The sequence below is a fragment of the Nicotiana tomentosiformis genome, chromosome 10, assembly GCF_000390325.3.
Source record: "Nicotiana tomentosiformis chromosome 10, ASM39032v3, whole genome shotgun sequence".
NCBI classification, from domain to species: domain Eukaryota; kingdom Viridiplantae; phylum Streptophyta; class Magnoliopsida; order Solanales; family Solanaceae; genus Nicotiana; species Nicotiana tomentosiformis.
In genome coordinates this window covers 70,804,342-70,876,430 of record NC_090821.1, presented here as the reverse complement: position 1 = coordinate 70,876,430, position 72,089 = coordinate 70,804,342, and the positions used below count along the sequence as shown (strand labels likewise).

At 36.0% G+C, this 72,089-nt stretch overlaps 4 protein-coding genes and 1 long non-coding RNA gene across 6 annotated transcripts; 2 read left to right on the top strand and 3 right to left on the bottom strand.

The window, feature by feature from the left end:
* Positions 1 to 17,300: 17,300 nt before the first annotated feature.
* Positions 17,301 to 21,658, top strand: LOC104106589 (uncharacterized protein At1g26090, chloroplastic). Its single transcript, XM_009615162.4, has 7 exons — positions 17,301 to 17,684; positions 19,003 to 19,146; positions 19,249 to 19,323; positions 19,412 to 19,605; positions 19,685 to 19,856; positions 19,933 to 20,343; positions 21,199 to 21,658. Exons 1-7 carry the CDS (start codon positions 17,436 to 17,438, stop codon positions 21,328 to 21,330), a joined length of 1,377 nt encoding a protein of 458 aa, XP_009613457.1. The 5' UTR covers positions 17,301 to 17,435; the 3' UTR covers positions 21,331 to 21,658.
* On the bottom strand, positions 21,557 to 27,330 carry LOC104106590 (protein CHUP1, chloroplastic). The gene is made up of 9 exons (XM_009615163.4): positions 26,637 to 27,330; positions 26,332 to 26,426; positions 25,464 to 26,216; positions 23,640 to 24,998; positions 23,422 to 23,553; positions 23,046 to 23,227; positions 22,690 to 22,801; positions 22,050 to 22,193; positions 21,557 to 21,917 (listed from the first exon to the last, which is right to left on the bottom strand). The coding sequence occupies exons 1-9, from the start codon at positions 26,722 to 26,724 to the stop codon at positions 21,819 to 21,821; spliced, it is 2,964 nt and encodes a 987-aa protein (XP_009613458.1). The 5' UTR covers positions 26,725 to 27,330; the 3' UTR covers positions 21,557 to 21,818.
* Positions 27,331 to 30,238: 2,908 nt separating this feature from the next.
* On the bottom strand, positions 30,239 to 36,947 carry LOC104106588 (uncharacterized). The gene is made up of 11 exons (XM_009615161.4): positions 36,501 to 36,947; positions 35,644 to 35,730; positions 35,342 to 35,521; positions 33,651 to 33,766; positions 32,451 to 32,539; positions 32,245 to 32,348; positions 32,051 to 32,153; positions 31,856 to 31,931; positions 31,646 to 31,760; positions 30,916 to 31,447; positions 30,239 to 30,668 (listed from the first exon to the last, which is right to left on the bottom strand). Exons 1-11 carry the CDS (start codon positions 36,754 to 36,756, stop codon positions 30,578 to 30,580), a joined length of 1,749 nt encoding a protein of 582 aa, XP_009613456.1. The 5' UTR covers positions 36,757 to 36,947; the 3' UTR covers positions 30,239 to 30,577.
* A 12,044-nt stretch (positions 36,948 to 48,991) lies between these two features.
* Positions 48,992 to 51,460, top strand: LOC138900633 (uncharacterized). Its single transcript, XR_011411751.1, has 3 exons — positions 48,992 to 49,309; positions 49,531 to 49,601; positions 50,687 to 51,460. It is a non-coding gene; the product is annotated as an uncharacterized lncRNA (long non-coding RNA).
* Positions 51,461 to 53,135: 1,675 nt separating this feature from the next.
* Positions 53,136 to 55,797, bottom strand: LOC104093371 (probable transmembrane ascorbate ferrireductase 4). Of its 2 annotated transcripts, none has more exons than XM_009599100.4 (4): positions 55,529 to 55,797; positions 55,380 to 55,431; positions 54,777 to 54,904; positions 53,136 to 53,642 (listed from the first exon to the last, which is right to left on the bottom strand). In XM_009599100.4, exons 1-4 carry the CDS (start codon positions 55,688 to 55,690, stop codon positions 53,322 to 53,324), a joined length of 663 nt encoding a protein of 220 aa, XP_009597395.1. In that variant the 5' UTR covers positions 55,691 to 55,797; the 3' UTR covers positions 53,136 to 53,321. The 2 variants fall into 2 exon arrangements, with proteins under 2 accessions (XP_009597395.1, XP_009597394.1); XM_009599099.4 differs by having other exon boundaries at positions 54,777 to 54,973; positions 55,529 to 55,796.
* Positions 55,798 to 72,089: the final 16,292 nt, after the last annotated feature.

Genomic DNA, 72,089 nt, shown 5'->3' with positions numbered 1-72,089 from the left:
TGCTAAATGTCAAATAACAATTAAGACACATAATTCAAATAGCATATAACAATTAATGCAGGAATTCAAGAATTAATATTTGACAAAGAATAGGAGAGAAACAATTATTATAACAATTAATTAATGATTTAAAATAATTTATGGTTTTTCAATTAAGTAGTCAAACAATTAATTTGACGACGTATAGACACTCGTCACCTCGCCTATACGTCATTCACATGCATTTCACATAACAAATAATTTAAGGGTTCTATTCCCTCAAGTCAAGGTTAATCACGACACTTACCTAGCTTTGCAAATTCCAATCAATTACTCGACCAAAGCTTTTCCTTTTAAATTTGCCTCCAAAAGCTTCAAATCTATTCACAAACAATTCGATATACTCAATATGAATCATAGGAATTAATTCTATATGAATTTACTAATCTTCCGGATAAAAATCCAAAATTTATTTAAATATTCGATAGTGGGACCCACATTTCAAATCCCGAAAAACTCACGAAATCCGAACACCCATTCCGCTACGAGTTCAACCATACAAAAATTATCTAATTCCGATATCAAATGGACCTTCAAATCTTAAATTTTTGTTTTTGGAAGATTTTATAAAAATCTATTTTTTCTTCCCTAAATTCACCGATTCATGATATAAATGAGTATGGAATCATGAAATATAATCAATATAGGATAAGGAACACTTACCCCAAGAATCATACTCTTTATCACCCATCATTATCCAAACTCGAAATTGAAGATTAGGGGTTAGAACCTTACCTCTTTGATGAAGAACTTGAGGGATTTCTTATTGGATTTCAAGGCTTGAACAAGAATTTGATGAACAAAACACTTCATCTACTTCCTCTCTCAAGAACACTCTCACTTCTCTCTAAAAAACCTCAGATAATTGCTCCAAAATAAACCCCAAAGCCTATTTATCAAAATGGGGTCGGGTTATGAAAATAGAAAAATTAACCCTCCGAACTCAGTTATGCGATCGCACAATGGACCGCACAATTGGTGTGCGGGTCGCACAATGATCGCAAAAATCGGTGCCCAGAACTTGGCTGTTCTGGACCATTTTGCGACCAGTTTGCGATCGCATAATTGTCGCATAGTGGTCGCATAATTGGTCGCAGAATCGCATTCTGATAGCCTTTGATAATTTGTTCATAACTTCTTGTAGGAAAGTCTAAATGATGAAAGGTTTGAAGGGTTGGAAACTAGACACATAGACCTTTCTTTTGTTAGGTAATACACCATATAACTCTTCATATCAAGAGAGATATTCTCATTTGAAGTAGGTCTTATGCGAACTCACTTGAAACCTTAGTCTATTATGAAATTTCTAACTTCTACATTCGATGCCGAAACCTATCGAATCAAGTCCGATTGACCTCAAATTTTGCACACAAGTCATAAATGACATAACGGAGCTATGAAAATTTTCGGAACTGGATTCTGACTCTGATATCAAAAAGTCAACTCCGTGGTCAAATTTAAAAATCTTTAGCCTTTAAATTGCCAGTTTCCGTTAAATGGTCATAACTTGAGCTAGGGACCTTCAAATTAAATTTTGGGCATACGCCCAAGTCCCAAATTATGATACGGACCTACCGGAACTGTCAAAATACTGATCCGGGTCCGTTTGCTCAAAATATTGATCAAAGTCAACTCAGTTGAGTTTTAATGCTATAGTTCACATTTTAATCCATTTTTCACATAAAAATATTTCGAAAAATTTTACGGACTTTGCACGTAAGTCGAGGAGTGACAAATATTACTTTTCAAGGTCTTATAACACAGAATTAATTATTAGATTTAAAGATAACATTTTGAGTCATCACATTCTCCACCTCTAAAATAAACGTTCGTCCTCGAATGAAGTTAGAAAAAGTACCTGAGCTGGTGAATAAGTGTGGATATTTACTCTACATGTCCGACTTGGACTCCCAGGTAGATGCCTCTACCTGCTGACCTTCTCCAGTACACTCGAACTGAAGGATAACTCTTTGACCTCAACTGTCGGACCTGCCATGCTAGAATAGCCACCGGCTCCTCTTCGTAAGTCAAATCTTTGTCCAATTGGACTGAGCTGAAATCTAACACATAGGACGGATCACCATGATATTTCCAGAGCATAGACATATGGAACACCGGATGAACCACTGATAAACTAGGTGGTAATGCAAGCCTGTAGGCTACTTCGCCCACCCTTTCAAGAATTTCAAAGGGTCCAATATACCTAGGGCTCAACTTGCCCTTCTTTCCGAACCTCATTACACCTTTCATAGGTGAAACCTGGAGTAATATTCTTTCTCCAACCATGAATGCAATATCACAAACTTTATGGTCGGTATAACTCTTTTGCCTAGACTGAGCTGTACGAAGTCGATCTTGAATAACCTTGACCTTATCCAACGCATCCTGTACCAAATCGGTATCCAACAACCGAGCCTCTCCCGGTTCAAACCATCCAACTGGCGAATGGAATCGCCTTCCGTATAATACCTCATATGGAGCCATCTGAATGCTCGACTGGTAGCTATTATTATAAGCAAACTCAGCAAGTAGAAAGAATTGATCCCAATAACCTCCAAAGTTCATAACACAAAGTGAAGCATATCTTCCAATATCTGAATGGTGCGCTCTGACTGTCCGTCTATTTGTGGATGAAATATTGTACTCAACTCAACCCGCGTGCCTAACTCACGTTGTACAGCTCTCCAGAAGTGTGAGGTAAACTGCGTACCTTGATCTGAAATAATCGACAAGGGCACACCGTGAAGGCGGACAATCTCACGAATGTAAATTTCAGCTAACCTTTCTAAAGAATAGGTAATTGCCACTAGAATGAAATGTGCTGACTTGGTCAACCTGTCCACAATGACCCAAATTGCATCAAATTTTCTCTGAGTCCATGGGAGTCCAACAACAAAATCCATAGTGATACACTCTCATTTCCATTCAGGAATTTCTAACTTCTGAAGCAAACCACCAGGTCTCTAATGCTCGTACTTAACTTGTTGACAATTCAGACACCGAGCTACATATGCAACTATATCCTTTTTCGTTCTCCTCTACCAATAATATTGCCGCAAATCTTGATACATTTTGGCGGTACCTGGATGAATAGAATACCTGGAACTGTGTGTCTCTTCAAGAATTAATTCACGAAGCCCATCCACATTAGGCACACAAATACGACCCTGCATTCGCAGAACTCCATCTTCACCCACAGTAACCTGTTTGGCATCACCGTGTCGCACTGTGTCCTTAAGGACAAGTAAACGAGGATCATCACACTACCTCTCTCTGATGCACTCATATAAAGAAGACCGAGTGACTGTGCAAGCTAGAACCTGACTAGGTCATGAACAGGATAATTCTTCTCGTGAACTTTCAACTGCCGCGACGCATATGCAATCACCCTGCCATCTTGCATTAATACTGCACCAAGCCCAATGTGAGAGGTATCACAATATACTGTATACAATCCTGAACCTGTGGGTAATACTAACACTGGCGCTGTAGTCAAAGTAATCTTGAGCTTCTGAAAGCTCAACTCACACTCATCTGACCATCTAGACGGGGCATCCTTCTGGGTCAATCTAGTCTTAATAGTTGTTCATAATCAATTACAGAATCGTCAATTAACTCCATGTTAACAAAAATGCGAGGATCTCATCCTCAGTTTTGAATCACAAGTAATACGCACATCGTGCCAATCAAAAAATTCCATTTTCTCCTTTTTAATAATTCCGGTTACACAAAATCATAACGCATAATGAAACCCACACCGGTAGAGCATACAATTCACAATTTGTAATTAATTATCCGTAAATTACATCAAAACTTATCGATATGAGTAATAGAAAGCCACATTTAGCCTCACAGCTCTTATTAGTGACCAACATGGAATGATAGGCGTAGTTATCTCCATAGAATCTCCCAACATGAGTAAACATATAAGTAGATTTATGAAGCTCACTCATAAGTGGAGCACAATAGGAGGACTCTCGATACTCAGAACCGAATCAAGTTAGGGAAATTATTCCTTTATATTAAATCGAGGTCGTACCTGTAACAACACCATCTGATGTAGCGACCTCCGCCATATCATAAAATAAATATATCAACGGCTGGGCCTTCCACCTCTAGGACGCCTTTTATCCGTCTGTCCTCCACCCCTAACTGGTCATGTGGGTGGTGTAGTAACTGCAATGGGGCACGTAGCCTGAGTGCTTTGATGAAATATGTCTCTCCTAAGTCTGGGACAATTTTCTCATGATGTGCCTAGTATCACCACATTCATAACAACCCATTTACGGGTTTGGCTGCCCATACTGAGTCTGTGCCAGATAACTGAAATAACCATTATAGGACACTTATGTCAGTGGTGCATTAAAAGAACTTACTGGAGCACCTCGATTAATCCGATGTGTGAACTGGGCTGGCCGACTGCCCGAGCCCCCGCCATAATGATTTATACTCGCAGAGTAGAATTCACTGAATCCCCTAGAACCTCGAGACGTCTTGGTCTCCTTAGTTTCCTTTTTCCTCACCCCGAACACGTTCTAATATCTTGGCAATTTCTACCACTAGTGGAAATGAAGTATCAGCATGTAGCTCCCAAGTCATACAAAATTTTACGATCATAATTGAGTCTTTTAATGAGTCTGTGGACTCGCTCTATGGCTGTAGGAGGCAAAGTAGGAATATGACGGGCTAACTTATTGAACCTGATGGCATATTATAACACCGTCATGGTGACTTAACGTAACCATTCAAACCCTATGCACCACGCATTACGAAAAGTCCAGGAAACAAACTCTTTCAAAAGTGTTCTGAGAACTGAGCCAAGTGGGCGGTGTTGCATTGGCTGGTCTGCCCTCTTCATAGGCTTTCCACAAACACCTGTGGAGAATTATCTGTCCCCAAGGCCAATTTCTTCTTTTGTTATGCTGACTCAACACTGTTGAGCTGGCCCATTTCTTAACATACTCTTCGAATCTTCTTTAGGGTAACCCTTACCTCTATTTATACACAACGATCACAAAAGTAGAGCTCCATATAGGAAAATCTTGGCACGAACCACATAGTCCAAAATCTCGTCAACCACTGTACTTCCTCCGAAGCACCCCAAAATCCACAACCATGGCGTCCATGTTGAGTAGACATTCTGTAAATTTAAAGTTGTTTCTCTAACTCCTTTGGTACTGAAGTATAGGATTATTAAGTAGGCGGACATACCGCAAGTCCTAACCTTATCCTCTACAAAATCTCAGGCCTTAAACATGTATAAATTTTTAGGGAACCTTTCAGTACCACATATATACATTTCAGGCCAAAACTGATATAACACATAACCCCGCAATCCATCCATTAATAGTGGACTCCCCCCACTCGGCGCGAAGTCATAGTTCACCACGTCTGATGATCCACAATAATAACCTTCACAGCTCGAATAAATCAATCAGATGCCAAAGTCTGTTGCACCTCAAACATGATTCACTGGGTGATCTCTCAATACGTTCGCATCTTCAATCGGAACCACATGTTAAGGTAATGTTTGAGCATCTCTGGCTCCCTCGTAGTCCATCTACGGCATCACGAACCGTCGACGCACAACTGATACCGAGTGCGCAATGACATACACGAATGGATACAAAGGAATATGAGATATATTTTTCAAGCTAAATCAATATCGCACGATAAGGAATGAAACAAGTGGAATTATTCCTAAACTCTGTTGCCTCTGGAAGATAAGTACAAACATCTCCGTACCGATCCTTCAGACTCTACTAAGCTTGCTCGTGACTCGTGAGACCTATGTAACCTAGTGCTCTGATACCAACTATCACGACCCGAAATTCTCACCTTCGGACCATGATGGCGCCTAACATTTCACTTGCGAGGCAAGCCAACATTAGAATAATATTAGCCATTTTAAATTTATTAATAACAAAGAAATAAATGCGAAAGTAAGGTCTAAAATATAGTGAATAATCCATAAAAATAATGGTGTCTAAATACCATCGCAGAATTGGTATCACAAGTGCACGAGCTTCTAGAATAATACAAATAAGGGCCTGAATAAAATAAAGCTGTCTGGAAATAAACACACAGCTAAAGTAAAGTAGATGAGGACTTCAGAACTGCGGATGTCGTGCAGTTATACCTCAAGTCTCCTCTGAGTAGCTGAAATCCAAGAAAGTCTATGGTACGCCACTGGGACCAACTCCGAAATCAGCATAAGAAGTGCAGAGTGTAGTATCAGTACAACCGACCCAATGTACTGGTAAGTGCTGAGCCTAACCTCGACGAAGTAGTGACGAGGCTAAGGCGGGTCACTTACATTAACATGTACGCAATATCAGTAACAACAACAAATAATAAAAATAAATCAGGTAACTCATTTATAATAATTGAAGCCAACTCAGCAGTTATAATCCATTATTATTTCAACCAATTTCCGTTATAGCGTGCAAACCGCTTCCACAATATAATCATTTTCAATCCTCTCATATAATTATTTTTAATCAAGTATATATTGACTTTTAAATAAGTCTATTGCGGTGTGCAATCCGATCGCCCAAATATTGACTTTTAATAAGTCTGTTGCGGCATGCAACCCGATCCTCCAATATGGACTTTTTAATAAGTCTGTTGCGGTGTGCAACCCGATCCTCCAATATGAACTTTTTAATAAGTTTGTCCCCCAATATATTCATTTCGATCAATTCTGTTGCGGTGTGCAACCCGCTCCTTCAATATATACATTTACCAATTCAATGTTATTGCGGCGTGCAACCCGCTCCTCCAATATATTCATTTACCAATTCTTATAGAAGAAATTTCCCCCATATATGCAATGGTTAATATAAAATTATAAGACAACAAGCATACAATAATTATGATTTAATTATGAAACAAACAATGACAACTAGCAAGTTATTATGAAAATCAGGGAGAAAATAGGCAGTTTAATATTTAATATATTAAATGTCAAATAACAATTAAGACACATAATTCAAATAGCATATAAAAATTAATGCAGGAATTCAAGAATTAATATTTGACAAAGAATAGTAGAGAAATAATTATTATAACAATTAATTCATGATTTAAAATAATTTATGGCTTTTTAATTAAGTAGGCAAACAATTAATTTGACGACATATAGACACTCGTCACCTCGCCTATACGTCGTTCACATGCATTTCACATAACAAATAATTTAAAGATTATATTCCCTCAAGTCAAGGCTAACCACGACACTTACCTCGCTTTGCAAATTCCAATCAATTACTCGACCACAGCTTTTCCTTTTAAATTTGTCTCCAAAAGCTTCAAAACTATTCACAAACAATTCGATATACTCAATACGAATCATAGGAATTAATTCCATATGAATTTACTAATCTTCCGGATACAAATCCGAAATTTATTTAAATATTCGACAGTGGGACCCACGTTTCAAATCTCGAAAAAACTCACGAAATCCGAACACCCGTTCCGCTACGAATTCAACCATATAAAAATTATCCAATTCCGATATCAAATGGACCTTCAAATCTTAAATTTTCATTTTTGGAAGATTTTATAAAAATCTGATTTTTCTTCCCTAAATTCACGGATTCATGATGTAAATGAGTATGGAATCATGAAATATAATCAATATAGGATAAGGAACACTTATCCCAAGAATCATACTCTTAATCACCCATCATTACCCAAACTCGAAATTGAAGATTAGGGGTTAGAACCTTACCTCTTTGATGAAGAACTTGAGGGATTTCTTATTGGATTTCAAGGCTTGAATAAGAATTTGATGAATAAAACACTTCATCTACTTCCTCTCTCTAGAACACTCTCACTTCTCTCTTAAAAACCTCAGATAATTGCTCCAAAAATAAACCCTAAAGCCTATTTATCAAAATGGGATCGGGTTATTAAAATAGGAAAATTAACCTTCCGAACTCAATTATGCAGTCGCACAATGGACCGCACAATTAGTGTGCGGATCGCACAATGATCGCATAAATCGTGCCCAGAACTGGGCTGTTCTGGACCATTTTGCGACCAGTTTGCGGTCGCATAACCATTTTGCGATCGCATAATGGTCGCATAGTAGTCGCATAATTGGTCGCAAAATTGTATTCTGATGGCCTTTGGTAATTTGGTCATAACTTCTTGTAGGAATCTCCAAATGATAAACGATTTGAAGAGTTGAAAACTAGACACATAGACCTTTAGTTTGATAGGTAATACACCATAAAACCCTTCATATTAAGAGAGATATGCTCGTTTGAAGTTAGGTCTTGTACGAACTCACTTGAAACCTTAATCTATTATGAAATTTCCAACTTCTACATTCGATGTCGAAACCTATCGAATCAAGTCCGATTGACCTCAAATTTTGCACACATGTCATAAATGACATAACGGAGCTATAAAAATTTTCGGAATTGGATTCCGACTCCGATATCAAAAAAGTCAACCCCGTAGTCAAACTTAAAAATCTTTAGCCTTTAAATTACTAGTTTCCGTTAAATGGTCATAACTTGAGCTAGGGACCTTCAAATTAAATTGCGGGCATACGCCCAAGTCCCAAATCATGATACGGACCCATCGGAACTGTCAAAATACTAATCTGGGACCGTTTACTCAAAATATTGACCAAAGTCAACTAGTTCACATTTTAATCCATTTTCACATAAAAATATTCCGGAAAATTTTACGGACTTCGCACGCAAGTCGAGGAGTAAAAAATAGTACTTTTGAGGTCTTAGAATATAAAATTAATTATTATATTTAAAGATGATATTTTAGGTCATCACACATTATTGATTTTATCTACATATAATTTAAATGGGAAATTTAGTTAATAAGATGAATAAATCTATTATTTTATGATGTTGTGATTTAAAAGAGGTGTTGTCCTTGATGAATTACTTTTCAGTTCATGTTGTTGAAAACTTGGTATTGAATTATAAAGGTCGTGAATCATATTGAGGCAAAGTGTCAAATTGTGAAATATTATTCGGTTGAGTTGTTCACTCCCGAATATTTTGTTAAGATGTTGTGCACATTATAATTTAATAAATAAGATTAAATTGAGGCATTTATATATTTATCTAAAATTTGGATTAAAGAAGGCGTTGTCCAATGATGAGTTATTTTCCCATCCTTGTGGTTGTTTTTGAGATTTTATATATATTGTGTTGAGCCGTGGACTATCTGTTGTGAAATTAGTTGATTTTGTTATATCTTTGGAATTAGTTGTGGCCATTGGGCAAATTGTGATATGAATGGATTTTGTTATGTTACCGTGATAATATTCCATGTAAATTGTTGTGTTATTTGAGTTATTATTTTGAGGATATAAAGATGGCATTTCACTGTTGATATTATGTGGGTATAAGGGTGACATTTCACCGTTGTTATGTGTGTTGGGATATTGTCTGAAAGGAGCGATAAGGGTGGCTATAGGAGAGATAAGGGTGGCTATAGGAGCGATAAGTGTGGCTATTGATATTGTCAGGGCAGAGGGATAAGGAAGGCTATTATAGGAGTGATAAGGGTGGCTATAGGAGAGATAAGAGTGGCTATTGTCAGGGATGATATGTGATGATGTGGGGTTATTGCGTTGGTAATTTTCATGTGATGTTATGATTTTCCTTGTGTTTATTTTTATACCTTGTGCAATTTGTCTTATCGTTGGTAAATTGATATTAGTCTGATCTATATTAAAATTGGGAGCCTGTGGTTATTGCCAGGCGGATTATGAAATGAAATGTAGGCACAAGGTGCCGTGACTAAATAATAATGATATTGGCACGTGAACTGTCCGTGCAGTTGTAATATGAAATGTGGGCACGAAGTGTCGTGAGTAAAAAAATGATGATATTGGAACGTGAATTGTCCGTGTAGTTGTGATATGAAATGTGGGCACGAGGTGCCATGGTTAAATGATGATGATATTTGGCACGTGAGTTGTCCGTGCGGTTGTGATAGAGAAATTGACACGAGGTGCCGTGGATATATGAAAGTGGGCTGAGACCCGTATTTTATGATTTTGAAATGTTGTGTCATAGGGTGACTTTTATTCGAAAGAGATTTATTTGAAAGATATTTATTTGAAGGAAAGAGATTTGAAAGAGATTTATTTGAAAGTATTATATCCTGAAGATTTCTATTTGAAAAATATATAGGCGAAAGATTTATATTGGAAGGACTTGATTAATTGGTTGTACTTGTATTCATTATTTGTTGCGCAATATTTATGATATTTTTGTCGCCCTGTTGTGTATATCACTGGTTGATTATTGTTCCCATCATTGTTATTTGTTTCCTATTATTTTTGTATACTATATTGCACATGTTATTAGACTAGTGAGTGTCTCGACTGTACCTCGTCACTACTCCACTGAGGTTAGTCTTGATACTTACTGGTTACCGACCGTGGTGTACTCATACTATACTTCTACATATTTTTGTGCCGAGCCAGGTATTGAAGCTATCGGACTCGGACATAGTTAAAGTGTGATCGCAAGGATTCAAGGTAGAGCTGCTTGGTTGTCGCAGTCCCTTGAAGTCTTTTCATTTTATTGTACTGTTAATTATTAATCAAATATTATTGAATATTCGATCCTTCAGATCATTTTATGTATTCAGTTAGAGTTCGTGACTCAGTATTACCAGTTTTGGGAGGTTGTTATATTTGTAATTATTTCTGTTGTTGGTTTATATATATATATATATATATATATATATATATATATATATATATATATATATATATATATATATATATATATATATACGGGTTTCGAAATGTAATTATAATCGGCTTACCTAGTCGTAGAGACTAAGTGCTTATGGTGGGATTTTGGGTCGTGACAATGCTTTTCAAATAATAATCTTCAGGATATAATACTTTCCAATAAATATATTTCAAATATACTCCCTTCAAATATAATTCTTTCAAATAAATCTCTTTCAAATATAATTCCTTCAAATAAATATCTTTCAAATATAATTCTTTCAAATAAAAGTCACCATGTGACACCTCATTTCAAAATCATAAAATACGGGTCTCAACCTACTTTCATATTTCTACGGCACCTCGTGCCAATTTCTCTATCACAACCGCACGGATAACTCACGTGCCAATATCATCATCATTTACTCACGGCACCTCATACCCACATTTCATATCACAAATGCACGGACAATTTACGTGTCAATATCATCATTATTTACTCACGGCACCTCGTGACCACGGACAATTCACGTGCCAACATCATCATTATTTACTCACGGTACCTCGTGCCCACATTTCATATCACCACTGCACGGATAATTCACGTGCCAATATCATCATTATTTACTCACGGCACCTCGTGCACACATTTTATTTCATAATCCGTTTGGCAATAGCCACAAGCTCCCAATTTCAACATAGATCGGACTATTATCAATTTTACCAAAACAACAAGACAAATTGCACTAGATATAAAAATAAATACAAGAAAAATCACAACATCACATGAAAATTACCAACGCAATAACCCCACATCATTACATATCATCCCTGACAATAGCCATCATTATCTCTCATATAGCCACCCTTATCACTCCTATAATAGCCTCCCTTATCCCTCCGCCCTGACAATATCAATAGCCATACTTATCGCTCTTATAGCTACCCTTATCTCTCCTATAGCCACCCTTATCACTCCGCCAGACAATATCCCAACATACATAACAACGGTGAAATGCTACCCTTATACCCACATAATATCAACAGTAAAATGACACCCTTATATCCTCAAAATAATAACTCAAATCACACAACAATTTACACGTAATATTATCATGACAACACAACACAATCAATTCCTATCACAATTTGCCCAACAACCAAAATCAATTCCAATGATATAGTAAAATCAATAAATTTCTCAAAAATAGCCCAAGGCTCCACACAACATATATAAAACCTCAAAACAATCAACAAAGATAGAAAATTAATCCAAATTCCTGATAATTATATTAACACCTCAGTTTAAACTTATTTCATTAATTATTTGCAGATGGAAAATCCATAATATAATTATTTTCAGGAAATATCAAATCAACAAATTTACGGAATTCACATAAATATTCAATTAATAATCACATCAAATTATCATATAAAAATAAATTCAACAAACGAGAATTGAGGCATGGCAAATAGATAATTTAATAAATGCCAACAATTATCCAATTTACTTCACAATAATGCCTAAGACTTTAACCCAATAAATTTTGCACATATAAGCCCGAGTACGTACTCGTCACCTCGCGTACACGACTTTTTACATTTTTCAAATGGCACATAAGACTCGATGCCTAAGGGGTATTTTCCCCACTCAAGGTTAGGCAAGATACTTACTTTTTTGAAGTGATGCCGATATTCCAAAATCGCTTTCTTTCTTGAACTGACCTCTGGACAGATCAAATCTATCCAAATTAATTGTATAACTTCATTAAAATTCATCGAAAATAATTTCGAATAATAAAATATCGACTTAAAATTTTATTCTAAAAAGTCAACCAAAGTCAACGCGGGACCCACCTCTCGGAACTCGACATAATTTTTATGAAATACGAACACTCATTCCGATACGTGTTCAACCATACCAATTTTATCAAATTCCGATAACAACTCGACCTCCAAATCTTAAATTTTCGTTCTTGAAAAGTTTTCCAAAAAACTCATTTTTCTTCTATTTAAATCCGAACTAAACAATAAATATAACCATAGATTTATGAAATATAATTACTTTCGGATATAGGACACTTACCCAAGTCAAAGTCGTGAAGAACTCCTCCAAAATCACCCAAAAATCGAGCTCCAAAATCTCAATCGAAAATGACAAAGTAACTAATTTTTGGTCCTTATGTTTCTGCCCAGTTTCGCACCTGCGGCAGATTTGTCGCATCTGTGAGCTCGCTTCTGCGAGCACTGTTCACGCACTTGCGGTGTCACAGGTGCGAAAGAATTTTCGCTTCTGCGAGAAAACCAGCAAGCTGCCAACTTCGCTTCTGCGTTCTTACTTGCGCTTCTGCGATCTCGCAGGTGCGCAGAAATGTCCGCTTCTGCGAGTTCAAGCCAGCCTCTACCCAGCTTCCTTTCCAGTCACTTCAGCGACGATTTCCTCGCTTCTGCGAGGTCGCTTCTGCGATGAAACTTCCGCAGAAGCGAAAGCATCAACTGCTGCCCAGAAATTCCAGCAGCTTTTCTTCAAGTCCGAATTGATCCGTTAACCTTCCTAAATCCACCTGAGACCCTCGGGACCTTAATCAAATATACCAACATGTCCCAAAATATAATACGAACTTAGTCGAGGCTTCAAACCACGCCAAATAATGCCAAAATTACGAATCGTGCATCTAATCGAATTATGAGTTTTCAAATCTTCCAACTTCTATATTTTACGCCGAAACGTATCAAATTAACCCGGAATGACTTTAAATTTTGCACACGAGTCATAAATAACGTAATGGATCTGTTCCAATTTCCGGAATCGAAATTCGACCTTGTTATCAAAAATTCAACCTTCGGTCGAACTTTCCAAAAACCTTCTATTTTCTAACTTTCGCCAAAATGCGTCGAATTGTCCTACGGACTTCCAAATCCAAATCAGGACATACGCCGAAATCCGAAATTACCATACGAAGCTATTGACATCATCCAAATTCTATTCCGGGGTCGTTTGCTCAAAAGTCAACTCTCCGGTCAACTCTTTCCATTTAAGCTTTAAAAATGAGAATTGTTCTTTAAATTAAATTCCGAATCTTGCGAAAATCAAACTCGACAACACATGCGGGCCATAATACATATTACGAAATTACTCGAGACCTTAAGTCACTGAACGGAACGTAAATTGTTAAAACGACAAGTCAGTTCGTTACACAAGGTAGCTGAGAAGATATGTACGTTTGTTTTCTTCGAAATAACATTGGCATGTTTCGTTCAAGGTAAATGCATGATCATGGGCAGAGATACAAGTGCTTATAGCCTTATTATGATAGTACATGCAAGCAGTTTATTGTGAGATTTTCAATGTGACAAAACTAGCGAGTAATTGAACTAAAATATAAAGCTATAAAAGAATTATAAATGCACGCAAGCTTATCCTGTATCGGGTGGCAAACGAGCGAGTAGGATCGGATATATACGGATTAAAAATGAGTAATACAAAAACGGATAAAATATGCGATCCGGCCCATATTTAATACGAATAAAAAATGGGTTAAATATGATCATTTTTTGGAGAATTTCGAGTCTCTCAAACTTGAGAAACTCTTAATTTGATTCTTTGTAAATGTAAAAGTTACGCTCATTAGTTATCTATTTTAAAGTGAATAATATGGTTCTTATCCATATTTAACCTATTTTTAAAAAGTTCATTACCCAACTAATTTTGTGGTGATAATATAGATGGATAGTGTTTTTTTTAATCCTGTACAAGAAAAATAAAGGTGAAGTAAGATTAACATATAATTCCTTCATGTAACTAGTGATGATTGGAAATATTTATAGAGAATTAGTAGACCTAACACAAAACATCAAAAGACAAATAATCTTTAGTTTACTTTAAAAGACAAATTATCCATTAAATAAAGTGAAATAAGTTCAGCTAAGGCATTCTTATGCCTCACATAGTTAACTCCAACTTATATGAGACTGAGGCAAGTCGATTGATTGATTAATTATAACTAATCAAATTCATACACTATACTTTTCCGATATACGTATTTACCATGTTAATGGATAACTAAAATGTGGTGTCTTTTGAACAAGATAAAAGTAATACAGGGTGTGTTTGGTACGAAGGAAAATATTTTTATGGAAAATGAGTGGTTTATCACTTATTTTTTCTTGTTTGAATGGTGAGTGAAAACCTTATTCCGAAATAAAATTTTTAGTGTTTTATTAGAAAGTAGAAAATATTTTTTAGGAAAATATTTTTTTATGCTACTCCTCCTCCCACCCAAGTCCCTATGTTTTATGTGCTCTCCCCTCCCCCACCCGAAATACCCAACATTTTCATGATTTTATTTTTCTCAAGAATTTAATTATTCTTCTAAAAATTCATACAGACCCAAATGAACTAATGTGTTGCTTTACTTTTTTCGAAAAAATATTGAAATTTGTACTCCATCATTAAAAAGAATACTCTCTTTTTTTTGTTAAAAAAGAAAGTATTAGTTCTACAACATGAAAATAAAGTACTCGTTTTGTTGAAATGGAAGAATATACTTTTTCTACATCATGAAAAGAAAATATTCATTTTGTAGAAATGAAAGAAAATACTTTGCTATATGATGAAAAGAAAATACTCTTTTTGTTGAAATGAAAGAAAATACTTTTTACTACATCATTTTGTTGAAATGAACGGAAAAAAAAATTCTACATTATGAAAAAAAAGTACTTTTTTGTTTAAAAAAAAAAAAAATTATATCGCGAAAAGAAAATACTCATTTGTTGAAATAAAAAAAATACTCTATCTATAACATAAAAAGAAAGTATTGTTAATAATATTTTTATTTAGGGTGGGGGTCGGGTCGGGGTTGAGGTGGGTGAGGGTGGAGGTGGGGGTTGGTGGGGATGGGGAATGATGAAGGTTGGAAAAGAGTTTTGGAAAATATTTTCACTTCTCTTGGTAGGGAAAACATTTAAGCCAACCAAACATGAGAAAATTAAAAAATATTTTTCGAAAAAATATATTCTTTCGTACCAAGCACACCCGTAGTGTTAAAAATTAATCTATATATAATAAAAGGAGAGGCAAAAGTACAATATTAAGACAAGTGGCATAACCACAAAAAGCCAAGTGGCATTAGGACAAAACAAACTACCTTTCTAACTAAAAAAATTTTTGAATTTTAAATTTTAAATTAATTGGTTGGTTACTCTAATTATTTGAATTAATAAATAAGATACCTTATAATTAGTTATAATAAAAATCGAATATATATATATATATCACATTCAAATTGGGGAGTAGTTTCAAGTTAAAATTTTAAAATTATTTTAAAATAAAAAAATAAAAATATATATAATAAAAGGAGAGTCAAAAGCACAATATTAAGACAAGTGGCATAACCACAAAAAACCAAGTGGCATTAGGATAAAACAAGCTACCTTTCTATTTGAATTAATAAATAAGATATCTTATAAAGCTATATTAAAAAAACACAAACAAATATATATATATATATATATATATATATATATATATATATATATATATATATATATATATAAAAATCCCATTCAAATTGGGGCATAGTTTCAAGTTGAAGTTTTAAAAATATTTTAAATCTATATATAATAAAAAGAGAGGCGAGAGCACAATATTAAGACAAGTGGCATAACCACAAAAAGTCAAGTGGCATTAGGACAAAACAAATTGCCTTTCTAACTAAAAAACCTTTTGAATTTTAAATTTTGAATTAATTGGTTGGTTACTCTATTTATTTGAATTAATAAATAAGATATCTTATAATTAGCTATAATAAAAAATGAATATATATATATATATATCCCATTCAAATTGGGGAGTAGTTTCAAGTTGAAGTTTTAAAATTATTTTAAAATAAAAAAACAAAAATAAGAAAAAATAAAATTAGCTATAATAAAAAATTACCAATTATGAGAACAATTGAATAAACTTCAAAATATAAAAATATTTCAAGAGTAATAAAATATACGATAAATAAATTAATATGCAAATAAAAAATTCTATTAACAATGTAATAATACTAAAAATTGGATAATATAATAAAGAAAAATACATAACAAAAAAGTTATTCGGTGACTATATAAGTTCCTCTTTAATTTGATAGTGATTTTATTATTAGGTATATCGTATTGACAAATAAAATGAAAATTGAAATTTATTAAAACGTTATGATCTAATGTTCAAACAAGCCCGATCTCAATTTAATTTAATTAATATTGACCGCGCATCGTACGGGTACGACTACTAGTATTTCAAGAAGCAATAATTTAAATTAGCAAGTTGATTTGTGATATTAGACTGCCATTAGAAACACGTCGACAAGAATTTTCTCATTATTTCTCTTACTCCAATACGAACAACATAATTTGGCCGAAATGATTCTTTCTCTTTGTCCAAAAAATGATGTTTAATGTTGGCTCAATATTAAGCAGAAATAATTTTTTGTTAAAAAAAGGTGCTGAATTTTTTTTATATTTACAATAAGGACCAACCTGGTAAAATTTTGGAAAGCACAAAAATAGCTTAATCAACTGCACCTTCCAGCTCTCAAGTCTCAACAGTACTCTCAGGCCAAACTTGTCTCAATTGCTAATACTAAATCTTGCTAGTCTAATTCACATCTTAAACCATAGAAAAATGTCCAGTTTCACTATGCAAATCTTAACAATATCCTCATTTTCCACTCAAAAGTACCCATCTTCTGATTTTTTCACTCAGCTAGTACAGAAAAAATCTCCAGCCAAAACAAGAATAAGGAGAGCAAGAATTGAAATTGTGGCCATGGCTAGTGCTAATTCAGATAAAAATGAAAACCCCACTAAGTTAATTACCTTTTTGGGTAAAGGGGGTTCTGGTAAAACCACTTCTGCAATATTTGCAGCTCAGGTTTGTCAATTCATTACTTAATTTTGCTTTAAAGATTCAATCTTTATGCTTAATTCTATCTTTTGTATACATTAGATGGGAATGTTATCTTTACCACATAATTTTGCTTTAAAGATTCAATCTCGTAAATGCATTAGATGTTATCTTTACTAGTATATAATTTTGCTTTAAAGATTCAATCTTTTTGCTTTCTTTCATCTGTTGTAATGTTATCTTATTGATATAAAATGCGGGGTTGTATTAATGCTTTTAAAATTAACATTGGGTTGTGTGAGAGGATAAGAATTGCTTGTTTGGCAGATATGTAAGATGAGGAATGCTTTCATTTGCTCTGTGTAGAACTTGTATATTGGAGTATTAAGATTTGCTTGAATAAGGGCTTACGGTTTTTTATTTAATTGGGTGAGATAAAAACAGGAGATTCCCCAATATGTATGGTGTATTCGGCTTAGCGAAGTAATTGAGTAAACTGTAAAATTCAAGTTTTTGTTGAGTTTTAAGGTCAAGACTTGTACACTCGATTTTTGAGTGTGTAAATCAGGAGAAAGATGGTACCTTTTATGTTAAATTATGAAGAAATAAAGATTGAGATATTTTTCTCTGATTCTTCTTCTAATATATTTAAAATGTCAGTCGAAGGTATAAAGCTTAGTTTGAGTACTCCGATTAGCTATTCGTGCACTCGTGATTAAAGTTGTTAAATGCTTTATAGTCTCACCATTGAAGGAATATTTAGCTTTGGAGTTGGAATAGTCGTGTCTATTACTTGTCTTAAGTTTTTAACTGAGCAAGGCAACTGGACTTTAGCCAAAACTAAGTAAAGATTGAGTTTTTCTGTTGACTAAAATATTTCTTTTAGCTAAGTCAAGCTATGATTTATGAGGTTTTGTAACGAGTATATTCAAGAAAGCTCAGAATAGAGAATAAGTCATCATCTTTCATCATAGTTTCATCATACTTTCATGATTTGGTTCATTTGTCTTAAATAAAATGATTATCACGGATTCTCTGGCTCTATTTTCCCCTATAAATTGTAACAGCATGTTCTTCTGGTTAGGCAGTTTGTTATCTTGGCATTAGCAGCGAATTTGTGTTGTTTTATACCTTTCATTTTTATTTGTATGTTCTATGATGTTATTATTATGTTCATCTAGTACTCGCATATAAAGATAAAGAGACAATAACATTGACCCCTGATTCTGATGCTGTCTTTTCCCCTGTAAAACCTTAACTAATGCTGCATCACATCAGGAATCACGAGTCTCTTGAATATGATAAAGTTAGGTAGACTAACTAGCCATGTTCTTTTTCTTACCAGCATTATGCAATGGCAGGGCTCAAAACATGCTTGGTGATACATTCTCAAGATCCTACAGCTGAATATCTTCTGAATTGCAAGATTGGGACAACGCCAGTAATGTGCAACGGCAACCTCTCAGCTGTTAGATTGGAAACTACAAAAGTCTGTTCTTCTTTAATCCCTACTTTACCTGTCTTCCTGCAATATTGAGATTATATATTTGGTTGAGATTCATTTGGGCTGAACAATCATCTGTAATTGCAGATGCTCCTTGAACCTCTCAATAAACTGAAGCAAGCGGATGCTCGTCTTAATATGACTCAAGGAGTTCTTGAAGGGGTGGGTATGTAACTTAGTGGTGCAATTATCTGGCATTCTGAAAATGGATGAGTCCCTCTTTTGAGTAACTATTTTCAGAATGTAGTAGGTGGTCGGAGAAGAGCTTGGAGTGCTTCCTGGAATGGATTCCATATTTTCGTCCCTAGCACTCGAGCGGCTTGTTGGATTTTTCGGAAATATCGTTCAACAGAATAGCAAAAAAGAGAAATTTGACATTATTATATATGATGGCATGAGTACTGAAGAAACAATAAGGATGATTGGTGCGACCAGCAAAGCAAGGTTAGGTCATCTCAAGACTTGTTATATGCATATATGCCAAAACAGATGTGGCATATCATATCTTTATTTCCATGCGCAGATTATACTTAAAATATCTCCGCAACGTAGCTGAGAAAACTGATTTGGGAAGGCTGGCAAGTCCATCTCTTTTGAGACTTGTAGACGAAGCCATGACTTTAAGCGGTAGAAATCTTAATCTGAATGGGAAAACGAGTTCAGAAATTTGGGACTTTCTAGAACAAGTATTGGAGGTATGCCAGCTACTAATCTGTTTTCAAGATGCCATCTATTTTGAACTAAAGGTTGTATTGATTTTGCATGCTGCAGAGAGGGTCTACAATATTTGCAGAACCGAAAAAATTTGGTTGCTATCTTGTGGTCGATCGAAATGGCCCTGCGTCTTTGGCTTCTGCTTTACGTTACTGGGGTTGCATAATCCAGGCTGGTGCACAGGTTTCTGGTGCATTTTCTCTTGCATCGCCAAATTCAAGTGGAGAACTAGGAGCGACGATTAATGACTTTTCACCTTTGCCTTTTGCTTTTGTTCCGCATATCTCAATGGCAGCCCAATTGGATTGGAACAATATTATGCAGCATACTCATAGTGAGAGTGCACGGAATCTTCTGACTATAACAGCTAATAAGACCAGCATTCCTCCTGTTATTTTTGATCCAGCCAACAAAAATGTCACACTTCTCATGCCCGGTTTTGACAAATCGGAAATCAAGCTATATCAAGTATGTATTATGGTTTGTTTCACCTTTTTGCATTATGGGTCTACTATGATGTCAAAAAGTGATCCTCTTGTGAACTTCAATGCAATGAAATTCTTCACTAGATATTGTATTTTTTTGGTAACAGACCTTTATGAAATGCTCAATGGAGCATTTTTATTATAGTTTTCACAAGTGAGGGGAAGCAAAAATTATTAAATCTCTGGAGCAAGATAAGCATTTACTAATCAATAATTTCTGTAAGCATTTGCGATAGAACTACTAAAAAGCTCTTCTCTAGCTAAAACAAAAGTGGAGGTATATCTCAAAAATGATCTGTTTCTTCAGGGTGTAAGACTCAGTTTACCTGTTTAGTCCCCCTACTTGTCTAGCACATTAAAGTTTGTTAAAGCTAACCGAGAGATTCAAACGGGAAAACTGCAAAGAACTCTGACTAGTGAAACACTGAGCTGATACTTACATTTATATGAAACACTACACTATGCAGTTGAGTGATTATAATCATCCAAAGAACTCTGACTAGTGAAACACTGAGCTGATACTTACATTTATATGAAACACTACACTATGCAGTTGAGTGATTATAATCATCCGTAGCTTCCTATTCTAGGATATGATATGATTTTGGCTGCTAATATAGCAGGGTTAAAGCGATCGAACTTGTGATAGGTTATCCAAGTTGATAGTGCCTTGACTAATTGAAGCTATTAACATGTCCAAAGGTTCATTGTTGTTATTGTTGTTGTTCTCCTTTTTTTCTATGTTTTGTTTTAGACCGGTCGTTTTGAATTTAGAACCCCATTTCCCTATTTGAGACTTCCCGTAGGTGAAATTAATCAGAATTTCTGGTTATTGCAGTTTAGAGGAGGGTCTGAGTTGTTGGTGGAGGCTGGTGATCAGAGACGTGTTATTCGTCTACCATCTCAACTTCAGGGGAAGGTTGGAGGTGCCAAATTTGCAGACAGAAATCTCACTATTACAATGCGATAACAGATGAAATCAAGAACCTTCACCTACATGTTCATTGACAAGCATCAGAGAGTCACTTCACAGCAGCTGTTGAACACTCAGTTTTATGAGTTTCTTTTCTTTTCTTTTTGCTATTGCACAATGCTTGTACCCTGAAATGTGAGGATTTTTGCCTAGTACAATTAGGCCCCAGAAGAGGGACAGGTTTTCACTTTTGCCCCAAAGGCAGAATAAATGATACACCATCTTGACAACTTACTGCATTTTTTCCTTATCATGAATTCATGATTATGGAGTTCCAAACTTCACTCATTGTTTAATGTAGTTTTCTCTGTGTTTTCCAATACAATGTTTGTCCTTCAACTTTCTTTTAACTAATCTGTGCTATCTGATATTCTCCTTATGTTATTCACCTTTTGAATTGTACAGAAGTCCAAGATAGAGTAAGTTTGCTATACTTGGTGAAAATGATGAAATATACAATGACCAAAACCAAAATACAGATATTCTCATTGTTCTTGTGTAGTCTCTTCTGTTTGTGAACTTTTGACACGACTCCTTAATTCTTCAAAAGCCTTCATGCTTTCAGCATCAAATCCTCCAGCAAACTGAAAAGAAAAAGAAAAAATTGTAAATTCATTAATCTGTAACTCTGCTAAAACATGTTTAATTTGTTAAAAAAAGATTGGTATTGTTTTTAGATTTGCTAAGTGAACAAAATGCAGGTATGGTGTATATACCTGATGAACTCTGAAAGCAAAACGAACCCCTTGTAGAATCAAGAATTCTCTGTTTGGTTCCTTCTCAGGTCCACCCATGGCATCAAGCTCTGATGCTACACGTTTCATGTACTTCCTCGCCAATTGTACCGATGAAAGCTTGATCTGCAGAAGAAAACACCGATACTAATATGCCATAGATAGATCATCTCTCTACACACTTCCTTTTGTTTCCTTCTATTGGCCGTACGATGAAGAGAAATTATATTTACTCCCTCCGTTTCAAAAAGAATGAACATATTTCCTTTTTAGTTCGTTTCAAAATAGATTGACTCTTTTCTAAATTTGGAAATAATGTAACTTTAAACTTTCCATTTTACCCTTAATGAGATGATTTATAGCCACACAAATATCCAAGTCTTTCATTCTTTTTAAACTTTGTGTCTAATCAAATAGGTTCGTTCTTTTTGAAATAGAGGGAGTACATGTTAGTTAAAGAGGTTGGTAAGTTTTCCTAATTTCTAACTAAATAATATGAAGTAAAACATCACATTCTAAGGTTTTCTTGCAGTGTGATTATTTTGTCTCTTTTTCTTTTATTATTGTGGTTCAAGCAATTTCACAAAGAACAACATAGCAAAGTTTCTATATGAGAACATACCTTGCCAACAACACCTGAATCTTGCAACCAATTAGTAGGAATGCCAAATTCTCTGTATCGTGATGCAGCCATGTCGCGAGTACGCAATAGTGCATAAACACTTTGTTCCACCCTGGCATCCAGAAGATTAAAGGGTTAAGACTTAAGAGTAACAAAAAATGAGCTAGCGATAGACAAGACAGAAATGATAAGAAGGAATAACTACAAATGAAACAAAAGGGTACCAATTCCAAATAAGTGGAAGTTTAAATATGGTTTGAAAATAGTTTGTTTTAAGATTCAACCATTTTCACATCCTACCTGACCGAAATTCTCTAGTTTAAAGACAAGAGATAAAGATATCAGTAGAGACTTACTTCTCAAGCAACTTGTACATCTTTTTCAAAGCAGCATCACATGGAAGATTTGGGTCATCAACAAAGGAGGTTACATGCTTTTCTAGTTTCATTAGATCTTGATATTCGAAGGCAGCCTCTCTCAGTGCATCTGCTTTTCCCTCTGGCCAGTCAAAGTGCTTGAGGACAGCTCGTTCATCAACCTTGAAAAGAATCAACGGGATACAATATTAATGAAAGCTTCAGGTATTTAATGCAGAAATTGCATGATCCTTGTCGCTCGAGCAAGATTAATTTAAGCAACAATTTTCATATAAAAGTATGATTAAGAATATAGGTATATTCATGTCCTATTTAAGGAAGAGGAACTTGATGGTATAATGTTAAGAGGAAATACCAAGAAGGAGAGTTCTTCATCTAGCCAGTTCACAAATGACACTAGATCCTCGATATTGGTAAATGAAGCAGCACGAACTTCAGTTGCCAATGACTCCACAAATTCACCTTGACTTTCCACATCAGCTTTCACCTGGTTTTGCACAAGTCTCCATTGAGTCAGAATAGGTTAATAAGCACATGCATTATTCAAAGGAGTAAAAGAGAAGTTGTACATACAGCTAACAGGAATGTGGATCTGTTCTCTATCTCACCGATCATGTTGCTTCTTGCATCTGATGTGTTTGAAGTAGAGGATATCAAAGGTGATGATGTATCCTTCTTTGCCTCGCGTTTCATCAATGATTGGTAGAATTCAACTAATTCAGGAGCGCGATGGACCTTATCACCTCCAGCTCCTTCTTTCATTAGAGATCCAGGAGGAGGAGGTGGTCTAGGAGCTCCTCCACCAGGTGGTGGCGGTGGTGGTGGAGCACCAGGCGGAGGAGGTGGTGGGGGTGGACCACCAGGTGCCCCACCTGTAACATTATTACCAGCTGGAGCGGGACCACCTGCTGATCGTGTAGGTGGTGGACGAGGAGTCCTAGGAGGTCTTTTCTCAATATTAATTGGTTTCATTTTGCTCACTGCTTGAGAGTCAGTTTTGCTATCACCGGACTGCTCAACTGAGTCACCAGAGGCAGAGACCACTGGCGCTGATACTGATACTGACACTCGCTTCTCTTTCAATTGAGAAAGTTTTGGGGGCAAGGACTTCTCAAACCTTGCTGCTCTTGCCTGCTCAGCCTTTACCTTAATTTGCTTCTCTCGCTCTACTGCCAGCTTATGCCTATCTTTGAATGCGGGATACTTCTCATCTAGAACTCCTTCAACTGATTTAGACATTAGCTGGAAGGATGATGCAACTGAGTTCAGTGGCTCAGCAGAAGAATCTTGTGTCCTAATCGGTGGAAGCCGCGGTGTTTCAGGGGAATCATATTCCTGCTCAGCTGTTCCAAAACTAGTGATGGCTACACCATCACCTGCATTTCTGAGCATTAGTGATTCCAGAGGACCCCTTGATCTAAAACTTACACTTGTCCGGCCCGGAGATGCTCCCCCAAGAGATCTTGCTGGTGAAGACATAACACTGGAATCGTCTTTACTTTTGCCCCATCTCTTCAACTTCTGGATTAGGCCAGGCTTTTTACTGAAAGCACTAAATCTGCTTGTGGAACTGTCAATAGAAGCGTTATCAAAGTCTTCACTACCGGGAGAAGATGGCTGCGAAAAATTGCTTTCAAGATCTGTATCTCCTTGGCCACGTTCTGATCCTGCGTATTCTAACATCAACTGTTTGGCCTTCTGTTGAGATCTTGGGCTCAGGTTTTTACTGAGATCACGAGCTGATACCTTTCCTTGAGGTGTTTGGTAGTTCCGAAGTTCAAATCTTAAGCATGCATTGACCCAACGAAGATAAACTAGCTCTTCAACTTCACTGAATCTGTTCATTTGAAGTCCTTCTACTTGTTTTAGAAGATCCTCATTTGTGTGCTTCAAATTAGTTACCTCTTCCCTGACCTGCGCAACCATTTCATTCTGAAGCAGCATGCCAAAGACAAGTCAGTAATCAAATAGCATCAGTTCACACACCAACCAAACGCATCACCAAATGAAGCTCTTCATAAGCTAAGTATCTCCAATGGATAAGTGGTGGGAGCTCAACACGATAGTTAAAATAGAAGAAATTAATGAGCATAATAAACAGCAAAGCATAGCAATGACAATTACGATAATTACAAGAAATCATAATATGGGCATGTTTCACTGGAGTATTCATCGGACTCAACCAACTTATAAGCGTGGCGAAAAAAGGGAAGTAATCAGAAAAAGGGGGTCAATAAGGTGCTCAGAGTTGGCTCTACATTTCCAAAACATTTTTGCAGACTAGAAAAGTAGAAAGCAGATGCATAAAAAGAAAGAAAAGCTATACGCAGGAAACACACAAAGATTGTCCTAAAGATCAATTACATGAAAAATACTGGTATCAGAAGTTAAATTTACCTCTGTCATATTGGATAAGTTTGCTACTTTAGATTCAGCAGCATCCAATTTTATAACCAACTCTCTCTTTTCATGCTGAAGTTCTTTGTTCTTCCTCTTAAGCTCCATAACCTCCACTTCTAATTCCTTCACAAGTCTAAGCTTCTTGTCAACCTCAACATCTCTCTTGAAAGCATCCTCTTCCTTTTCTTGAAGTCCACTAACATGTTGTTTCAGCAACAACAACTGAGCTTTCGTTTGGTTAGCTTCAAGCTGCATCTGCCTCTGCAACTCCTTGATCTTGCTCCTCGCTGCTTCTAACTCTTTCCGAGCAGTAGTTCCATTGAAAACCTCCTCTTGAAGCTTTTGTTTCTCGGCCTGTAAAGTATTTATAGTGATGTTGAGCATGTCGATCTCTACAGACTTAATCCTGAGCTGCTTTTGTAACTCGAGGATATCTGATTCTTGCTCCTTCAAACCATAATATTCCAACAACTCCCCTTCAAGTTTCACCTCCCTTTCCTCGAGCTCCTTAACAAGATTTCGCAATCTTTCAAGTTCTTTTTCATTGTTGGCCATCTCATTTTGGTACACCTTCTCTCTCTCTTCTCTTTCTGTATCATACTTGTCACTTGGTAATGGAAATTCAATCTCCCCGGATAAAAGATCTTCGAATTCAGGGAAAAGATCATCATCAAGATCAAGCTGGTTACTCTGTGCTGGATTTATAATTCCATTCATTAATTTCACTTCTTCTTTCTCCTCTTCCTCATCCTACAAGTTGTCATATATTAAACAAATTTCCAAATGACTAACAAATTATTGTTTTCTAAAGACAACAAATTATTGTTTCTAAAGCACACAAATTTCTCTATACACAAATACTTACAACCACTTCTTTGGGGCCATCTGTAGAATACAAAAGCTGCTCCTCCTTTTCATCCCCTTCATAGCTTCGTTGTTCAGGCAATGGTTCCCCATTTTCTGTTCACCAACGTTCATAAAACAAACACAATTTAGCCACAAAAAACACACTCTAGTCACTCACTTGGATGATTTTCCAATTAAAAATTGAAACTTTACAGATACTGTTTTATCAATATGTTTAAAACCAATTATACTAATTTAGCAGCCTCTTTACTTATTTGCAACTTTAATAAAACAATCCAAATACAACTGACTGCAGAAAATTACCTGAAGGCTTTGAGGGTTTTACATTTATCTGCTTAACTGCATAGGCTGCTATAGAAGCAGCAACCACTAAACCTACCCTGACTATCATGTAGGTATTTTAAAAGGAAAATATTGAAGCTTCAAATCATTTACTAACATAAAATAATCCTCACCCATTTTTTCTCAAACCCCATAGCTCAAAACTCAAACCATAGCCTCATCAAAAATGGAAAAGATGCCTAGGCAAAAATGGTGCAATTCTTGAAAGAGAATTATCAGTTTTAGACAACTCTTTAAAAAGTAACACTATGAATAACTTAATGGCTATATCATCTTATCAAGAAAAAAAAAAGTTTGGGTGTATGCAAAAGAGTTGTTGATAACTAGAAAGTCTAATAGACAAAGTGTCGAACACATAGCGGGCACAAGAACCACCAGTTTCTTGAGTGGTCAATCTTTGTCCAAACAAGATTGAAATTCTGGAATATGGGGTGGGTCTAAAACTTACATATTTGTTGATATCAGAGGAATATTTAAGCTGAAAAGGACTATAGTACAGTAAAAATATGAACATGAAACAAGTATCAACCAAGATTTCTGCATTCTCACTCAAGGTCTATACTAGTTAGGGAATTTAGTTAAAAAGAATTTAAAGGTAAAGATTTGGGAGTAAAAATTTGTCTTTTAATGCATGAATACTGTCCAATTATATTCTTTGCCATTGTCTAGATAACTAGGTGGCATTTTGTCCATTTTTGGGTTTTCCAATTATGTAGGTAGAACTTAGATTACAGACCACAAGAGTCAATTTTATCACTAGAAGTCAATAGGATGATAAGCCTTTTACTATTACTGCTTTTAAATTCTATTTGTGCGACATAGTTTGACTGAATATAAAAAAAATTTAAAAAAAACAGATTTTTAAAATTTGTATCTTTAAAAGCTTAGAAGTAAAAGCTTTGTGCCGTTATAATATTTGTGTGACTATAAAAACTTTTTATTAAAGATAAAATAGGTAAAATAAAAAATTTAGAGTTAAATAATTCTCAAATATAGAAACCTGCCATTATTTTGGAAATGACTTTTAATGATAATATGTTACATAGATTGAAATGGAAGGAATATTACACCATTAGAATCGACTATTTTATTTCTTACTGTTCATATCGCTTCGTTTAGAAACCTGTCTCAATCTAATAAAATTAGTTTTTTCAATACAAAAATCCATTTAGAAATAAAATGTTGATTTAATGCTCTAAATGAAGAAATTAATGTGATATTAAAGGAGGGACCCACATGAATTGTGGGGTCCAATGCTTAATGTACTTACAAAAATTGCTTTAAAGTTGACAATAAAGTTGAGCTAAGGGGTGGCTAAAGGAAGAAGATTGTCATGTAGAAGCAAAAAGAGCAAATTAGACATTTAACTCATGCCTTAGCTTATATGGATTCTTATGTATGGACTATATTAGCCCACATAAATCAGATTATTGATAACTTTACACTTCATAGTTACCCAACATAAGTACCTTTTTGGCATGTATGTTACATTTGGATATACTTTTGTCCCTAAGAAACAAAAAAACCCTCCCCATACAAACATAAGTTTAAAGACCTGTTTGGCCATAGATTTTGTCATAAATTTTGCCAAAATAAATTTGGGTTTTATTTGGCAAACACATGTTTGGCCATAAATTTTACCTATATTTTGGCAAAATCCCAAATAAATAGCTGGTTTTGGACCAAATCCCTAATAATACACATGTTTTTCCAAAATAAATTTGAAAAATATGTTTTGAAAGCGTATGTCCAAACACATTTTCATCTTCAAGCCAAACTTCACCCAAAACAGATTTTTCAAAACAAATTTGGGAATCTATGACTAAACGCTAGCTAAATATTTTTACTTTTTATAATCGGGAGTGTACGACACTTGGTCCTTCGAATTTTCAAGGATCGCCAAGGGCGCACCATATACCATGCTCGTCATATACCATGCGATGAGCAGTATACTTTTAACTGTTTAACCCTAACTTTGACTGGGCCATTTTCTTTATCGACAAGTTAAACAAAAAAGATAACTCTCTTCGAGGCCCCTGCTAATGTATTCAAGACATTAACGCATATATAACTCTCTTTGAAGATATGTATACTATGTCTTGTTGATGCATATGCTTTTATCCAAGTATAAATCATGCTCGTGGAAGCTGGCTAGTCATAGAAGAGAATGGATTGACTTAACAAAGAATGGGCCAAAGTTAAGCAAAGAGACAACAGTCTCAATCGAGGGGAAGTGCACATATAGCCACTAATAAGACATGTATTTACTTTTAAGCCACTATTTAAAATGTCTTTAGTCTTTAGCCACTGCTTTAATAAACTTTACCCGTCCGGATGAAAATACCCTTCTGCTCATAAAGTTCAGGATCAAATGTCTTTAACTTATGAGCTTGTTACTGTAAGTTCAGGACTAGCTGTCCTTAATTTATGAGCTTGTAAGTCTAAGTTTAGGACTGCTTGTCCTTAACTTTTGAACTTGTAACTCTAAATTCAGGACTACGTGTCCTTAACTTTTGAACTTGGAACTCGAAGTTCAGGACTACCTGTCCTTAATTTTTGTGCTTGTAACTCTAAGTTAAGGACTAGCTGTCCTTAATTTATGAGCTTGTAAGTCTAAGTTATGGACTACCCGTCCTTAGTTTTTGAACTTGTAACTCTATCTTCAGAACTACATGTCCTTAACTTTTGAAGTTGTAACTCTAAGTTCAGGACTACCTGTCCTTAATTTTTGTGCTTGTAACTCTAAGTTCAGGACTACCTGTCCTTAATTTTTGTGCTTGTAACTCTAAGTTAAGGACTACCTGTCCTTAATTTCTGTGCTTGTAACTATAAGTTAAGGACCAAATCCTTTCAACAACACATGCATCAACAAGAATCAGACACCCAATTCAGCATTGAATCTATGCATAAAATTGAAGGCAAAAACCGAATAAAGGTGGCAATCACACGAAACAAGACAAAGCTGACCCTCGTTAGAAAAATAGCAAGATATCATTTTTCATCTTCGTAACTGTTCAAAGCCATCAAATTCACAAGAATCAAAAAATCCAATTCAACGTTTTTATCCCAAACAACATGTGCATCCACAAAAACATGTCTCTGCATCGAACTTGAGAGAGAGAAGCGAGGTTTTAGGAAGAAAGGGTAAAAATGTCTTTTCATAGAGTAGTGGCTATTTTTACTCAACATTAGAATTGCTGGATAAAAAATAAATACCACATTAAATAGTGATTAACCCACGCCATTTTTACCTCAATCGAGGCATCAATTGTGAAGAAGATGTTTTTCTATAGTAGCTAAAAGCGAGAAGAGATGCCAATTGCCTACAATATAATAATCCTCAATCTGTTTCTTTTTAGTACTACAGTCAGAGCTCTCTATAACACCACCATATATAATAGTCATTCATTATAAAAGTCAAAGTTTTTACGAAACCAATTTTTATAATATGTATATTCTTAATAATAGCACTTTGCTATAACAATCAAAAAAATTCGGAACAAATAAAGTTATTATAGAACGGTTTGACCGTATAATAAAAGGAGACAAAAGAACTCAAAAGGTTTGATTAATTCATGCATAAACACTAACTTTTTTATGTCATAGCTTTAACTACTACTCCGAGGAGGCTCAAAATGTTTACATCTTGGATGTATCCACGAATAATCATTCTTTTAAATACAACAAAAGTTTACTCTTCAATTCCTTGAAATTTCTTTCTGTTAGTGACAGATTACACAAGATCTACGATTCCCATCCAAAAATATTAATTGAGAGGCAGAGAAGAGAACAACTCTTAATAGTTTACAAGCTGCTGCCAAGGAAATATTTAAGAGGAAAAATGACCATGACATTGACAAAGTGTATTAAAGCAGCTGGATTATTTCATTTATAGGACACCCCTATTGCTCCTCCCATTTCCACCTTCGTCCAACCTCCTCGAGAACTTTAGCACGGGTTTGACTTCTTCTCGCTTCATCCTCGACCCATGATCTGTTTCGATAAAACATGCATTGTCAAACACCACATATTATCTAGAGTCGAAATTCTACAAATATCTCACTCTTATGCGGTCTGCAATCTATGCGCTATACAGCAGATGTATGCTTCGCAAGATTAGTCAAACTTCTTAGAGCTATTTAACATTCACTGAACTTCTACGTTTAGAAACTCCATTCCCTACTAAAGGATATAACAAGACACATAAGTAAACCAAAGCTTAAAGTTAACATATTTGTACCTCAATTTTCGCAAAGCTTCGATCTCAGCTTCCAACAAAGATTTTGCATCAAGCAAAGCTTCATGCTTAACCTGCAAATCTTGAAGCGTACCACTTAAATTACTCTGCTCATCGACATGCTTAGACTTCTCAAAAGCAAGCCTTTCGGACATCTCATCGACCTCTTCCTTAAGACTAGAAAGTAGCTGCTTCTGACAGTCTAAAGCTGCCTTCTGCTTCAGAAGATCAGCTTGAGCATTCTCTTGTACAATCTTTTCCTCTTCTAAATCTCTAACAGAAGCAAGATAATCCCACTCTACCTCGAAACCACGACTTCTTTCTACTTCCATTTTACTCTCCCAAATCCTCTGTATTTCTCCTCTATCAAGAAGCACAGTCTTGATTTCTTCCATTGCCATTAGTCTTGAAGAATTTTCTGCTTCAAGTTTTGACAGTTCACTTTGTATATACTCTTCCATTCTCCCACTTGTCAGTGAAACAGCTGCCTGAGCCTTTGTGGATGGTTTATTAGGCTGGAATCGTTTCGCCTGTCCTGTAAAATGATAATAAACTGGCGATAAACAAACTTCCCAATTCATATTTTCAGTGAACTTAAGACTGTCTTGTATGCACTAAATTCCTCATATATTTTTTTGGGCTTTTTCATTTTTGGCCCGTCGGCTGAAAATAATTACAGGAGCTAGCCCAAATATACAAAACATGTATACTATTTAGAGAGAGAGAGAGAGACCAAAAACTCTTCGAAGAATACTCCGTTCACCAGCCCGTAAATCCACAAAAAGTACCACCAAAGCTTCAGAATTGATGTCCCTCACATCCAGAAAACCTATATTCTTCCTTGATATCTGAACTGTAAACAGAGTCAGATATTCAGGCAGATAAAGGACACCAAAATGTCAGTAAAGTTGGAATAAAAGCTGGAACGTGGCTCTTCCCCTACCTCTTTGTCTATTCCTGGCATGACTTCATACTCTATTTTGACTTTCCAACTAATTAGATCTTGGCGAGACAAAAATCTGAAATAGCAAAACATTAAGTAGAAGCACATACCAAGGTAACTAGGGAGAAATGAAATGAAGTGGGAAAAACAAGAAAAAGGGAAGGGATAAGGCAGGGGAGCCAAACATCAAAATACCTATTGGGGAAAAAACAGATGCCCTGATCTTCTGAAACATTTGGAGTGGAAGCAAACTCCCGATCTAACAGTTTGCTAGGAATAATACCAGCTTCAGCAAGAGCTGGATCACAATTTGTAAGGAAAAAACTGAAAATATTAGCTCTTTGAATAATGCTGTATATTACGCTTGGGTAACAACATGTCAAGCTTACACTGAATGGCGGCAAAATCAGGGTCTTCAACACTCACATCATCAAAGGCAGTTACTGTAGACCCAGAAAGCACAACTGATGGAACTATCCGATGCTTTCTCCATCTACAAGTCAAAGAGAAAATGGTTAGGAAGAAAGGGTACTCACATTGTCGTCTTGTTGTAACAAAAGAACTATCCAGACAAATGTTGTTGATTCAAAATTACCTTTCCAGTTGTGTATTTGCATTAACAAACCATCTTGCATATTCCCTCCTTGTACATAATTCATCCGCTTTAACATCATCTTCAATGATCTGTATACTTTAGATTATAATGGTGAAACTATGCTTGAACCGAATCTAAATCATCGAGTGACGTCAGACAGAGAGAGAGAGGCACAAATAAAAATTTTCCAGATGAGAGAAGTACAAATTGATTTAGAGGGTAACGTCACAATAATTGACAATAAGACTACAATGTGATAACCTAATTTCCAATTATACCTCACAGTATAATGGCAAAGCCATGCTAAGAACCAAACCTAAACCATCGAGTGAAGGGTGAACTACAGCGAAGGAGGATAAGATTACCAGGTAAAATCGCCATAAATGACAATAAAGCCTACAACATATATAACATGCTAGTTTTCACTGGAGCAAACATATTATTCATTATTTTGTAACCGTGGTGTCTGGGCCAGCTTGCACGTGCCTCAACTAATTCCATGGGGTACCTGCTACCTCCCATCAACACAGCCACCGGGTAACTCTGTCCACCAAGGCTTAGACAGGTGAGAAGAAATTACCTAGTGTTTTTGCCTCCACTGGGATTTGAACCCTGATACCTCATGGTTCTCAACTCACTTCAATGACCACTAAGCCACACCCTTGGATGCAAACATACATATTATTCATAATCCTGGATGTATCCTAAAAAGGGGAGATGGGGAAAGAACCACAGTCCAGTTTGAATGTGCAACCTACTAGCTATCACATTTCCTTCTTCTAACTTCAGTATCAAGGCAACCGTCACTTCTTTGGGCTGCCTTTCCTGAGGATGTTACTATGCTTCTCTAAGTCTCCCATTTCACACTCGTCACAGAAGGAAATATGAAATACTCATGATTCAGGATGAACAGTAAAATGTTCCTTCTCTAAAGCTGGCAGCTGTGCGTTAGCTTTAAATTATTGGCGCCATCCAGTACCTACGCTACATAGCATATCTTGGAAAATATGCTGCTTCTGGTCTGACTTAGTAGTGCAGTACAGAGCTTTATGGCTATCGTGCAGTTCAAACCCGGTCGCACTTTAAGTAAAATAAACTGTAACTAAGTCCATAATAAAGCATAGCTCTGGAAAAACAAATGTACAAGTACAGCAGGAGAGCTTATTGCTCTCAAATGGAATAAAGGTCAGGGGACTATACCTTGAGTTTCTTCAGCACGAAAAGAGCTTCTTCTTGAGTAGAATCTACAGCAAAGGGAATTGTAATACGTCCAAGTACTCTTCTAGCTACTGCTTTAGTTGTAACATGGCTTGTCTCTTCAAAATGACAGAACCAGAGGTTTAGGCCAGTGAGGAATAAAATCATAATCAAAGCTTATCAACAGGACTGCGACCACTGAAAGTAATTCAACAAAAGAGAAACCGGTACACACATTACTGCAAGTAAAGTGGAAAAGGAAAAAGGCAGTCTAACAGTAAGTACCAAATAAAACTCTAACTTAATGACATAACATGGGTGACTGCTGACCTGCCTTGAGTGAGAAATTCTATTTAATTGTCTTCACATATCATTTCTATTTCAAATTACGGAAGAGAATAAAATGAAAAAGAACTTTGTCAACTTAAACTTGCATGGTAGGACTCTAGCATAGAAGTTACTTTTACTGATGTAAAGAAAAGAGCAGAAAAGAAATCAGAATATTGTTGGTGTACATTTTCCAGGAAAATTATTAATAGTTGCGGATGGAAAGTTGTTTCAGGAGTTCTTTTATTTTATCAGTTTCCTAGTTGGTTTAAGATTCAAGAGTTATTCCACTCTTTTCGGTTTATTACCTAGAAAAGGAGTCTTGGTTTCACAGGATCTGGGTTGGGCTTTAGAGTAGCTATAAAGAGATGGCCTTTTATTGTAGAAAACTCATCTCTTATTTCAGTTATTACTCAGTTCAATTGCTGCTGAGATTTCTTTCTCTTGCACATATTTCCAGCTCTTTTGGTAGGACTTTTGCTTCTTTAGCTCTCTTTTTGCAGCATGTATTTTCTGCCCTTGTTTCCAGTTAAGCAAACGGAATCAGCCTCTCTACCTTCACAAGGCAAGAGTAAGGTCTACGTACACCCCACCCCCACCCCAAGACCCCACTTTGTGGGATTACACTGGGGTTTGTTGTTGGTGGTGTTGGTGTTGTTTCCAGTTAAGCAGACTATACTGAGGCTTGTTTGGTATGACACTAATTATTTCTTTCTTAATTTAATCCCTTCCTTTTTTTTCACCCAAGGAGTGAATTTCAAGATAAATTCAGCATCTTATATGTTATCAGAAAGCTCAAGAACCAATTTATGTATATAAAAAAAGAAAGTTCAACAAACTATGGTCTATCATAACGGATAATAACAATCTTCAGCAATTAGTCAAGGCCACTTAGTTCTTCTGCATGATTTAATTTGTCTTCATTGGAGAACGTTCCCAAAATGAAGGCTTAGTTGGAAAAGTCACCAAGCCAAGCAAACCAGGATAGTAAGGAAAAAATAAAAAGAGAAGGACAGAAAACAGAGATTAGGCCTCTGAATAGGATATTACAGTTCTGGCCCAAAAAATGAAAAGGCTAAACAGCTAAAAATAGCCGTTTGGTAGACAGTCATACAACAAAGGATGGGAAGGGGGCAAGCAAACCAACTATATTTCAAAGAAGGAAGAGAGTCCGAAATAAGCATTTTACCCCAGACACAAATAAGAACTCTAAAGCAGTGCCGTTACATGATTCAGATATTATATGCAAATACTAGCATTTCCCATGAGACTAGTTCAAAGGAAGAAAGAAAACAAGTCAATTACTTTTACAAGCATTTGGTCGTGCTTAACGCCACTTAAGGTAATCATCAAGCTCTAAAACTTACCCACAGCAACATTTTTATCATCGGAATCAGAAACACCCTGCTCGATTGTTTCAGAAATCTGAGCACTTTCCATCAACAAATCAGCAGCAGTTTCGTCATCTTCTGCCTTACTAGCAGCCTCATTAGGTACTAACTTATCATGCAATCCACCGAATGGCCCAGTAAATTGAAATTTGAATCCTAGAAGAAGCAACAAGCAACCCAAAAACTGAATTACACTTCTACAATAACACTAGAAACTACCAAGTAATAAAAGCAATCCTGCAATCCCATAATGCTAAAACTATCCCCCAAGATCTCACCTTTTTGGTATAGTGAAAAGTAGGAAGCAACACCAAGTCCAGCAGCAAGAGACACTGACATGCCAATAACCAAAAATTTTGACAAACCTGCAAAAACACAGTTTCTAATTCCCTCAGTCCTCAAATAAATCACAAGATTAAATTTTTATTTATACCAACCTCAAAAAGTCAATCAATGAAAAGCTATGACTCTTCGACCCCATTTTGTATATACCAAAATACCCTTTCATATGATTTTTCATACATACATAGAGTTTTCCTTTGGGTCTTAGCATCTAATCGAGGATTGTCACAAGCCCCAAAAACTGCTATTATCCTCACTAATCAAATCAGAAATTCCAACCACTTCCTTATTTGTTCAACTGTTGAAGAGTTTAACTAAAAAATTTAGCTAATTCAGAACACTTGAAGATTTGAACTTTTGACTAAGTTTGTAACTAAAAAGTTTAAATGGGAGATTAAGCTCAATATCTTTTATAACTCAGAAATCCTCGAGGGCTAGTGGAGCACCTTTAAACTCAGTATATGATGGGCCCGCCCCAAGATTAAGCTCAACTTCAGAGTCCAAAGTCATATTATTTGATGTTTTCTTAGCAATTGATTAAGTAATTTCAACCTCTTTCCAAATGCACAACCAAGAAAGAAGGCTCAAGTGACATGAAAGCTACATTAAAAGTTGGGGTCGGCTATATGAATCCTACCTGAACCATGTTACTTCATATAAACTCATCTCAGGCCAATAATATCCACAATAAAACAACAATAAAAATAAAAGTAAAAAAGCAGTAGAATTTTCTGTATATTTTCTAATGACAAAAAGTAAAAGCATTTTAAACAATTATAATTAAAAAAGTAACCTTTTTGTTGCTTCTTCTTCTTGATAACTGGAGGTTCAACAAAGTCCCAACCATTGAACTCGTTAAAGGCATTTGGATCAGATAAACCCCAAGAAAATTCTGAAGTTTTTTCTGAAACTGAAGCAAAGAGTGAAAATTTAGGAGTTTTAGGCCTAAGGAGAAATGGGTGTGAGGGAAAAATGGAATCTTGACGGTAGATGAAATGGGAATTAGGTGAAAAGGTAAGAGAAGATGGGATAATTAAAGAAGAGCACATTTCTGAGGTTTTTTCTCTATGTAAAATACATAGAGAATTAGGGTTTTAGGTTATGTGTTTGTTTTCTAGAGTTCAGATTCAAATGGAACAATTTGGAATTGGAGTTGTTCCTCTTCGATGTTTCTCTTGACTCTTGAGAAGTGAACATCAGTCCATAGCCAATACCTACCTGTTATTCTCTTTTCCTTTTAGACTTCCCCCTATTGTTTTTCGTTCATTTCTTTTTGCCCATCTTTTCTAAGGTCAAATTGATTCATGTAGTATTATCTAAAATTGACAAATTCACCTTCCTATAAATTTTTGGTCTAATATTTTACTTCAACCATTAGATTTTTTTTTTAATTCTAAAATCCAATCGGAAAGTAATTCTAAACTACAGTAAAAACTTGAAGGATAAATTTTGAACTATTTTTCTTGTAATATTTTGGCACATGGAATCTACTTATTTTATGTTGGAGTTGGTTAATAGCAAGGACAAATATAAGACAGATTTGCTTGCACAAAGATATGAATGGACAAAAGTGTAACAGAGAGCAAAATTGGACAATTTCAAATAATACATGGACCAATTTGGACATTTTCTCTTTTGCGCGTCTATTTCTCTCTTGGTATAAAATAAAAGAAATAAAAGAAAAAAAAAAGACTCTATTTCTCGCCTTTTTTCCCTTTTTTTGTGGTTTGTTTGCCTTTTGTTAGATCACATTTACGTTTTAACTTTTTAAGGCATGTAAATCCAGTAGTACTTTGTAGAAAACTTATCCAATGTGCATCAATATCTATATCTATATTATATTATTAAGAGGAAAGAAAAAAGCATCCACATTAAGACAAGTGACCACCTCACATTAGGTCACTTGGCAATTTAGGATAAAGTTAGTTAGGTTAGATACTAGTTAATTTTTTTTTTTGGAATTTAAATTTTAAAAAATTTAAATCATGCATTATCTGTTGTTAATAATTAGTTATTCTCTTTGAGTTAATAGATTTGGAGTTTTAAAATTATTCTAAAATAAAAACGAAAATAAGAAGAAGAAAAAAATTGTCACTTCAAATTGGGGAGTAGTTTCTAGTAGTCTATATCTATAAAATATTATAAATTTTTTGATACAGGAAATAGTTTGATTTTAAATTTAAAGATAAAAATATTATTTCAAATTTATAGACAAAAATATTTGAGTTGAGATCAAATAAAAGTTCATTTGCTTATGGCAAATAATGCAAAAATAATTTAAAAAATCAGTAAATTATGACGAAATAGTAAAACTACTTATCTGCTTATATTTTTAAAAAATTAAAAATTATAATTTAAATATGATAGTATTTAGGTTATATGAAAATAGAGATAATATTAGGATATTTTAACTTTGAATTAATTTAAATATGATAGTATTTAGGTTCTATTAAATCAAATAAATAATACACAAAGATATTATTGATAAATTTAGAAAATTAAAGTATTGTGAACAATAAAAAAATTAAGCTACAATCTTTAGATTATTTAAAAATTAAAAAAAACTAAAAATGTCAATTTATCCCACTGCATATCATGAAATAATAAATTTTATATAATTTAATTATTGAATTTTAAATATACTTAATTATTTTTTTACAAAAATAATAATTTTTATATATTGAAAATTATTTATTTTGAAACCTTTATATTTTTTATTTGGAAGTTACTCACACATAATATAACTTCATATATTATATTAAAAGAGTGATAGTGAAGCATGAGGTCAAGTCAAGTGTCATATAGAGAAAATGCTACTTCGCACTTTAAAGGCTAAAATTTAACTAGATTTTATGGCAAAATTTAATCTATATCTATATTATAGATTTGTATAGATAATTTGGAATGCTAAAAAATTAAAAGCTAAAATACACAATATTTAATATTCTTATTAGATTATATCATTTCTAGATTTTGTATATAGATAAAGTCAAAAATAAAAAAAAGATATAGAACAATGAATGAATTCCAAGTAAAGGAGTATTAAATTAATAATCAACTTTGTTAGGAGTACGAAATTAATATTATCTATGTTATATTAAAGGAGGTAATAAGCAAGGACATTAAATCTAAAAATAAAATAATAAAAAAATCACATGATAGTGCAATCATAGTGAGCAACAAATAAATCAATAATGATAAAGAAACAAAAGAAGAAAAAATGGTATGAAATATAAAATGATAACATGTATTAGAATTTCAAATCAGAAAGCGTTTTTGAGTTAAAATAACAAAGATGGAGCTTTAAATTATTTTAAAATAAAAAAATAAAAATAAAAAACTAAAAAAATGTCAATTTATCCCACTACATATCGTGAAAATAATAAATTTTATATAATTTAATTATTAAATTTTAAATATACTTAATTATATTTTTTACGGAAATAATTATTTTTATATATTAAAATTATTTACTTTGAAACCTTTATATTATTTATTTGGAAGTTGCCCACACATAATATAACTTCATATATTTCTATTATATAGAAAAGCTAAGAATGTGTAACGACCCGGCCAGTCGTTTTAAAAGTAATAGCCCCGATCCCCTATTTATTGTTTCCCCTGCATCTATTTCTGCTATTGTGATTTGTCGGGAGACTTCGTTTTGGTTTTGGAGTGTTCCGGGACACTTAGTCCCTAAAACGGGAGTTTAAGTCTTAGAATTTTGACTGTAGTCGGAACTGTATGAAGACGACTCCGGAATGGAGTTTCGTCGGTTCCGTTAGCTCCATTGGGTGATTTTGTTCTTAGGAGCGTATCCGAATTGTGTTTTGGAGGTCCGTAACCCATTTAGGCTTGAAATGGCAAAAGTCAAATTTTTGAATATTTGGACCGGTAGTGGAAATTTTGATATCGGGATCGGATTCCAATTCCAGAAGTTGTAGTAGGTCCGTAATATTGAATATGACTTGTATGCAAAATTTGGGGTCAATCGAATGTGGTTTGGTTGGTTTCGACATCAGTTGTCGAATTTGGAAGTTTCAAGTTCTTTAAGTTTGAATCGGAGGATGATTTGTGATTTTAGCATTGTTTGATGTGGTTTAAAGGCTCGACTAAGTTCGTATGGTTGAGGTCACAAGGGGACCTCAGGTGAGTTTCTGATGATTATCGGATCATTTTTGGACTTGAAAGATTTTTCTGGTGCTGGTTCTGCTGTAATCGCACTTGTACAAGGCTGCCCGCAGGTGCGAGCAAATTGGCGCAGAAGCGGATTTTAGGCAGCCTGAGCTGAGACCGCAGGTGCACAAAGAATTTCTGCAGGCGCGCACGCGCAGGTGCGGCCCTTTATCACTGGTGTGGAGGCAGAAGGGGGTAAGTGATTTGCGCAGATGCGCACATTTTCCGCACAAGCGCACACGCAGGTGCGAGCCTAGGCTCCGCAGGTGCGAAAATACCTGGGCAGTGGTTAAAACCGAAGGGCTTCGCGATTTTTGTCATTTTGGACTTTGCAAACTCGGTTTAGGGCGATTGTTTAGAGCATTTTCAAGAGATTTCTTGAGGTAAGTCCCTTGTGCTTATTTTGATCAATAATCTTGCTTCCCCATTTATTTTTTCACCTAGTTAGTGTGTATTTAAGGTGGAATTTGGGAGTTGAGACTAGGGATTTAGAAAGTTTGAATTGTGGATTTGAAGGACCATTTGGTATCAGATTTTAGTAAATTTGATATGGTTAGACTCGTGAGTGAATGGGCTTTCGGATTTTGTGACTTTTACCCGATTTCGAGTCGTGGGCCCGGGTCGAATTTTTAGGGTGAATTTCGGAATTTTTGTTAATGTATTGATTTAATTAATTAGATGAGTCTATTATAGTTGTATTTATGATATGTAATTGCTTTTGGCTAGATTTGGGCCATTCTGAGCCGGATATTAGGGGGAAAGTCATTCTTACCGATTAATTGAGCTTGGTTCGAGGTAAGTGGCTTGCCTAACTTTGTGGGGGGGGGGGGAACTCCCCGTAGGATTTGTACTATTTTTGATATATGAGCGCTGTGTACATAAGGTGACGATTATGTACACGGGCTAATTGTGTAAAAACCCGATTTTCTACTAAGTAATAACCTGATTTCTTTCTTATTTGAGTTTCATCAGCATGTGTAGTATCCTTCTAGATTAGAATAGCATGTCTACTTGCCCTAACTGTTTACTTGAACTATGTGCAGTATGTTTAGTGAATTTACCTGTTTTTCCTTAACTAGTACTTAGGTTGAATTGTAGCATTTCGTGCCGTAACTGTTGAATTCTATTGTTTAGCTGCATATTTACTTTGGGACTACAGAACGGTATTCTGGGAGATCCCCCTGTACTGCATATTTACTTTGGGACTACGGAACGGTATTGCGGGATACCCTCATGTACTGCATATTTATTTTGGGACTACAGAACGGTATTCTGGGAGATCCCCCTACACTTTTACGTTTGGAACTACGAGACGGTATCTCGGGAGATTCCCTGTTGTTATCTCTATGTACTGAGCTATTGTTTTCTATGAATTCATTCTTTGTTAAATTTCAGCACTTGTTTTACTACAATATTTCATTCTGTCTTAGTTTATTATTTATATACCAATAGGGACGTGACCTGATCTCGTCACTACTCGACTTAGTTTAGGCTTGGCACTTACTGGGTACCGTTGTGGTATACTCATGCTACTCTTCTGCACATGTTTTGTGTGCAGATCCAGGTACTTGTTATCAACCCCGCTACTAGATGAGAGTGTTTGTTGGTGTACAGAGACTTCAAGGTATATCTGCCGCATCCGCAGACCTCGGAGTCCCCCTCTATTCCCTCCTATGTCATTTACCTTCCTTACTTCTATTATTAGATTCTGGTGTATAGAGATACTAGTTTCTTTCTCTAGCTTGTGACTTATTATGTTTCGGTTTTTGGAATTTCTGTGTATTTTTGAATAGTTGGTTATTGTACATGCCAGGCAGTATGATACCCAGTTATGTTGTTACTGCTACAGTTAGTTGATAAATTTATGTTTTCATTTCATTATTCAGCAAATGTTAGGCTTACCTAATCGTAGAGACTAGGTGCCGTCACGACGTCATATGGAGGAGAAATTTGGGTCGTGACAAGTTGGTATCAGAGCTCTAGGTTTATAAGTGTCGTGAGTCACAAGCCGATTTATTAGAGTCTTGCGGATCGGTACGGAGATGTATGTACTTATCTTCTGAAGGCTATGGAACTGTTTGGAAAATTTCACTACGTTGATTCCTTGTCGTACGAAAATTGTCGACTTCAAAAATTCTAAATGTCTGTATTATATTCTCTCACAGATGGTGAGGACACGTATAAACGGATGTGATGACAGGCACCCCCGCCCCCCGCTAGAGCCGCGAGAGGTCAGGGTCGGGGTAGAGGTAGAGGACGTCCACGTGGTGCAGCCAGATCACCCGCACGAGCTGCTACAAAAGAGCCCCCAGTAGCTCCAGCTGGAGGGTAGACACCCGAGGTACCTGTTTCTGCACCAGCCCTCCAGGAGACTCTAGCCCCGTTTCTGAGCATGTTCAGCACCTTAGCTCAGGATGGATTAATTCCTCTTGCTCCTGCCACATCTCAGGCCGGGGGAGGAGCACAGACTCCCGTCGCCGGTACTCCAGAGCAGCGGATTTAGGTCGACCAGGTTCCAAAGATTGTACCAATGTAGCCGGTAGCTCCAGCTCAGCCCGAGGTTAGGGCAGCAGCTTCTAAGGCAGAGCAACTTAGATTTGAGAGGTACAAGAAGTACCGCCCACCTACCTTCAGCGGATTGGCTACAGATGATGCTCAGGGTTTTCTGGAGGAGTGTCATCGTATTCTCCATACTATGGGCGTAGCGGAGACGAGTGGGGTTTCTTTTACTACATTCCAGCTTAGGGGAGAAACCTATCAGTGGTGGCGTGCTTATGAGTTGAGTAGTCCGGTTGAGGCAGCTTCACTTACATGGACTCAGTTCTCGGACATGTTTTTGATAGAGTATGTCCCTTAGAGCCTCAAGGACTCATGGCCGTGTCAGAATATGCAGTCCGCTTTAGTGATTTGGCCCGACATGCACCGGCCTTGGTTGCCACAGTTCGAGAGAGGGTTCGACGGTTTATTGAGGAACTCCACCCCAGCATCCGGATTAGTATGGCCAGAGAGTTGGAGATGGATATTTCCTATCAGTAGATTGTGAGTATTGCCAGGAGATTGGAGGGCATGCTTGCCCAGGATAGAGAAGAGAGGGAGGCCAAGAGGTTAGAGACTGGTTATTATTCTAGGGCTCGTGTCCCAGCAGCTCGCCATAGTAGGGGTTATGTGAGCCACCCCGTTCATTCAGCTCTTCCAAGCCGCCAGCGGTGTTCCAGCTCCTTCTAGACCCCCATGAGCCTTATTATGCACCGCCACTATCTAGTGTGCCTCATGCACGGGGTGTTCCTAGCGGCCAGTCCAGCAGATCTGGCCCGAGCCAGCCACAACAACCACGTCCTCCCAAAGCTTATTTTGAGTGTGGAGACACTCGCCATGTGGTGAGGGATTGCCACAGGATTAGGAGGACCTCCACAGACTTCTCAGCCACAACGTGCTCCACAGGGTCCTCAAGCTATGATTACAGCACCAGCTGCCACCCCACCTGCTCAGCCAGCTCGAGGTGGAGGTCGGGGAGGTAGAGGTCGCCCTAGAGGGGGAGGCCAGGCCAGATATTATGCACTTCCTGCTCGTACAGAGGCAGTTACTTCTGATTCTGTCATTACAGGTATTGTTCCGGTCTGTCATAGAGATGCGTCGGTATTATTTGACCCAAGATCTATATATTCTTATGTGTTCTCTTATTTTGTCCCGTATTTGGGCGTATCTCGGGATTCTTTGAGTTCCCATATTTATGTGTCTACTCCTGTGGGAGATTCTCTTGTTGTGGACCATGTGTATCAGTCGTGTTTGATTGCTCTTAGTGGTTTTGAGACCAGAGTCGATTTATTATTGCTCAGCATGGTGGACTTTGATATTATTTTGGGCATAGACTGGTTGTCGCCCCATTATGCTTTTCTTGATTGTCACGCTAAGACCGTGACGCTGGCTATGCCAGGATTTCCGCGATTATAGTGGAGAGGTACCTTAGAGTATACTCCCAATAGAGTTATTTTATTTCTTAAAGCTCAACGAATGGTTGAGAAGGGGTGTGATGTGTATCTAGCTTATGTGAGAGATATCAGTATTGATACCCCTACAATTGAGTAAGTTCCAATAGTGAGGGACTTTCCAGATGTGTTCCCAGCTGATCTTCCGGGCATGCCGCCCGACAGAGATATTAATTTTGGCATTGATTTGTTGTCGGGCACTCAGCCCATCTCTATTCCTCCATATCATATGGCTCCTCCTGAGTTAAAGGAGTTGAAGGAGCAGTTACAGGAATTGTTTGGTAAGGGCTTCATTCGGCCCAGTGTGTCACCTTGGGGTACTTTTGTCTTATTTGTGAAGAAGAATGATGGTTCTATGTGGATGTGTATTGATTACCGCTAGTTGAACAAAGTCACAGTGAAGAATAGGTATCAATTGCCTCGTATTGATGACTTATTTGATCAATTACAGGGTGCCAGATTGTTTTCCAAGATTGACTTACATTCAGGATATCATCAGTTAAAGATTCGTGAGCCAGATATCCCAAAGACTGCTTTCAGGACCAGATATGGTCACTATGAGTTTCTTGTTATGTCTTTTGGGCTGACCTATGCCCCCAATAACATTTAGGCACTTGATGCATAATGTGTTCCGGCCTTATATTGACTCATTCATCATTGTGTTTATTGACGACATTATGGTGTACTCTCGGACTCGGGAAGATCATGAGCAGCACCTGAGGACTGCACTTCAGACCTTGAGAGAAAAGAAGTTATATGCAAAATTTTCAAAGTGTGAGTTTTGGCTAGACTCAGTGGCATTCTTGGGTCATATAGTATCGAGTGAGGGGATCCAGGTGGATCCGAAGAAGATTGAAGCAGTGCAGAGTTGTCCCAAACCGTCCTCAGCTACAGAGATCTGGAGTTTTTTTGGTTTGGCGGGGCATTATCGTCGATTTGTAGAGGGTTTCTCATCTATTGCAACACCTATGACTAGGCTGACCCAAAAGGGTGCTCCGTTCAGGTGGACAGGGGAATGTGAGGAGAGCTTTCAGAAGCTCAAGATAGCTTTGACTACGGCCCCAGTATTAGTATTGCCTACAGGTTCGGGGTCTTATACTGTATATTATGATACATCGCGGATTGGTCTCGATGCGGTGTTGATGCAGGATGGTAGGGTGATTGCCTACGTGTCCAAATAGCTGAAGGTGCATGAAAAGAACTATCTTGTCCACGACCTTGAGTTAGCAGCTATTGTTTATGCCTTGAAGATTTGACGACATTATTTTTATGGTGTTCCTTGTGCGATTTACACCGATCACCGAAGTTTGCAGCATCTGTTCAAGCAGAAGGATCTTAATTTGCGTCAGATGAGGTGGTTGGAGCTACTTAAGGATTATGATATCACCATTTTATACCACCCTGGGAAGGCCAATGTGGTGGCCGATGCTTTGAGTCACCGGGCAGAGAGTTTGGGGAGCTTAGCATATCTACCAGCAGCAAAGAGGCCCATGGCGTTGGATGTTCAGGCCTTAGCCAACCAGTTTATGAGATTGGATATTTCTGAGCCAAGTCGAGTATTGGCTTGTGTGGTCTCTCGGTCTTCTCTTTATGATTGTATCAGGGAGCGTCAGTATGATGACCCCCATCTGTTTGTCCTGAAGGACACGGTCCAGCACGGTGATGCTAGTGAAGTCACTATTGGAGATGATGGTGCATTGAAGATGCATGGCAGGCTATGTGTGCCCAATGTATATGGTTTGCGTGAGTTGATTCTCCCAGGAGTCTCACAGTTCGCGATACTCTGTTCATCCGGGTACCGCAAAGATGTATCAGGACTTGAGGAAGCATTACTGTTAGAGGAGGATGAAAAAGGACATAGTAGAGTATGTGGCCCGATGTCTAAATTGCCAACAGGTGAAGTATGAGCATCAGTGGCCAGGTGGGTTGCTTCAGAAGTTAGAGATTCCGGAGTGGAAATGGGAGCGAATCACTATGGATTTCGTTGTTGGGCTACTACGGACTCAGTGGAGGTTTGATTCAGTTTGGGTGATTGTGGATAGGCTGACCAAGTGAGCTCATTTCATTCCTATGATGAGTACCTATTCTTCCGAGCAGCTAGCTCGAATCTACATCTGTGAGATCGTCAGGCTTCATGGCGTATCGATATCTATCATCTCTAACCAGGGTACTCAGTTTACATCACGGTTTTGGAGAGCTTTACAGCATGAGTTGGGTACTCCGGTTGAGTTGAGCACAACATTTCACCCTCAGAAGGTCGGGCAGTCCGAGCGCACTATTCAGATATTAGAGGATATGCTCCGTGCGTGTGTGATAGATTTTGGGGGTGCTTGGGACCAGTTCTTGCCACTTGCGGAGTTTGCTTACAACAACAGTTATCAGTCTAGCATTCAGATGACATTGTATGAGGCTTTGTATGGTAGGCGATGTCGGTCCCCAGTGGGTTGGTTCGAACCCGGAGAGGCCAGATTATTGGGTACGGACTTGGTTCAGGATGCCTTGGAAAAGGTTAAGGTGATTCAGGATAGACTTCGCATAGCCAAGTCTACACAGAAAATTTATGCGGATCGGAAGGTTCGCGATGTGGCATTCATGGTTGGAGAGCGAGTCTTGCTCCGGGTTTCGCCTATGAAGGGCGTTATGAGGTTTGGAAAGAAGGGCAAGCTGAACCCAAGGTTCATTGGTCCATTTGAGGTGTCGCGGCGAGTTGGGGGGTTGCCTATGAGCTTGCCTTGCCTCCCAGTCTAGCAGGAGTTCGCCCGGTATTCCATGTTTCTATGCTCCAGAAGTATCACGGCGATCCGTCACATGTGTTGGATTTCAGCTCAGTCCAGTTGGACAAGGATCTATCTTATGTTGAGGAGCCAGTGGCTATTTTAGATAGGCAGGTGAGAAAGCTAAGATCAAAGAACATTGCTTCCGTGAAGGTTCAGTGGAGGGGACAACCGGTCGAGGAGGCAACTTGGGATACTGAGCAGGATATGCACAACCGTTATCCTCGTCTTTTCACCACTTCAGATGTGTCTCTATACTCATTCGAGGACGAACGACTGTTTTAAGAGAAGGAGGATGTAACGACCCGACCAGTCATTTTAAAAGTAATAGCCCCGACCCCCTATTTACTGTTTCCCACGCATCTATTTCTGCTATTGTGACTTGTCGGGAGGCTTCGTTTTGGTTTTTAGAGTGTTCCGGGACACTTAGTCCCTAAAACAGGAGCTTAAGTCTTAGAATTTTGACAGTAGTCGGAACTGTGTGAATATAACTCCGAAATGGAGTTTCGTCAGTTCTGTTAGTTCCGTTGGGTGATTTTGGACTTAGTAGCGTGTCCGGATTGTGTTTTGCAGGTCCGTAGCCCATTTAGACTTGAAATAGCGAAAGTTGAATTTTTGGAGATTTGGACTGGTAGTGAAAATTTTGATATCGGGGTCGGATTCCGATTCTGAAAGTTGGAGTTGGTCTGTAATGTTGAATATGACTTGTATGCAAAATTTGGGGTCAATCGGACGTGGTTTGGTTGGTTTCGGCATCGGTTGTCGAATTTGGAAGTTTCAAGTTCTTTAAGTTTGAATCGGAGGATGATTTGTGATTTTAGCGTTGTTTGATATGGTTTAAAGCCTCGACTAAGTTCGTATGGTATTTTAGGACTTATTGGTATGTTTGGTTGAGGTCCCGGGGGCCTCGGGTGAGTTTCGGATGGTTATCATATCATTTTGGGACTTGAAAGATTTTTCTGGTGTTGGTTCTATTGTAATCGCACCTGCGCAAGGCTGGCCGCAGGTGCGAGCAAATTGGTGCAGAAGCGGATTTTGGTTGTATTTATGATATGTAATTGCTTTTGGCTAGATTTAGGCCATTCAGAGTCGGATATTCGGGGGAAAGGCATTCTTACCGATTGATTGAGCTTGGTTCGAGGTAAGTGGCTTGCCTAACTTTGTATGGGGGAACTCCCTGTAGGATTTGTACTGTTTTTTATATATGAGCGTCGTGTACATGAGGTGACGAGTACGTACACGGGCTAATTGTGTAAAAATCCGATTCTCTACTAAGCAATAACCTGATTTCTTTCTTATTTGAGTTTCATCAGCATGTGTAGTATCCTGCTAGATTAGAATAGCATGTCTACTTGCCTTAATTATTTACTTGAACTACGTGCAATATGTTTAGTGAATTTACTTGTTTTTCCTTAACTGGTACTTAGGTTGAACTGTAGAATTTCGTATCTTGACTATTGAATTCTATTGTTTAGCTGCATATTTACTTTGGGACTACAGAACGGTATTCTGGGAGATCCCCTGTACTGCATATTTACTTTGGGACTACGAAACAGTATTCCGGGAGATCCCCTACACTTTTACGTTTGGAACTACGAGACGGTATCTCGGGAGATTCCCTATTGTTATCTCTGTGTACTGAGCTATTGTCTTCTATGAATTCATTCTTTGAAAAATTTCAGCACTTATTTTACTACAATATTTCATTATGTCTTAGTTTATTATTTATATACCAGTAGGGCCCTGACCTGATCTCGTCACTACTCGACCGAGGTTAGGCTTGACACTTATTGGGTACCATTGTGGTGTATTCATTCTACTCTTCTGTACATATTTTGTGTGCAGATTTAGGTACTTCTTATCAGCCCCGCTACTAGCTGAGAGTGTTTGTTGCTGTACGGAGACTTCAAGGTATATTTGTCGCGTCCGCAGACCTCGGAGTACCCTCTATTCCCTCCTATGTCATTTACCTTCCTTACTTCTGTTATTAGATTCTGTTGTATAGAGATACTAGTTTCCTTCTATAGCTTGTGACTTATGATGTTCCGAATTTTGGAATTTTTGTGTATTTTTGAATAGTTGGTTATTATACATGCCAGGAGGCATGGTACCCAGTTATGTTGTTATTGCTACAGTTAGTTATTAAATTTATATTTTTATTTTATTATTCCGCAAAATATTAGGCTTACCTAGTCGTAAAGACTAGGTGCCGTCACGACGTCATACGAAGGGAAAATTTGGGTCGTGACAAAATCGTCGACCAAGCGCAAATTTGGCATTTTACTCTACCATTTTATTTTATTTTGACATAATTCTAGAACCTTCCTCTGCTTTCATAAACCTAATTTCTTCATCTTTAGACTTCAAACTACTCCTTCTCTTTCAGTTAAATACATCTTCTAGCTTTTCCCTTAATTTTATCTTTAATCTTCTCCAGCTTTTACTTGTCTGAATCACTTATTTGCCCTTGAACAACTTATTGTGCTTCCCAACCAAATGTCTGATGTGTGAATTCAAAGGCAACCCAAAGCCACCTACTGCTCTACCATCGTTCTACCATTCGAGAGAGATTGAGTGTACGCCGGAGCTTGCGGATGTATCAGAGCCGCCTCTTCTTTTGTTTAATATTAAAAAATCTCATCCATTGAGATCGAGTCTGGTAAATGGTAAGATTATATATTTGTTAAATATTTTCATTTGTTGTGAAAAAAATTTCAGGGTTAGTTTTCTCAACTACTTTTTTCTATTAATTGAACCATATAGCTTTTTAAGATGAAATATGTATATCGATATAAAGTTTCTTAATTATTTTGTTTATTTATCTGTTTACGCTTTTTATTCCTTTTTTTATTACAGAACACAGTGTTTGTTTTTGTTGCAACTGCAGATCACCAGCTCAGATAGTGTTGCTTTTTTCTTACTCTCACAATCTGCATGGCTCAATCTGCTTTGCGTTCGGTAATTTTTTTTCTTTCTAATTAATCTTTGTTGATGACTTTTGCCGTAAAAGATTAAATACAGATTATTCATAGTAGTAAGGAAGAAATAGCTTTTGTTGTTAATGAGTATAAAATGCTCTATTAAATGATTGAGTAATGCAACTAATTCAATCTTGTGGCATATTAAATTAAGTTAGGTATATCAAATAGAGTTTTCGGACGACCTGTATCATCACTGTTGAATTTTTGTCAACAATTAAGCAAGCAGAAAAAGTAAGAAAGAAAAAAGAGAGGATCCATGAACAATCACTAAATTAAGTGAAGATACACTAGATAGTTGTATCTGAGCCGAGAAAACAAGAATTTGCAGAAGATGAATGAAATAGTCTTCTTATTAAGATTCAAGGCAGACAAGAATGTGTTTGAGAAAAAAGGAATTCAATAGGATTTAGTATGTATGAGTTTGTATGTTTTTTCTTATAAATGCAGTTATGTATAAAGCAAAGTAGCATGTATGCGAGATTTTTAACTTACTTTGATTAACAGTTTCTAAAATGGAATCGTTGTGTTCTCTATTAATTGATTAATTTTAATTGTAGTAGAAGTTAATAAAGATGAACTGCAACTCTATGTTATTGAGAACTTCTTTAGAAATTGATCGAAGTATATTGTAGCGGAAAGTAGTAGGAGTATGTTGTTACTCTGGGTTAATGGGTCATCTTAATGTATATGCTATTGCTATTGCTGATTTATGTCTTTTTCCCTCTCATATCTTGCCTTTGAGCGCGCTAATGCGTTGAAAGATTACTAAGGCGTTGGAAGATTATTAAGACGTTTTAAATCCCCATTTTGGGTCCATTTAAAGTTTTTACCTCTTATAGGAAAACCAGAAAAAATAATTATATTTTCTTATGCAAGATACATGCTCTTAAATGCTTTGATTCAATGATATTTCTGTCAAGTTTACAGGGTCAAAATAAACCTTGTAGATTGTGATGTTGTGGTTGAAGAGCTATTTCTTGTGGTCTTACTCTTTTGAGAATCAAATCTTGAATTAGTGTCTCTATTATGTTGTTTATTAAAGTGCTTCGCTGATATATGTAGGTGGAAGGCTTTAGATTTTGCAGATCTCAGAAAGAATTCATCGACGTTTTTCAATGTCAAGAAACCAGAAATTGATAGTTTTTGGTGGCTGGAACACGTATACGATGAGCGAAGGGTGGAAGGGGACGGTCAAAGAATGGGAAGGCTAAAACACTTGCTCTGCAACATTGGCTAGAAGTTGTGCATTGTCCGAAATCTTTTTCATATCTTTCGTCCTAAGAAGCATTAAAGCTTTTATATCTATTCACCCATACTGCTGCCTATTGAAGTGACTATTTGTTGGAGTTATTATGGCATTGAATTCTCTTAATAAATAAAGTCTATGTGAAATATTTCAGTAGGTTATTTAATTCTTCAAGAGTGCCCTTTATTATGAAACCGATTCTTTCATCTACTCTAACGCATGTTTTGAAAGTTGAATCTCTCAACTTTTCTTCTACTGGTGAGTATTCCCTTGTGGGATTTTGCACATGAGTTGAAATATCTCAGGGCTGACATCTTCTTATAGTAGCAACTTCCTTTTGAAGGTTGTATGTTGGAGATGGGAAAGAAATACATCTTGAAGTGCAATAGATGTGCATGCCGTTGTATCTTCGTCAAAACAACAATAAGGTTGTCTTCTGAAAGAAAGGGGGGAGAGGGGGATACTAGGAAAACTATCTGCAGAATCAGTTGATGTATCCTATTTGTTGGTAACCTGGATCTAGATATTTTTCATTCTTATAGTTGAATTGGTTATCATTGAGTTAGATTAGTTATGTTTTCTTCTAGCTATCATCGGGTTATATTAGTTATGTTTTCTTTTGCTTCGTGTTTGTTGCTATCCATTTTCCAATATGACCATAGTTTTGAAGTTATTGTGAAAATAACTACTTGATTCTTGTCATTTTTTCTCTATATTGTCAGAGATATAAATTTGATTTTGTTCACATGAGCAGAGACATCTAAGTTACAGCGTTAGGCCTGTGTTTGGCACAGGGGTCACCTTATCTAATTATATTAAAAGAGTGATAGTGAAACATGATGCCAAGTTAAGTTAAGTCTTATCTAGAGAAACTGCTACTTCGCACTTTAAAGGCTAAATTTAACTAGATTTTATGACAAAATTTCATCTATATCTATATTATAGATTTGTATAGATAATTTGGAATGCTAAAAAAAAATTAAAAGCTAAAATACAAAATCTTTTATATTCTTATTAGATTATATCATTTCGAGATTTTGTATATAGATAAAGTCAAAAATAAAAAAAAGATACAGAACGATGAATGAGTTTCAAGTAAAGGAGTATTAAATTAATAATCAACTTTGTTATCTATGTTATATTAAAGGAGAAAATAAGCAAGGACATCAAATCTAAAAACAAACTAATAAAAAATTCACATGATAGTGCAATCATAGCGAGCAACAAATAAATCAATAACGATAAAGAAACAAAAGAAGAAAAATAGTATAAAATATAAAATGATAATATGTATTAGAATTTCAAATCAGAAAGCGTTTTTGAGTTATAATGACAAAAATCATACATATCTAAAATATCACATAACTTAAATCTTAATAGATAAAGTCAAAATTCAAAAATATTAGGTAATGAAAAAATATCAAGCAATAAAGCATAGTGTTAAAAGATAATTAATTTTAATAATTAAATCTTAAAAATTAAAATTGTAATAAGACGTCAAATGAGAAGTAAAACTTAATTTCTAGGCATATAATACAAAAATACCAATTATTTAAAAAAATTGGTAGATTTATAACTAATAAAGAAAAAATTAATTTATATTTTTGACGAATTCAAATAAAAATGTAAAATAGAAAAAACGTTTCAAGAAAAAGTTTTAGGAGTAAGAAAAAAAAGAATATATATATATATATATATATATATATATATATATATATATATATGTTAAAAAGAGATAATTAACAGAAATATTAAGACAAGTAACGTCATAATAACAAATAAAATATTACTAAATATAGTAGATTATGTAATAAAGAAAAGTGAGGGATTGAAAAGTTTTTCGATTACTATATGAATCTTTTTCTAATTTCATCTGATTTTCTTATTGGTCATGTTTCATTGGATAAGAAAAAGAAAATTAAAATTTAATTCAAGCAATATGAAATAATATGGTCACACAAATTAGATCACACAACATAATTTATATTCTGTGCAATACTAGTTATTATTAAACCAAAACATCAGACTTTAGTTTATTCAATTAGTTGATATGATTAGAATCTCTAAAGGAAGTACTTTCAGATAAATTTTTGGCTAGTTACAAAATACAAAATTTTAGTTTAGATACTTCAGTGTAATAAATCATTAGTTCAAATACCATCTGTGAAGTTTGCCCCAAATATTGCCAAGCACACTAAAGAAGAACCAAGTCTGCTATTAGTCTCTGCAGGGAGATTCTGGCCTTACCAAAATGCAAGAAGATTGAAAAAAAAGGAACTTATGAACCTTCTTCATTTACAAAAACAACCACTAAAAAAGAATATTTACATGATAATCATCAGTATACAGCTATGTAAACTAACAACAATAAAAAAAACCTCAGTGATTTCCGACAAGTGGGGTCTGGGGAGGGTCTACCTGGAACCCGGGAAGGGCAGAGAGGCTTTAAAACTAAGAATGTAGCTTATTACTAGAGTAAATGGTCTTAGAATGTGGTGTCTGATGCTTTGGCAATACAGCAGCAAATATTACCATGCCACTGAGGAGAGCTAAACCAAGTCCCATACCATTTACGATCATCGACTCTGTGCAACGTTTCTGCACAGCTCCTTTTGTTTGTAAGAAGGTTAACTTTTCGAGAAGGCCTGTTTCTGCTGTTGCCACTGCCAAGCCATATGTGTACAGGCCGAGGAATACATGCCAAGGAAGAAGGCGTATTCTTGTCATTCGCACTTCTCCTCTGTGCCAAAAGCTTAAGAAGCCCATCAACCACTGCAGTAACATGAAACACCTTTCCATACAATTAAACTTCTTTTCCAAACGCAAAGGTACATTATAAATTAATCATATTCCAAACAGAAAGAACTATGTTTGTCAGTTGAAATACTAGTTCTTAAGCACATCAAACTTTAAATAAATTTCTCTCAATGATAAATCATCTATTCTGCATTGTTCATTAGTGCAAAAACAACCCGAATTCCACTTTACTTCATGTTGGATAATTTACTTTACAATCTCTAGAGTCCACAGCAGCAAAAAGATGCAAATGCCAGGAAGATATGAGCTAAATATGTTATAGTCTTGGCCACTCAAAAAGGTGCAGAAGTTAGTTCGCCAAGCTAGAACAATAAAAAGGATCTAAGTTTTTAGATTATTATACTAATCCCAGGCGAAACCAGGATTTGAACCTTATGAGTTCGAGATTCTAGTCATTTTAAGTTACTGAATTCTAAATTAATAATTTATACATATTCAGTTCATATCTTAAGACAAATGTAGGTCTGGACCAAAGCTACAGGCCAGATCGGCCAAACATGTAACTCGTATGCTAGCTCCACCCATGATACTAATGTCATTATACAATGAGGTCTTTAATCACTTTCTTTTTTCGTCCTATACTTCCAAGAGCAAATAAATTTATTGGCATTACGATAAACATAAAAGAGACACATATATATATATATATATATATATATATATATATATATATATATATATATAAGCATCTCGAATAACTAGTGACAATTGTTTTTTCGTTTGTTCCTTCTTTCTTGATCTATGTGGAGGCTTATAAATCACTCTTCTAATTCTTCTTTATGCACAATTATTCAACTAGTTGGTCTCATCCTAATTGCAAAGACGTGACGTCCCACCAAACTACTATAATAGGAAGTGAAAAGAGAGTACAAAAGAAGATACTCTTATCCTTTAAAAGGCATAAACAGTAATAAATAGATGATATTTTCACATTCTTAGAAAAAGAAGGCAACTTTCAGAATCAGTTGCCAGATCGATTTACTTTCCCCAGAAACTGCATTCTTGACCTTAATACATTTTTTCTTTAATTCAAAAAATTTGCTAATAGAAGAAATAGCGATGAGGAAACACAATGTGCAGAAGAAATACCTGAGCCCCAAATAGGGAAACACAAATGAGACCCATCCAAGAATGCAAACTATAGAAATTAGCCACAATCCCATCACTGCTATGGAATTTTGTCCATATCCCAAAAATCCCACAAGCCAAGGCCAGCCCTTGTAAACACAAGTGCCCTGATTTCTTCAAATTTCTTGAACCTGGCAACCATCTATGCACCAATATGGCTACAAAAAAAAAAAAAATTGAATTTTTGAAAATATAAAGAAAAAAAGAAAACCCCACTTTCCAACATCATTCTGCTAGAATTTAAATTATATACCTTAATATTGTAATTAAATTTAACACTATTAGGTCCTTTCTTTGCGTATCATAACATATAACCTGCATTATTTTCAAGATTACAAATCCTACTTTTTACGGTGGATTACCGGGGGCGGCGTTAGAATTTGGCCGCCGAGTTCATCTAAACCTAGTACTTTCGATGCGGAACATAAATTTATGTGTAAAAATTCATTAAAATTAAAACAAATAGTAGGTCTGAACTCATGACTTGAAAAATATAACGTATTATGCTAAAAACCTTAATAGTTAAACCTATAAAATCTAAATCCTAAAAGAAGTTAAACTCACCTTCTCCACTTACAAGAATGAAGCCAATTACCATTAATAATGGATGAAGCACCTGCCAATTAAAACCAAACAGTATATAACTTAAAAAGCCCACAAGTTTTAGTTCAAATGTACAACATTACAAAGGTACAAAAGAGCTCAGTACTTACAGCATAAATAAGGTCTTCTTTAGAAGAAGAATGAGGGTAAAAGCTAGTCTTGAAGTGAAGAGCCCAAGTAAGAACAAGAAGGGCAACAATGGAACCTGAAACTCTTGCTAAGACAAGTAAATAAAATGGTGAAAGTGATAGTGAAATCTCTGAAGTAGCCATGGCTCAGTCAGTGCTAGCTCACTGTGGAGGTAGTAGTAGTAGTGGTGTTGTATTATTTGCACTGAGCAACCGACACTATTTTCTTACTTTTGAATAAAGTAATGCAAACGCCTAGAATTGATGATCAAAAGGACCCTCTTTATAAATTGTTTAATATAGAAAGAATTGTTTGTATGTTAATAATAGCACTGTAATTTAACTACCAAAAACTATGGTGCGAGGCATAAGATTTCTTTTTTATCTTTGACTAAAGATTTTAGATCGGAGCTTTAAGAATAAAATAAAAATATTTATAATAGTGAGGTTTCAACTTTAATGAATTATATATTATACGAATTCAAATTAGTTGGATAACAATAGCGCATATTGTACACAAATGTTTTAAAAAATATTGTCACGTGAAAAGTTGTAACTTGACTCTTTTCAAGTATTAAGTAAAATCAGCATTATTTTGGAGTAATAGTGTGTGTAGCACTTAAGGGGACCAAATCATGTCAGTTCAAAGAGGTTAATATAACAAGCGTTGGTCCAAATTATATCAACTTATCTACCCATTTTAGGCCTTAATTAAATCATGTCTTGACCTTTACTCTTTGTTGGTTTCCTCTTTTCTTTTTTGAGTTTATGTATGTCGTTGACTTGCTCATATGGCATACTTCTGATGATCACTTTTTGATATTTTCTTGTTAAAATTGTTGGTAATATTTTTCTCAAATATTTTTTTAAACATCAAGTACGATTTACGAACATAGGAAAAGGTACAATTTTGTCCATAAACTATGAACTTCTGCTACTTTTTATCTGATATAAGCGCTCTCTAAAAAAGTTTTTTTTATTTGGAAGTTCAAATCCAAAACCTCTATTATAAGGGCAAAGAAATCATATTCTTCACACTGTTATAAAATAAAGACAGTAAAGTAAAGACAAGTATAGAGAGAAACTAATATATTATTCAAACTTAAAACTTATGTACATAATGAACTGAATTCTCCTATATTTATAGAAGAAAGGAAGCTGCTGTGTAAGCTGATACTGCAAGCTGTTTGTAAGCTGCTACTCTAAGCTGTTGTGCTAGATATAGATAATCTTCTACCATGGGTAATATTTATCCATAACGGAGTACCGAAGGGATAAGCTTCTTCGGGAAGCTTATTTCCAATGGAGTACTAAATAGATAAACATATTTACGGCGGAGTCTCATATGGATAAGCTTCTTCAGGAAGCTTATTTACAACGGAGTACTAAATAAACATCCATAATATAATATATTTATAACACTCCCCCTTGGATATTCATTAAAAGATAATGTGCCTCATTAAAACCTTACTAGGAAAAAACCATATGGGAAAAAATTCTAGTGAAAAAAAAGAGTACACATATTTAGTAATACGCACTGCTAGCTGCCTCATTAAAAACTTTATAAGGAAAACCCTGTGGGAAAAAACCTTAGTAAGGGAAAAAGAGTATATCGCGAATTTTACTCCCCCTGATGAAAACCTTGTTTCAAATATTTAAGTCTCCGCATTCAAATCTTGTATACCATCTTCTCAAAAGTTGAAGTTGGTAAAGATTTAGTGAATAAATCTGCCGGATTGTCACTTGAATGGATTTGTTACACATCAATGTCACCTTTTTTCTGAAGATCGTGTGTGTAGAATAATTTTGGTGAAATGTGTTTCGTTCTATCTTCTTTTATAAATTCTCCCTTCAATTGAGCTATGCATGCAACATTGTCTTCGTATAAAATTGTGGGTCTTTTCTCACATTCCAAACTACATTTTTCTCGAATAAAATGAATTATTGATCTCAACCATACGCATTCCCTACTTGCTTCATGAATAGCCATTATTTCAGCATGATTTGAAGAAGTAGCAACAATAGATTGCTTTGTGGAGCGCCATAATATGATAGTACCTTCACATGTAAAAATGTACCCGGTTTGAGATCTAGCTTTATGGGAATCAGATAAATAACCTGAATCTGCATAACCAACAAGATCTGCACTATCTTTGTTAGCATAAAACAAACCCATATCAAGAGTTCCCTTTAAATATCGCAATATATGCTTAATCTCATTCCAATATCTCCGTGTAGGAGAAGAACTATATCTTGCTAGTAAATTAACAGAAAATGCTATGTCAGGCCTTGTAGCATTAGCAAGATATATTAGTACACCAATTGGACTGAGATAGGGTACTTCGAGACCAAGGAGTTTCTCATCCTCTTCTGGAGGTCGGAACAAATCTTTATTCATTTCAAGTGATCGAACAACCATTGGTGTACTCAATGGGTGCGCTTTGTCCATGTAAAAGCGTTTTAAGACCCTTTCTGTATAGACAGATTGATGGATAAAGATCCCGTTTGCTAAATGTTCAATTTGCAGACCAAGACAAAGTTTTGTCTTTCCAAGATCTTTCATCTCAAATTCTTTCTTAAGATATTCAATTGCCTTTTGGAGCTCTTCTGAAGTTCCAACAAGATTTATGTCATCAACATAAGCAGCAAGTATAACAAATTCTGAAGCTATTTTCTTTATAAAAATACATGGACAAATAACATCATTTATGTAAACCTCTTTCAACAAATATTCACTGAGGCGATTATACCACATGCGCCCAGATTGCTTTAAACCGTACAAAGATCTTTGTAATCTGATTGAGTACATTTCCCGAGATTTTGAATATGCTTCAGGCATTAGATGTATTTCAAGCCTTTCACGTAAGGCTAAACTAATGAGATATCGAAATGTTATGGCATCTATAAATGGTGAATATGTTTCTTCATAATCGACTCAAGGTCGTTGTGAGAATCCTTGTGCGACAAGGCGAGCCTTATATCTTTCAACTTCATTTTTGTCATTCCTTTTTCGCACAAAAACCCATTTATGACCAACTGGCTTTATACTAACAGGTGTTTGGATTACTGGTCCAAAGACCTCTCTTTTAGCAAGTGACTTCAATTCTGATTGAATTGACTCTTGTCATTTTGGCCAATCAGATCTTTGTCGACATTCTTCGACAGATCGGGGTTCAAGATTCTCACTATCTTGCATAATGTTAAGTGCAACATTATATGCAAAAATATTATTCACCACTATTTCAGATCGATTTAAATTAATCCCATCACCAGTAGAACTTATTAAAAGTTCCTCACTCACTTGAGTCTCGGGTTCATTGATTTCTTCAGGAATCTCAGAACTAATCAGATCTTGGGTCTCTTGAGGAGATCCCTTCATAATATCATTTTGATCATTTGTCGATTTTCTTTTTCTAGGATTTCGATCCTTAGAACCCAAAGGTCTACCATGCTTCAGGCGTACTTTAGGTTCACTAGCTCTCATGCTAGTAGATGGTCCTACTGGGACATCAATTCGGATAGACACATTCTCTGCAGGAATATGCGACTTAGTTATCCTTTTCAGATCAGTAAATACGTCTGACATTTGATTTGCTATATTCTGTAAATGGATGATCTTCTGGACCTCCTGATTACATATAGGGGTATGTGGATCAAAGTGAGATAATGATGAAACTTTTCACACAATTTCTCTTTTGATTTCCTTTTTCTCTCCCCCTAATTGTGGGTAATTTGTTTTATCAAATCGACAATCTGTAAATCGAGCAGTAAATAAATCTTCTGTCAATGGTTTAAGATAGCGAATAATAGAGGGTGATTCAAACCCAATATATAGTCCTAACCTTCTTTGGGGGCCCATCTTACTGCGCTGTAGTGGTGCTACTGGCATATATGCAGCACATCCAAAAATTCGTAGATGGGCAATATTTGGTTCATGACCAAAAAATAATTGTGACGGAGAATATTTATTATAATGTGTTAGTCTGAGACGGATAAGTGATGCTACTTGCAAGATAGCATGGCCCCAACAGTAGTGAGCAATTTTGTTTTCATAAGTAGTGGTCTTGCTATCAATTGCAGCAGTTTAATAAATGACTCTGCAAGGCCATTTTGAGTATGAATATAAGCTACAGGATGTTCAACTTTTATTCCAACTGATAGGCAGTAATTATCAAAAGCTTGAGATGAGAATTCTCCAGCATTATCAAGGCGAATAGCCTTTATAGGATAATATGGGAATTGTGCCCTTAATCGAATTATTTGGGCTAATAACTTTGCAAACGTCATGTTGCGAGATGATAGTAGGCACACATAAGACCATCTTGAAGATGCATCTATTAGGACCATAAAATATCTAAACAGCCTACTTGGTGAGTGAATAGGTCCACATATATCTCCATGTATACGTTCTAAAAAGGCAGGGGACTCAATGTCAACCTTCATTGGTGATGGTCTAGTGATCATTTTGCCTTGATAACAAGCATCACAAGAAAATTCATCATTTGTAAGAATCTTCAGGTTCTTTAATGGACGCCCACTCGAATTTTCAGTAATTCGTCTCATCATTATTGATCCAGGATGGCCCAAACGGCCATGCCAAAACACAAAAGTATTTGGATCAGTAAACTTCTGGTTTACGATAGAGTGTGCTCCAACTGTACTAATCTTTGAATAGTATAAGCCAGAAGATAAAATTAGTAACTTTTCTACAATGCATTTCTGGCCAGAAATATTCTTTGTAATACAAATATATTTCACGTTCATTTCATTTATTGTCTCAACATGATACCCATTTCGGCGGATATTTATAAAACTCAACAAGTTTCTTCGGGACTTGGAGGAGAATAATGCATTGTCGATAATAAGTTTTGTTCCCTTAGACAGAAATACAGTAGCTCTTCTGTAGCCTTCAATCAAACTTATATTACCAGAAATTGTTGAAATATTTGCTTTTTCCTTATGTAGATAAGAAAAGTATTTCTGATCTTTGAATATGGCATGAGTTGTTCCACTATCAATTACACAAATATCTTCATGATTGGTCTTTGATCCAAACATAATTTAAGGATTATCCATATTCTTCAAAATGACATAAACAAAATAAATATGATAGTAAACATTATTATCAAAGCATAACTTTTATTTATGTACAACAATTACATAACCATACTATCTACTACAAACAATAAAAATTAAAATATTTACATTTCTACAGATTCACTACCGATCACATGACTTTTTTCTCCTTCTGGGAGTGCAAAGTAATAAGCTACATCCAAATGCATGAAGTCTAAATTATCTTCAGAAATAAAATTTGCTTCAATATTTTTCTCTGTCTTCTTCAGGGAGGTTTGATACAGCTCAACCAGGTGCTTTGGCGTACGACATGTACGTGACCAGTGCCCCTTTTCTCCATATCTATAGCATGCATTTTCTGGCTTTGCTGCTTGCACCGCTTCATGCTTTTGTTCCTTCCTTTTTCACTGCTGGTGGTGAGGAGGGTTCTTTGGTGCATTATTATTACCACGATTAGAGTTTTCTCCCCGACCACGATCATGACCACGACTGGGGCCACATCCTCTTCCACGCTTAGCTTGGTGAAAGTTCGTCTCTTTCATTTCAGGGAATGGACAAGAACCAGTAGGCCGGCTTTCATGGTTTTTCATTAATAGCCCATTATGTTGCTCGGTTACAAGAAGATGTGAGATAAGTTCAGAATACTTTTTGAATCCCATCTCTCGATATTGCTGCTGCAGGAGCATATTCGAGGCATGAAAAGTGGTGAAAGTTTTCTCCAACATATCATGATCAGTAATATTATCACCACATAGTTTCAATTGGAAAATAATTCTGAACATAGCAGAATTATACTCACTGATAGATTTAAAATCTTGTAGCCTTAGATGAGTCCAATCATAACGTGCCTGTGGAAGAACGACCATCTTCAGGTGGTCATATCTATCTTTCAAATTATTCCAAAGTATAACAGTAAGATATTCCATTTTCAGGCCCTCATCAAGGTGATGGCGTAGGAATATCATTGCTTTGGCACGATCTTGGTTTGATGCCTGATTTTTATCTTTGATGGTGTCTGCCAGACCCATCGCATCAAGATGAATTTCGGCATCAAGCACCTAAGACATGTAACTTTTGCCCGATATATCTAGGGCTATAAACTCAAGTTTAGAAAGATTTGACATTATTTAGAAAAAGAAAGTTTGTACCTCTGATACTTTTAAAGTATTTTCTCGAAATGGGAGAGTCTCGTGCTGATAACGTGTTATAAAATAAAGACAGTAAAGTAAAGACAAGTATAGAGAGAAACAAATATATTATTCAAACTTCAAAGTTATGTACATAATGAACTGAATTCTCCTCTATTTATAGAAGAAAGTAAGCTGCTACTGCAAACTGTTGTGTAAGCTGCTACTGCAAGCTGCTGTGTAAGCTCCTTGTAAGTTGCTGCTGCAAGCTGCTGTGTAAGCTGCTACTGCAAGCTGCTGCTCTAAACTATTGTGCCAGATATAGATAATCTTCTATCATGGGTAATATTTATCCATAGCGGAGTACCGAAAGGATACGCTTCTTCAGGAGGCTTATTTTCAATAGAGTACTAAATAGATAAATGTATTTATGGCGGAGGCTCATATGGATAAACTTCTTCAGGAAGCTTATTTACAACGGAGTATTAAATGAACATGCATAATATAATATATTCATAACACTCCCCCTTGGATGTTCATTAAAAGATAATGTGCCTCGTTAAAACCTTACTAGGAAAAACCCCGTGGAAAAAACTCCTAGTGAAGAAAAAAGAGTACACATATTTAGTAATACGCATTGCTAACTGCCTCATTAAAAACCTTATAAGGAAAACCCTGTGGGAAAAAAAACCTTAATAAGGAAAAAAGAGTACATCGCGTATTTTACTCCCCCTGATGAAAACCTTGTTTCAAATATTTAAGTCTCCGCATTCCAATATTGTATACCATCTTCTCAAAAGTTGAAGTTGGTAAAGATTTGGTGAATAAATCTGTCGGATTGTCACTTGAACGGATTTGTTGCACATCAATGTCACCATTTTTTTGAAGATCGTGTGTGTAGAATAATTTTGGTAAAATGTGCTTCGTTCTATCTCCTTTTATAAATCCTCCCTTCAATTGGGCTATGCATGCAGCATTGTCTTCGTATAAAATTGTGGGTCTTTTCTCACATTCCAAACCACATTTTTCTCGAATAAAATGAATTATTGATCTCAACCATACGCATTCCCTACTTGCTTCATGAATAGCTATTATTTCAACATGATTTGAAGAAGTAGCAACAATAGATTATTTTGTGGAGCGCCATGATATGATAGTACCTCCACATGTAAACACGTACCCGGTTTGAGATCTAGATTTATGGGGATCAGATAAATAACCTGCATCTGCATAACCAACAAGATCTGCACTATCTTTGTTAGCATAAAACAAACCCATATCAAGAGTTCCCTTTAAATATCGCAATATATGCTTAATCCCGTTTCAATGTCTCCGTGTAGGAGAAGAGCTATATCTTGCTAGTAAATTAACAGAAAATGCTATGTCAGGCCTTGTAGCATTAGCAAGATACATTAGTGCACCAATTGCACTGAGATAGGGTACTTCGGGACCAAGGAGTTCCTCATCCTCTTCTGGAGGTCGGAATAAATCTTTATTCACTTCAAGTGATCGAACAACAATTGGTGTACTCAATGGGTGCGCTTTGTCCATGTAAAAGCGTTTTAAGACCCTTTCTGTATAGACAGATTGATGGATAAAGATCCCGTCTGCTAAATGTTCAATTTGCAGACCAAGACAAAGTTTTGTCTTTCCAAGATCTTTCATCTCAAATTCTTTCTTAAGATATTCAATTGCCTTTTGGAGCTCTTCTGAAGTTCCAACAAGATTTATGTCATCAACATAAACAGCAAGTATAACAAATTCTGAAGCCATTTTCTTTATAAAAATACATGGACAAATAACATCATTTATGTAACCCTCTTTCAGCAAATATTCACTGAGGCGATTATACCACATGCGCCCATATTGCTTTAAACCGTACAAAGATCTTTGTAATCTGATTGAGTACATTTCCCGAGATTTTGAATATGCTTCAGGCATTTTAAATCCTTCAGGGATTTTCATGTAAATTTTATTATCAAGTGACCCGTACAGATAAGCTGTAACCACATCCATTAGATGTATTTCAAGCCTTTCACGTAAGGCTAAACTGATGAGATATCGAAATGTTATGGCATCCATAACGGGTGAATATGTTTCTTCATAATCGACTCCAGGTCGTTGTGAGAATCCTTGTGCGACAAGGCGAGCCTTGTATCTTTCAACTTCATTTTGCTCATTCCTTTTTCGTACAAAAACCCATTTATGACCAACTGGTTTTATACCAGCAGGTGTTTGGACTACTGGTCCAAAGACCTCTCTTTAGCAAGTGCGTTCAATTCTGATTGAATTGCCCCTTGCCATTTTGGCCAATCAGATCTTTGTTAACATTCTTCGACAGATCGGGGTTCAAAATCCTCACTATCTTGCATAATGTTAAGTGCAACATTATATGCAAAAATATTATCCACCACTATTTCAGATCGATTTAAATTAATTCCATCACCAGTAGAACTTATTAAAAGTTCCTCGCTCACTTGAGTCTCGGGTTTATTGATTTCTTCAGGAATCTCAGAACTAATCAGATCTTGGGTCTCTTGAGGAGATCCCTTCATAATATCATTTTGATCATTTGTCGATTTTCTTTTTCTAGGATTTCGATCCTTAGAACCCACAGGCCTACCACGCTTCAGGCGTGCTTTAGGTTCACTAGCTCTCATGCTAATAGATGGTCATGCTGGGACATCAATTCGGATAGGCACATTCTCTGCAGGGATATGTGACTTAGTTATCCTATTCAAATCAGTAAATGCGTCTGGCATTTGATTTGCTATATTCTGTAAATGGATGATCTTCTGGACCTCTTGATTACATATAGGGGCACGTGGATCAAAGTGAGATAATGATGAAACTTTTCATACAATTTCTCTTTTGATTTCTTTTTTCTCTCCCCCTAATTGTGGGAAATTTATTTCATCAAATCGACAATCTGCAAATCGGGCAGTAAATAAATCTCCCGTCAATGGTTCAAGATAGCGAATAATAGAGGGTGATTCAAACCCAATATATATTCCTAACCTTCTTTGGGGGCCCATCTTACTGCGCTGTGGTGGTGCTACTGACACATATACAGCACATCCAAAAATTCGTAGATGGGCAATATTTGGTTCATGACCAAAAACTAATTGTGACGGAGAATATTTATTATAATATGTTGGTCTGAGACGGATAAGTGATGCTGTGTGCAAGATAGCATGGCCCCAAACAGTAGTGAGCAATTTTATTTTCATAAGTAGTGGTCTTGCTATCAATTGCAGTCATTTAATAAATGACTCTGCGAGGCCATTTTGAGTATGAACATAAGCTATCGGATGTTCAACTTTTATTTCAACTGATAGACAGTAATCATCAAAAGCTTGAGATGAGAATTCTCCAGCATTATCAAGGCGAATAGCCTTTATAGGATAATCTGGGAATTGTGCCCTTAATCGAATTATTTGGGCTAATAACTTTGCAAACGCCAGGTTGCGAGATGATAATAGGCACACATGAGACCATCTTGAAGATGCATCTATTAGGACCATAAAATATCTAAACAACCCACTTGGTGGGTGAATAGGTCCACATATATCTCCATGTATACGTTCTAAGAAGGTAGGGGACTCAATGCCAACCTTCATTGGTGATGGTCTAGCGATCATTTTACCTTGATAACAAGCATCACAAGAAAATTCATTATTTGTAAGAATCTTCAGGTTCTTTAATGGATGCCCACTCGAATTTTCAGTAATTCGTCTCATCATTATTGATCCAGGATGGCCTAAACGGCCATGCCAAAGCACAAAAATATTTGAATCAGTAAACTTCTGGTTTACGATAGAGTGTGCTTCAACTGTACTAATCTTGGAATAGTATAAGCCAGAAGATAAAGTTGGTAACTTTTCTACAATGCATTTCTGGCCAGAAATATTCTTTGTAATACAAAGATATTCCACATTCATTTCATCTATTGTCTCAACATGATACCCATTTCGGCGGATATCTATAAAACTCAACAAGTTTCTTCGGGACTTGGAGGAGTACAATGCATTGTCGATAATAAGTTTTGTTCCCTTAGACAGAAATACAATAGCTCTTCTGGAGCCTTCAATCAAACTTATATTACCAGAAATTGTAGAAACATTTGCTTTTTTCTTATGCAAATAAGAAAAGTATTTCTGATTTTTGAATATGGCATGAGTTGTTCCACTATCAACTACACAAATATCTTCATGATTGGTCTTTGATCCAAACATAATTTGAGGATTATCCATATTCTTCAAAATGACATAAACAAAATAAATATGATAGTAAACATTATTATCAAAGCATAACTTTTATTTATGTACAATAATTACATAACCATACTATCTACAACAAATAACAAAAATTAAAATATTTACATCTCTACAGATTCACTACCGATCACATGACTTATTTCTCCTTCTGGGAGTGCAAAGTAATCAGCTACATCCAAATGCATGAAGTCTAAATTATCTTCAGAAATAAAATTTGCTTCAGCATTTTTCTCTGTCTTCTTCAGGGAAGCTTGATATAGCTCAACCAGGTGCTTTGGCGTACGACATGTACGTGACCAGTGCCCTTTTCCTCCACATCTATAGCATGCATTTTCTGGCTTTGCTGCTTGCACCGCTTCATGCTTTTGTTCCTTCCTTTTCCATTGCTGGTGGTGAGGAGGGTTCTTTGGTGCATTATTATTACCCTCCCCGACCACGGCCATGACCACGACTGGGGCCACGTCCTCTTCCACGCTTAGCTTGGTGGAAGTTCGTCTCATTCACTTCAGGGAATGGACAAGAACCAGTAGGTCGGCTTTCATGGTTTTTCATTAATAGCCCATTATGTTGCTCGGCTACAAGAAGATGTGAGATAAGTTCAGAATACTTTTTAAATCCCATCTCTCGATATTGCTGCTGCAGGAGCATATTCGAGGCATTAAAAGTGGTGAAAGTTTTCTCCAACATATCATGATCAGTAATATTATCACCACATAGTTTCAATTGGGAAATAATTCTGAACATAGCAGAATTATACTCACTGATAGATTTAAAATCTTGTAACCTTAGATGAGTCCAATTATAACGTGCCTGTGGAAGAACGACCATCTTCAGGTGGTCATATCTTTCTTTCAAATTACTCCACAGTATGACTAGATCTTTAACAGTAAGATATTCTATTTTCAGGCCCTCATCAAGGTGATGGCGTAGGAATATCATTGCTTTGGCACGGTCTTGGTTTGATGCCTGATTTTTATCTTTGATGGTGTCTGCCAGACCCATCGCATCAAGATGAATTTCGGCATCAAGCACCCAAGACATGTAGCTTTTGCCCGATATATCCAGGGCTACAAACTCAAGTTTAGAAAGATTTGACATTATTTAGAAAAAGAAAGTTCGTACCTCTGATACTTTCAAAGTATTTGCTCGAGATGGCAGAGTCTCGTGCTGATAACGTGTTATAAAATAAAGACTGTAAAGTAAAGACAAGTATAGAGAGAAACTGATATATTATTCAAACTTCAAACTTCTGTACATAATGAACTGAATTCTCCTCTATTTATAGAAGAAAGGAAGCTGCTGTGTAAGCTGCTACTGCAAGTTGCTGTGTAAGCTGCTGCTCTAAACTGTTATGCCAGATATAGATAATCTTCTATCATAGGTAATATTTATCTATAGCGGAGTACCGAAAGGATAAGCTTCTTTAGGAGGCTTATTTCTAATAGAGTACTAAATAGATAAATGTATTTATGGCGGAGATTCATATGGATAAACTTCTTCAGGAAACTTATTTACAACGGAGTACTAAATGAACATCCATAATATAATATATTCATAACAACGCCGACATATTCAACTATTTGAAGCTATCAACAATAATATTTCGTCATTATCTTTTCTATCATATTAGTCATTTTCTTACAAACCTCCACCTGGCTCTTGATTGCGACAACTCATACACGCTCAAATATCACCACATGTCTTTTAGTCCTACTAATAATTAAAAGTATTGTTTATTTAATTTGCTACTCTTCTGACAGCGAATATCAAATCCACTTCCAATTGAATCCCTTGACAAACTTAATCAACAAAAGTAGAAGAAATTTTATTCCTACTAGTAATACTTGTTGCAAAAGGCAAAAACAATTCAAGTAAACATTGAACCGTGTATTATGGAGTAATTATTTAGTAGTGCTTCGTAATAGGCGACAAAACTGCAATTAAACATTAAACAGTGCTTTTGTGGAGTAAGTAACTTGATTTGCATTAATGAAGGTCTTAACTTCTTGCAAATTAATGTCACTTGTTTCTATGTTTTCTGTACCAAGGAACCAAATTGCGTGTTTTTAATGTTGACTTAAAGTCATTGCTGAATTCAAAAAATTCCTTAGGCGGTCTACGTTAAAAATATTCTTTTTTATGTGAAGCTCTTGTCACGTAGGTCAAAAGTCAAAACGCAATGTGTAACATTAGTTTCTTTAATGGAGGTCAGCTATCGAGTCGAGCAAACGAGGAATTGAAATGAGGAAGCAGAGAAAGGAGAATGCATTCTCTCTAGTTTCTAACATTGAGCTACAAGACTGAAAATGAAAATATAATGAACTATTTATACACATGACTAATTAACTAACTAACCTGACTTAATTTAATCCTAACAAACTCCAGCTCATTGACAACTGGCTTCTTGCTGCTTAACAACTTCTAACTAACTGCTTCAATACTCCCCCTCAAGCTGAGGGATAAAATATGTACTTCATTCCTAGCTTGCTCACCAGAAAATCATGTTGTGCACAAGCTTTTTGTAAGTAAGTCAGCCAATTGATCCGTAGTTCCAATATGTTGAGTTTGTATCTGCCCTTCTTGAATCTTCTCTCTTACAAAGTGACAATCGATATCAAAACGTTGTCATTTCATGAAATATTAGATGAGCTACAATCTGAATTACAGGTTGGTTGTCACAAAATAGCTACACAGGTAAGCTTAATTACTTCCACTCCAAGCTCTTTAAACATCCCAATTAACCAAGTGATCTCAACCACATTTGATGCCATGCTCCTGAACTCTGTTTCAGCAAAACTCTTGGAGACAGTGCTTTGTTTTTTGATTTCTAGGACACATGCCCCCCAATCTGAGTCACAGTATGCTTTCAATTATGTGCTTTCACCTGCTAGCATAAACAATCCAAGACATATTATGCCTTTAATATATCTAACTACTCTCATGGTTGCATTCATATGAGACTGCTTAGGGGCATGCATGTACTGACTAAGTACTTGGACTATAAAGACAATATCAGGCCTAGTCATTGTCAAGTATAACAGTCTGCCAATCAGCCTTTGGTAGCTGCTTCTATGATTCTATCTTCTAGTTCTTTGGCAATTGAACCATCATTAGTATGTAAAAACTTGTCTAGTTCTATAGAGGAGAGCTTATGATTGAACTCAAGAGTAGTAGTAGCAGTTCTACTGTCTGCTAATCCCATTCAGACACTAGCTCAAGTGCATACTTCCTTTGATTTATTAGAATCCCTTCTTTGGATCGGGAGAACTCAATACTAAGGAAGTACTTCAGTTCTCCAAGATCATTCATCTTAAACCTAGCTTGTAGATCTTTCCTCACTTTCTGAATGAGTACTACGCTAGTACCTGTCACCAATAAGTCATCCACATATACTAACACAATTACAAGATCACATCCTACCTTATGTGTGAACAAAGAATAATCATAATGAGGCTAAACAAAGCCCATATCAGTCAATATACTGGTAAGCTTCAAGTTCCACTGTCTGGAGTTTGTTTAAACCCATACAATAATTTATGGATCCTGCAAACTCTCTGTTGTTGTTGTAACTCCCCTTGGCTGGCAAAGCCATCTGGGATGTACATGTACACTTCGTCAAGGAGATCACTTTGAAGAAAAGTATTGTGTACATCCATTTAAAAAATATACCAACCAGATATTGAGGTAGTTAGTTAGAAGCTATTAAGCAGCAAGAAGCCAACTGCCAATGAGCTGAGTTAGTTAAGATTAAATTAAGTCAAGTTAGTTAATTAGTTAGTCTTGTGTATAAATAGTTTATTGTATTTTAATTTCCAGTCTTGTAGCTCAATATTGAAATTAGAGAGAATGCATGCTCCTTTCTCTGCTTCCTCATTTCAGTTCTTCATTTGCTTGACTCTATAACTGACCTCCATTAATATGGTATCAGAGCTTCGGTGACACTTCCTGTTTCACCGATTAGGAGAAGCGAGCTGCAAAGAGAAGCAAGTGGAGAATTTTCTCAAATTGAGCTCGTATCCAAATCAATGACCTAGGGAGACTGTTTGTCTTTGAAATGATTTCAATTCACTGTAAAAAAAATTTGATCTCGACTGTAGATTTTGGAAGATCTGTTGTTTGATTACTGCAATGACGATTGAAGAAAGTGCTTCCTCTGCACCATCCACTCCGACAATGCATGATCAGAGTGTAGACCTAGTTTACCACAATCACATTCTCTATATTCATTCGTCTAACACATAAGGTGCAATCCTTATTTCAATTTAACTTCAAGGTGCTGAAAATTATTCCTTATGGAGTAGATCTATAAAAATTATTTTGCATGGCAAAAAATACTAGATTTTGTGTTAGGAACCTGTAGAAACACATGTTTGATCCTAGCTTACATGAACTATGGGATATGTATAATGCTATTGTATTGGCTTGGATAATGAACATTGTGGCCACAAATTTGCTTAGTTCTATGATATATGCTTCTGATGACCATAAGGTTTTGGAAGACCTTCGTGAGAGGTTTGATAAAGTTAATGCATCTAGATCTTTCTACCTGCATAAAAAAATTGTGAAGCTAACACAAGGTCTGTTGTGTATGTCTGAGTATTTCTCAAGACTTAGAGAGTCGTGAGATGAATATGAGGCTTTAATTCCTCCTCCCTCATGTGGATGTCCAGAGTCTAAGCAAAATGTAAAGCATTATCAGCTTTAAAAGTTGTATCAATTTCTTACTGGATTGAATGACTCTTACGATAATGCTAAGGACCAGATTCTTATGACCAGACCAGTACCTATTATAAATCAAGCATATGCAATGATCATTAATGTGGAGAGTCAAAGGAGAAACAATGCTACTATTGGTGTTGGTGATCCTACAGCTTTGCTGAGTAACAAAGCTTCTACTAGTAATTATAATCGTGGTTACAAGCCTAGAAACAACTTTGGGAAGTTATCTCTTCAATGTGACTTCTGTCATTTCATAGGTCACACTAGAGATAACTATTATAAGCTTCATAGATATCCCGTTGATTTTAGAGGAAAGAAATGAGGGAGAGGCACCCCTGATTCCAAAGGTGCATATGCACACAATGACAATATAGCATCTGATTCAACTAATACACAAAGAGATACTGCTAGTATGGTTCCATCTCATGCTACAACAGCTAGTGCTTCTTCAACACCTGGTACTCCTTCAACACCTTTCTTCACTTAGGATCAATACAATCAGATCCTATAAATGTTGAATAAAGGAAAGCAGGTTGAAAGTATGGCTAATTCTTAAACAACGAATACCACATGTACAATAACAGCTTTTATGTCTCATCTAGTGAGCAGTAATTGGATCATAGATATAGGTGCTACTAATCATATGGCTCATAATCTAAATCTGCTGAGCAATATTAAGAAACTATCATAGAGTGACAAAAATTCAGTTCAACTTTCTAATGGTGAAAAGGTTACAATTAGTCATACTGGTGACCTCTCATTATTCAAGGAGAAGTTAGTACGCTATGTACTCTATATTCCAGATTTCAAGTTCAATCTTATGTCAGTGTCAAAGGTTACAAAAGAGTTAGGGTATTTGGTAGCTTTTTTTCCTGATTTTTGCATATTTCAGGAGCTTTTCACTGGGAAGTTGATGGGGATTGGTAATGAGGAGAATGGTCTTTACATTCAGAAGCACAAGGAACAAGATGATCCCAGGCAGCTGTTAGATCTTAAGCATGTTCATTCTATTCCTCTTCTAAAAACCGTTATTAGTGAGCAAAATGGAAATAATGACGGTACAGTAAATAAGAATTCTATTGAGAATCTAGATGATACTTTTTTGTGGCATAAGATATTAGGCCATGCAACTTTAAGAGTTCTGAAGAAGATAGGAAGCTTGAATAATGATCAGATGAAGAAGGAACAGTTTTGTACTGTGTGTCATGTTGCTAAGCAAATCAGAACTCATTTTTCTCTCACTAATGCCTATTTTATTAATTCATTTGATCTTATACATGCTGATATTTGGGGGCCATATAGAGTGCCTACTCATAATGGTAGGAATTATTTCATGACTTTGGT

What these genes read in the sequence shown, in the direction of transcription:
- LOC104106589 (XM_009615162.4), top strand. Translation starts at nt 17,436, where the DNA reads ATGTCCAGTTTCACTATGCAAATCTTAACAATATCCTCATTTTCCACT. An exon ending in TTAGATTGGAAACTACAAAA is followed by an intron (nt 19,147 to 19,248) that starts GTCTGTTCTTCT and finishes CTGTAATTGCAG; the next exon opens with ATGCTCCTTGAACCTCTCAA. An exon ending in CGGAAATCAAGCTATATCAA is followed by an intron (nt 20,344 to 21,198) that starts GTATGTATTATG and finishes TGGTTATTGCAG; the next exon opens with TTTAGAGGAGGGTCTGAGTT.
- LOC104106590 (XM_009615163.4), bottom strand. Translation starts at nt 26,724, where the DNA reads ATGATAGTCAGGGTAGGTTTAGTGGTTGCTGCTTCTATAGCAGCCTAT. An exon ending in AAAACCCTCAAAGCCTTCAG is followed by an intron (nt 26,427 to 26,636) that starts GTAATTTTCTGC and finishes GTTGGTGAACAG; the next exon opens with AAAATGGGGAACCATTGCCT. An exon ending in ATGTACAAGTTGCTTGAGAA is followed by an intron (nt 22,802 to 23,045) that starts GTAAGTCTCTAC and finishes TCTGGATGCCAG; the next exon opens with GGTGGAACAAAGTGTTTATG.
- LOC104106588 (XM_009615161.4), bottom strand. Translation starts at nt 36,756, where the DNA reads ATGTGCTCTTCTTTAATTATCCCATCTTCTCTTACCTTTTCACCTAAT. An exon ending in GCAAATACACAACTGGAAAG is followed by an intron (nt 32,349 to 32,450) that starts GTAATTTTGAAT and finishes TTTGACTTGTAG; the next exon opens with ATGGAGAAAGCATCGGATAG. An exon ending in ATCTGTTTTTTCCCCAATAG is followed by an intron (nt 31,932 to 32,050) that starts GTATTTTGATGT and finishes TTGCTATTTCAG; the next exon opens with ATTTTTGTCTCGCCAAGATC.
- LOC104093371 (XM_009599099.4), bottom strand. Translation starts at nt 55,690, where the DNA reads ATGGCTACTTCAGAGATTTCACTATCACTTTCACCATTTTATTTACTT. An exon ending in AAGAAGACCTTATTTATGCT is followed by an intron (nt 55,432 to 55,528) that starts GTAAGTACTGAG and finishes TTTAATTGGCAG; the next exon opens with GTGCTTCATCCATTATTAAT. An exon ending in TTTCCCTATTTGGGGCTCAG is followed by an intron (nt 53,643 to 54,776) that starts GTATTTCTTCTG and finishes ATGTTACTGCAG; the next exon opens with TGGTTGATGGGCTTCTTAAG.